Source organism: Eschscholzia californica, unplaced genomic scaffold, assembly GCF_041429995.1.
Source record: "Eschscholzia californica isolate CP2 unplaced genomic scaffold, dmEscCali1.0.p SCAF_2, whole genome shotgun sequence".
Taxonomy (NCBI): domain Eukaryota; kingdom Viridiplantae; phylum Streptophyta; class Magnoliopsida; order Ranunculales; family Papaveraceae; genus Eschscholzia; species Eschscholzia californica.
The window spans coordinates 41,596,455-41,668,068 of NW_028238309.1; the positions used below are offsets into that span (position 1 = coordinate 41,596,455).

General features: G+C 36.8%; 5 protein-coding genes across 14 annotated transcripts; 4 read left to right on the top strand and 1 right to left on the bottom strand.

The window, feature by feature from the left end:
- The first annotated feature begins 4,877 nt into the window (after positions 1–4,877).
- On the top strand, positions 4,878–12,679 carry LOC147558001 (uncharacterized). 2 transcript variants are annotated; one of them, XR_015234237.1, is made up of 4 exons: positions 4,878–5,489; positions 5,577–5,978; positions 7,112–7,844; positions 12,622–12,679. XR_015234237.1 is itself a non-coding variant. In XM_086659573.1 (3 exons), the coding sequence occupies exons 1-3, from the start codon at positions 5,178–5,180 to the stop codon at positions 7,766–7,768; spliced, it is 1,371 nt and encodes a 456-aa protein (XP_086515699.1). In that variant the 5' UTR covers positions 4,878–5,177; the 3' UTR covers positions 7,769–7,973. The 2 variants fall into 2 exon arrangements, 1 of the variants encoding a protein (XP_086515699.1); XM_086659573.1 differs by lacking the exon at positions 12,622–12,679 and having other exon boundaries at positions 7,112–7,973.
- Positions 12,680–20,542: 7,863 nt separating this feature from the next.
- PAS1 (FKBP-type peptidyl-prolyl cis-trans isomerase family protein) lies at positions 20,543–29,156 on the top strand. Of its 2 annotated transcripts, none has more exons than XM_086659562.1 (20): positions 20,543–20,929; positions 21,001–21,085; positions 21,494–21,563; positions 22,314–22,411; positions 22,610–22,732; positions 22,915–22,947; positions 23,584–23,642; positions 24,538–24,622; positions 24,784–24,942; positions 25,335–25,392; positions 26,041–26,189; positions 26,415–26,512; positions 26,667–26,736; positions 26,964–27,023; positions 27,299–27,355; positions 27,716–27,784; positions 27,961–28,038; positions 28,238–28,339; positions 28,464–28,535; positions 28,626–29,156. In XM_086659562.1, exons 1-20 carry the CDS (start codon positions 20,853–20,855, stop codon positions 28,878–28,880), a joined length of 1,857 nt encoding a protein of 618 aa, XP_086515688.1. In that variant the 5' UTR covers positions 20,543–20,852; the 3' UTR covers positions 28,881–29,156. The 2 variants fall into 2 exon arrangements, with proteins under 2 accessions (XP_086515688.1, XP_086515689.1); XM_086659563.1 differs by having other exon boundaries at positions 20,650–20,929; positions 22,314–22,527.
- Positions 29,157–30,704: 1,548 nt separating this feature from the next.
- Positions 30,705–37,255, top strand: LOC147558003 (subtilisin-like protease SBT4.3). 8 transcript variants are annotated; one of them, XM_086659566.1, is made up of 11 exons: positions 30,705–31,146; positions 32,420–32,560; positions 33,853–33,947; positions 34,038–34,129; positions 34,603–34,849; positions 34,940–35,459; positions 35,564–35,658; positions 35,743–36,006; positions 36,090–36,204; positions 36,304–36,517; positions 36,602–37,255. In XM_086659566.1, exons 2-11 carry the CDS (start codon positions 32,471–32,473, stop codon positions 37,153–37,155), a joined length of 2,286 nt encoding a protein of 761 aa, XP_086515692.1. In that variant the 5' UTR covers positions 30,705–31,146; positions 32,420–32,470; the 3' UTR covers positions 37,156–37,255. The 8 variants fall into 8 exon arrangements, with proteins under 8 accessions (XP_086515692.1, XP_086515690.1, XP_086515694.1 ...); XM_086659564.1 differs by having other exon boundaries at positions 30,771–31,133; XM_086659565.1 differs by having other exon boundaries at positions 30,875–31,707; positions 31,968–32,560.
- Positions 37,256–59,723: 22,468 nt separating this feature from the next.
- On the top strand, positions 59,724–61,378 carry LOC147558004 (uncharacterized). The gene is made up of 2 exons (XM_086658979.1): positions 59,724–59,734; positions 60,892–61,378. Exons 1-2 carry the CDS (start codon positions 59,724–59,726, stop codon positions 61,376–61,378), a joined length of 498 nt encoding a protein of 165 aa, XP_086515105.1.
- Positions 60,972–63,253, bottom strand: LOC147558005 (7-deoxyloganetic acid glucosyl transferase-like). Its single transcript, XM_086659572.1, has 2 exons — positions 62,503–63,253; positions 60,972–62,412 (listed from the first exon to the last, which is right to left on the bottom strand). Exons 1-2 carry the CDS (start codon positions 63,035–63,037, stop codon positions 61,472–61,474), a joined length of 1,476 nt encoding a protein of 491 aa, XP_086515698.1. The 5' UTR covers positions 63,038–63,253; the 3' UTR covers positions 60,972–61,471.
- Between the last annotated feature and the right edge of the window lie 8,361 nt (positions 63,254–71,614).

Below are 71,614 nucleotides of genomic sequence, written 5' to 3' on the forward strand. Positions count from 1 at the left end.
ATTCATGAAATTTTTTGGTAATATAGAGAACAACATCAATAAAGTCACAAAAAGAATTTAGACTAGCAAAACAAGGGAAGAATATAATAGGCTTAACTCAGAACTGGAAGAACTCTACCTCCAACAAGAAAGTATTTGGAAGGAAAAACCGCGAAACAATTTCATCACTCTAGGAGATAAAAATACTAAATATTTTCACTCACAGGCCATTCAACGGAACAGGACTAACAGAATCAGTGCCATCAGGGATTGTCATGGAGATTGGAAAGAGGATATTCATGAGATTCAAGACATATTCACATCCCATCTCCTGAACATCAGCACAACTATTCACCCCAAAGAGGACCCTACTTCTAACAGGTTGTTCAATCCTATCATCACACCTAACCAGAATATTAGTCTGGTTGCTATTCCTTCAAGAGAAGAGATAGACTGGGCCATTAACAGTCTTAAGAAAGAAGCGGCTCCGGGTCCGGATGGCTACCCACCTTTCTTCTATCAATCGAATTGGGAGACTATCAATGAGGACATCTACGATTTTGGTAAGGAATTTTTTCTCCTCTGCTTGTGTCCCTCCTGAGATAAACCACACACATATTTGCCTTATCCCCAAAACAACTACCCCCAAACCCCAACAGACTTCCGTCCCATTAGCCTGTTAAATACCACATACAAAATCATCACGAAAGTATTGGCTGAGAGATTTAAGACTGTTGGGTTTTATACCCTTCTACTAGTGTTTATAGCGGAATTAAGACATCTAATGTCTACACTAGTATTCCCAGGATCACATGCATAAACCTATGATAATCATTAATTAAAACTAGAAAGATAAATACCTTATTCGCTAGTTTTCCCTCGAACCTTTCCAATTGCTTATGAGAAGACCAAGAGCTTCAAGTGTAGCTCCTCTACTTGGGACACGAGCAAACAATTTGATCTCCCACCTTGTTGTATAGCTAGCACACCAATGGTGGTTGGAAAAGAAGAACTCCTTTCTTCTTGACTAGATAGATAGTTAATGGGAATTAGCTCACTTTCTCCTCTCTACTTGATGTGGTAGAGTAAGAAAGCTTAGAGAGAAATTCCACACCTTATTCTCTGCCCTAAGAGTGTTTATATAGAACCCTAATGAGAATCCACCTCCTTTTAGGTTTCCTAAAACACCCTTTAGAATAAGATTTAGGGAAATAGTCGAAAATAGCAACTATTGGTATTTTCTCAATTCCCTAAGGAGGAGGTGCCAAAACACCACGAAAATTGGCAGATATAATGTTTATTATATCATCAACTAACCCTCCAAAATTCAGCCCAATCCGAGTCCTAGAAGTACCCGAACCGGTCTAGGCCAAAAAACCCTGTTTTTGGCCTTTTTGTACTATCTTTGCCTAATTCCTTTTTAGGCCTATGAGATATGTTTATGGGACACTCCCATGATTATATCTCACTCCCACTAGTCATATCCTAGATCAATTTGTCACTCTTATGTGTAACCCGTTGTAGGATCCGATCGAAGTTAGCCGCGAATTACTTCGTAATTCGACGATCGTAGTTGGTCTCTAGCTACAACTCTACGATCCCTAAATCAATCGGACTTGATGATCTTCCACATCAATTGTCCTATCCGACAAATTGTTCGCATTGTCACCTTGGTCGAAGGACATCTCCTTCAACTCCTTCAAAGACTACATTAAATCTTATCATCTCCCCGTTCCAAACCGCTTATGTCCCCGGCAGACAGATCACCGACAACATTATCATGGGACAGGAACTCATTCACTCGTACAAGAAGATGACAGGTGCAACGGGTTTTGGCCTTAAGCTAGACATGTCTAAAGCATTCGATTGGATCGAATGAAAGTATCTTTTTGATATCATGAGAAAGCTAGGTTATGCGGAGCACTGGATTAATATGATTCATACTTGTACTGCTACCTCCTCAATGGCAGTTCTTATTAATGGTCGTCCAGGTAAATCTTTCTTCCCTACTAGAGGCATTAGGCAAGGTGATCCCCTTTCGCCGTTCCTCTTCACACTAGCCATGGAAGGCCTCAGCCGTAAATTAATGGATACCCAGGTTTTTGGGCTTCCCCACTAATCATGTTGATATGGAAATTCACCTTCTCTTTGCAGATGATTGTATTATTTTTGGCAGAAATACGTTAGACAATGTTCATAATCTGAAAAATATTCTGCAGGAATTCAGTGAATCTTCAGGGCAAATGATTAACTATACCAAATCCAATATCTTTTACTCGAAGAATTCACACCCTAAGTTCAAACGCATTATTATGCGAACCCTGAAAGTGAAATATGCGTCAACCTCGGAGAAATATCTGGGTTCTCAGCTCTTCATAGGAGCACAGAAGACTAAGGTTTTCAAAGACATACTAGATCAGATACAAAACAAGCTCAATAAATGGAATCATTGTTATCTTTCTCAAGCTGGTCGCACTGTGGTCATATCGGCCATAGCTGCAGCCGTACCCCGATATCAGATGCAGTGCTTTGCAATTCCCAAAGGAATTAGTAAAAGTATCAAGTCCGCTCAACGGAACTTCTGGTGGGGTAAGTCTAGAGGTTTGTGCCTCAAAGCCTGGTCACATATTTGTTTACCGAAGGACATGGGGGGTCTAGGTATCCATCTTCCAGAACTCGATAACAAGGCGCTGCTATCTAAGTTGGCCTGGAGGCTCAAGACTAACCCCGATGGTTTATGGGCCAAACTCCTCAAAGATAAGTATTTTCCTCACTCTAAAACCCCGGGACCAGCGAAACCACATCATTCGTGGATCTGGAAAAATATCAGGAAACACTATACATATATCGAAGAGCTCTCACAATGGGAGGTACAGTCAGGTAATGACATTAACATATGGGAAGATAATTGGATTCCTGATTTGGATAGAACGGTGAGGAATATCTATAACTCTAATCTTACCAAAGTTGCGCAGCTGATTACGAATAACAAATGGGATGGCGTCATCCTGAATGAAAATTTCGATACTGCCAGTCAAAACCTCATCAAAGCAACCCCGGTGAATACCGAAGGCAAAGATCACCTTAAATGGAAACTGTCAAAATCAGGCAAATTTACGGTATCCTCGTTATACAAGCACTTAAACACTACTATCATTAACCAAAACATTAACTCTCGAAACTGGAAGTTCATATGGTCAATCCCGGCTATCCCTCGGATTAAATTATTTATCTGGAAGATTTGTAACAAAGCTCTTCCAGTAAAAGAAAGAATAGGCAAGTATATAAACAACAACACTAGTTGCCCTAATTGCAATTTCACTGAATCTATTGAGCATGCTCTTTTACATTGTGCCATAGCGAAAAACATTTGGTTCCACTATAACATTATCTCTGAGAACATTAATTCCATTACGGATTGGATTTTCTCTTGGAAAGCTCACCCTGACGAGTGTCAAACAGCGGAGAATATACACTTTACAACCATAATTTGGATTATATGGAAAATAAGGTGCGATCACTGCTTTCAGCATGAGTTCAATGAACTCCCGAAAATAATTAAAATGATAGAAAACTTTCCGAAAACGAATAAAAAACCGGCAAAACACAAGCAAACTCCAATAGATAAATGAATCCTCCATCTAATGGCTTTATCAAGATAAATGTTGATGCTTCATTCACTAACATCTCATCCAATGTGGGCATTAGTATGATTTCTCACGATGGTAATGCAAAATTTATCCATGCTCAAGCTAAAACTTCTAGAGGAAGAAACAGTGAAGAATGCGAAGCCTTGGCTATCCTTTTAGGTATGGAAGGGGCCAAATCTCAGAATCATAAATCTATAATCATAGAAAGTGATAATTTCAATCTCATCAAACATCTTGGCAACAATCGTCACACCATTCACTGGCAATCTCTGATTCACGTCAGGAAGATCCGGGAAAGCAAATTAGAATTTGAGGAGGTTCAGTTCCACTACACCAAAAGAGCATCAAACTAAAATGCAGACAAGTTAGCTAAGTGGGTAAGGAAACGCAATAGAAGCAAAGCTTGGAACAATATTCCTTGTATTTTAATTGATAATTACTGTAATAACGTTTTGATTCATTAATATATTATGAGTTCAACAAAAAAAAACTTGTGTTAGTGTAAATGCCTTTATATATTTTCTGAGTTACATCATGTCTAACTAATTGATTTGTTTTGTCTTTCTAGGCCAAGATTTTTTGGTCATTTCTCAACCAAGGCACACCTAACGTTGAACCAGAGAATGTGAAAGAAGTCCGATCTATCCCAAGATTGACGCAATATGTTATTAGATCTGGTATGAATTTTAACAATCAGTTCAAAAGACGAGTAATCGAACTCTTACCTTTCATTGCTTGTATTCTTCATTACAAAATTGATAGTTAATAAGTTGAAATCTTGTTACCAAAGTTGAAGCCTTTGAAATCAATGGAGTTTAATCCAAGAAAATGTGAGGAAATCAATCAAGCCAACAAGAAGTATGAATCTCTTCTTTCGTTAATGAATATATTATGTTAATCAATTTGAGTTAGGTTTCCATCTCTTTTCCATTGAGTACGCCTTTAGGGGAGTGACGACATTTTTAACCCAATAAATTTTGAAATACTTTGGAAAAACAAGACGTATCTATCCTTATACTAAAAACACTGCTCTTCTTTTCTAATGCACTGCCTCTATTAAGTAATGATCTTCCTATAACAAAAACTAGAAATAACTAAGGGAAGAAAAAATAATATGGTTTGAGAAAGTTTATAGGGCTAGCTGGAAGCTTAGTTTGTACCTAATATTACAACTTAGTTTCTTTTGGAATCACAACAATTTTTGGTGAATGTTTGGTATAAACCGAATTTACGGTTCAATTTTCACTTGAATAATAAGGTAAACGAAGAGAGTGAGAGAAAGAGTAGGCGTGCAGACACGATGTCGAGAGAAACAGGCGGAGCACGTTACAATAGGGGGCAAGGGTCGGTCGGTAAAGTGCACTATAGAAGGTGGACCCATTCTTGAAAGAGAAAGAACGACTGACTCATAAAATTCCCTCCCCTCTTTATAGAAGAAAACAAGACTCATTTCTAGCTAACTTTTACTCACTTATGTTTAGTAGTGACAAGAGAAATTAAGGGTTTCCAAACTTTTCTCTCTCTCTCTCATCAAAACCCAACAAAAAAATGAGGAAGCTATGTCCTAACTATGATCGTGAAGATGGACTTGAAACTGTTCTTGAAGTTCCAATTCCAGAAGAAATGTTCACTACCTCAACAACAAAACCCAATGGTTCAAAATCATGGAAATCATGGATGAAAAATCAATTACTACTTGATAAATCATCAACTCAATCAATGACATCTCTTTTTGGTGGTAGAAATTCTGAACTTCAAATCTTACTTGGTGTTGTTGGTGCTCCATTAATTCCTCTTCCAATTATTTCTTCAAATCATTCTTCCATTAATCCAAATATCAAAGATTCCACCATGCCCATTGTGAGTAAACAAACCCATTTTTTCTTTCTCTAAATAGATTTCCCCCCTTCCTTTCTCTCTCTAAACAAACCCATTTTTTTTTTGCAGGAAAATTCAATGGCTAAGTACATAGTCCAACAGTATATAGCTGCAACAGGAGGAGAAAGTGCTTTAAATTCAATAGATAGTATGTATGCAATGGGGAAAGTGAAGATGATGGCTTCAGAATTTAGTTCAGGTGATAATGGTGGAAGAAATCAAATTCTTCATCATAAAAAGGGTGAGAAAGTGAAGAACCACCGCCACCACCACCACCACCAAGGGGACGGAGGAGAAGTGGGTGGTTTTGTTTTATGGCAAAAACGGCCGGATTTATGGAGTTTAGAATTGGTTTTATCTGGTTGTAAAATTAGTGCTGGTAGTGATGGTAAAGTTGCTTGGAGACAAACTCCTTGGCATCAATCTCATGCTTCTCGTGGTCCTCCTCGTCCTCTTCGTCGCTCCTTACAGGTTTTTACTTTCTCTCTCTAACTCTCAACACTTTCTCTCTCTAACTCTCAACACTTTCTCTCTCTAACTCTCAACACTCAGTCTCTGGTGTGTTTGTTTGCTTCCATGGGGATCTAAACAAAAACAAACATTTTGAACTTGAATCAATCCAGACATCCAAACAGAGTTCAAATCTAAATCTAAACGTTTTTGTAGCTGGATTTCAGTTTTCTTTCTTTTTCTTTTGGGAAAGTAAAGATTTAAAGAATCTAATTAATCTTTAAATCTGAACCGTTTTATTTTATGAGGTCATGGTTAATCTTAATATCTGACGGTTAGGTGGCTAAGCTTTTGGTTTTAGTCATTAAGAGAAGGTAATTAATTTAAGCTAATTAAAGTGTTTATGAATAAAAAGGAAAAGAAGGTAAAGGTATTGGGTAAATGATGAGATGATGGGCTTTAGTTGGTCCATCTAACTGGTCCCACTAATAATTAATGGGCTAAGATTGATTTGGTGAAAGATCCATCAAAATCGTCGTAAACAATACGTCTTCTTAAAAAAAAAATCTTAGGAATCTCTTTTTGAAACATAATCATTTCAAATTATGTTATCACTGTTTGTTTAGTTAGTCCCCAATCCTTTATAATTATGAGGTTTTGAGTTCAGATACCATTAATGGTTGTTTCTTCTTGTTTAGTATAGACGATTAGACGCCCCTCGTTTTTACTCACGGGCCTCTCTCACTCTTAGAGGCCCTACATATTGGGGCAGTCCGAGACACTCAAACTGGGTTTAATCCGTGCTGAGCTTGAACTACAGACTCAGGCCAGTTTGAGTGTCCTCTAACTCCCCCAATCCGTGGGTCTCGGACTGCTCAGTCCAAGAGTTCCAAGAGAAAGGTGGGTAAGAGGAAAAGGACGGGGCGCTTTTATAGGCACCCCTGTCATTTATCAGGAGTCAGTGGCTGGATCTGTAATTTGTTACTTGAAAAAAAAAGTTTGATATAATTTTGATGTTTTTTCTTTTACTTGGTTTATCTCTGAATAAGTTTGAATTCTTCGATGTATAGATACTTGTTGAATAACTTTTCTCTGTCCAAAAAGATTGGTTTCCGAGGATTATTTGTTAACTTGGGGTTAAAATATTGAAACAGGGTCTTGATCCCAAGCTGACAGCAAATCTATTTTCAAGTTCGATTTGTATTGGGGAAAAAACGATAAACGACGAAGACTGTTTTGTACTAAAGCTTGAAGCGAAACAAACAACGTTAACGGCTAGAAGCAGCAATAATGTAGAGATAATACGCCATACTGTTTGGGGATATTTCAGCCAAAAAACTGGTCTCATTGTTCAATTAGAAGACTCTCATCTCCTCAGAATCAAAAGTTCAGGTACTGATAAAAGTGTATATTGGGAAACCACCATGGAATCATTAATCCACGATTATCGTCATATTGATGGAATTAACATAGCTCATGGTGGTCGGACTAATGTATCGTTGTTCAGATTTGGGGAGAATTCAGAAAGTCATTCCAGAACAAGAATGGAAGAAGTTTGGACAATTGAAGAAGTTGATTTTAATATTAAAGGATTGTCCATGGATTGTTTTTTGCCTCCTGCTGACTTGAGAAAAGAACTTGAAGATGGTTTTGAAGTCGATTCTTCGAGAAATGTACGTGTAACGTTTAAAGATCGAACTGTTCCTGTTAGAAATGGTTTGTCGAAGATAGTAATGGATGATTCAGATTCGACAAACTCATCTAGTAATTCGACAATCGATGAAGAAGATGATGCAGAAGAATTTATGTAAAAACTATTAAGCTAATTTTGATATTTTGTATATATATCTGTTATTTCTTGGTAGAAATTAGATGCATGTAATTAGAGTATTATGATAAGTTACCCCAATGTCAAGTGGTTGGAGGCCATGGCTTCTTTTTTTAGGGGTCATTTTGTTCTATTTCCTTCACTTGTAATTGTCAGATAAATGTTCAGGGGAAATTTTTGCAGACTCAGAATTCTTGCTAAAGGTGTATTCAAGACTGGTGTTTTTTATTACTTCAAACCCATTCTTCTGAACCAAATAGACAAAAAAAATGAGATCGGCGGGACCTCAATGAAGAGGTTTCTTTCCGTGGATGACGCAGAGAAACAATGTCATGTCTAGTAGAGAACGTATGTAAACCCACAATTCTGCAATGAACGTAGGTAAACTCAGAGACAATGTCTTTGGGAAGTTTTCTTCTTTCTCTGTTTGTCGCAAATAACCTGAACATATTGACTTGTGTTTGACAAGTTCGTCGTTTACTATCACTTTCCTTCAAGGGATTAGCGTTGGAGTCCCCCGTACTGAGAATTGCAGTGGAAACAAGGGCCTTAATTTTGCCCATATTATGCTTTACTTCATGATGCATAGAACCTTGCAGATGACCAGGCTTATTAAGTTTAAGCTTGTCCCCTGGCCTGAAACTTTCGCCTGCTAGGGGCAATCTTGCTTCTCTTGGGAGGCAATTCCTCTTTATGTTTCTGTAATCTGTGGTTACCTGAAAACCTGTCAGGTTCCATCACTCTGCATTGCCTGTATCTACGTTAATGTTAAGTTAAACATAGGACATACATCTCAATAGTCCAACTTCATAACTAAGAGCAACTCCAATGGGAGTCGGCTGAGGCCAAAAATTAGCCGACGACTCCCAAAATTCGAATTTTGGGCCTCAGCCCGCTGCTCCAGTGGAGGTGAACTCTTGGGGTTGAGCTGAGGGTCAGCCCCAAGAGCTGCCTTCAGTCGACCCAAAGCTTTAAGTCGACTGAAGGCACTTACATGACCGTCGGAGACTCCGCAGTGCCGCAGTGGTCATGTTTGAGACCAAATCAAATCAAATCAAACTGCCAGAACTTTTTTTCTTTTTCATTTTAAAATGTTAATAGTTTTTTTTTTGTTTTTTCAAAAATCCAAAAGTTTTTGTTTTTTGAATCTAATAAGTTTTTTTATTTGAAAATCTAATTAGTTTATTTCAAATCTAATTAGTTTTTGTTTAAAAAAACTTATTTCAGAAATAGTTTACACACGCGTTTCGCTTAAAATTTTGAGTTGAAAATGTGTATTTTTTTAAGCCTAAGTCAGGCTCACATTGGAGTTTGTCTAACGACTCTCTATGAATTTCAATTTAAGGTCTATGCTTGATAGAGAAGGGGATTACATGCTTGTTGCAGGCATAATAATTCATTTCTTTATACAGAATGCAAATAAATGTCTGTTAGAAGAAATAAATGAATTTATGACTAAACTAATGAAAGAGAAACGGGCAAAAGCTAACAAGGTTTTATAATTTCGATGTGTTTATGTAATGCACCTATCAAATTTGTGGATGTATTTAGCAGCATCAATTAAAAACCCTATCTAAAACCCTATGCCCCCACTTCCTAATTGTTGGTTTCTGTGTACCGATTCAACGAGTTGACTCAACGAGTCTCTAACCGGATCACTGGTGAAACTGGTTACTACTTTGATTTTATTTGTAAATTAATCAAAAACACTTTCTTTCCAAATTAATGGAGAAAAACTAAGGAATAAAACAACTCAATATCTTTCGTATTTCTAACCGATAATGTCTGTTATCCAGAACAGATGATTCGTAGTCGAATCTCACTATCGATTTAAGATCGGAAAGAGGAATTGTATCCTTCTGTGTTTACTGATTAATTACTTTAAAAAATCAACACACTTCTGATTTGGAAAATCAGAATGTCTTTGATTAAGAAATCATATAGACTAAAAAGAAAAAGAAAAATCGGAAGATAAGAAGAAGAATAATTTTTTAATCGAGGCGAGGTATTCCTCTTTCCTTAAGACAATTGACGCCCTGTATAGTACCAAACAGTTACCGGCGTTTGTCTCCCAAGATACAACGTTTACCTTTCGATTCAATGGTACTTCGAATAAAAAAACAGTCGAACTTGAAAGTATACTAACCTTTGACTTATGCAAATGGACCAAACTTCTTGCTTATGAAACTCCTTGAAAATTCTGCTAAATATTTATCTTGACTCTCTAATATGATCTTCTAACAATGCTTGATGCTCTTGAAAAAACGGATTGAAATTTGGAGTTGATTTGGGTCCTATAAATAGGTTTCGAATAGATGCATTCATAAGGGACACTTCTGTTGGGTTTTAGGGACACATCTGTTGGAAGAAAGAGGTGACGCATCACTTAGTTCCAACAGTTATTATCGGTTGAGATTAGTGCCGTCAGATCGCGCTCAAAATCTCGAGAGGAACGCCCTCCGTTAGATCTAGGGACTTATATCGAAACTAGCCCACAATCTAAAGGAGATGAGCCGTTGGATTGAGGTTCGGGAGATGTCCCACTCCGTACCCGACAAGGGTTTAACCAGATCCGTTGGATCTTGCGCATCTGCGCGGAGAGAACGCCAACCGTCAGATCTGGACGTGTTCCCTTTGCGAGAATGGCCCCCAGACAAACTTTTCCGTATTGCCTTTTGGTCCCTAACTTAACCATTTTCCGTCCAAACTTCAGACTTGAATATCTCATTCATCCGGAATCGGATTTGACTGATTCTTGAGTCTAAACTTAAGAGCTCGACGAGACGAACGTAATGGCGTGCTTCGTTTCGGAGTTTGACGACTTTAACCGATCCAAAATCGGCTCCGATTCCAACACTAATTCATTTTCTTTCGCTCTCTCTCCTTGGGCTGCGGGAGTGAGTCATCAAAGGAGGGAAATTGTGAGAGTTCTAGAGAGAGAAAGCTAGGGCAAAGAGAAGAAGAAGGAGGGATAAAAACTTGACGATTTTCTTCGTTGTTCTTCTCGTGAGATTCGATTTGCTTTGGATTTGAGGTACGTTTCTACTTCTTCATGGCTTTAATAGCCATTTTCATAGAAAAATCAAGGGATTAGATAGTATGAACCCAAAATCCACATAATTTAAACTAGGATTAGGGTTTATAACATAGATACCCGATAGGTCACATTCGACTAAATACTTTATAAAATCAGCAAGTATATCGCTTTGGATCATAATTAGAGGTTTATTTATGGTAGAAAATTATGTTTAATATATGAAACTACCCAAACTTTGATAAAATATATGTTATATACTATACTCATACTGATTCATATTTACATGGTATTTAGAGAATTCAACAACTATATACATTGGTAAATCACTATATAACATGCTTAATGTGTATGACTTTCACAACTAGACCCCTCTTGCTAGTTAACATGACTTAGGGTATAAATATACGCATTTTGATGTTTAAAATTCAACAAAGACATGAAGATTATTCAGTGATATTTTGGTTACACTATGCATGATTTATTTGACGATTCCTGTTAAACGATTGATTTGATTATATGTTATTGTAGAGCATGAAAATTATGCGGTATGATATGATTTGTATGTGTGACGTGGTGAGTTGGTGGAAAGTTGATGAGTTTGGTGGTTGGTTCGACCCTCTCTACGGAGTGCTAGTTTTCATGGAGACCGACGTGGAAATCTGGACTTGTCACTACAAAAAGGAAGCCTTTTTATGACGGCCCAAAACCGTCGAAAATAGAGGAAAATTCTTCAGAAAATGATTTTTATGACAAGAAGAGGTTGTCGTAAAGTGGTCGTAAAAAGGGCGAAGCAAATACCTTTTCCGACGACTGGGTTCGTCGGAAACAATACAGTTTCAACTGCCCACCTTGAACAGGCCGTCGCAAAAATCCTATTCAAAATAACCAAAATCTACTACTTCCAACGGCTTCTTCCGTCGGAAAAAATTTATGATTGAAGAAAAAAATGTTTTTCCCTGTTTTCCGGTGCTACTGCAGCAGCATCATTATCAGTTACACAATTGACATTATAGACCTGCTGACAATATAAAAATCAAACATTCTAACCAGACATTCACAAGAATAACAAATTGAATATTTCATTAACAAAGTCATATACATGCAAACTAACGAAGTCAAAAGCCAATAATGCAAACAATACTTTTAGTACCACATGTGGCGTTACAAAGTGGTATCAGAGCTTTAGGTTCATAAATCTCAGGGTTGTGTTTGGGGTATATATAGTTAGAAGTAGTAGTGGCACTTTAGTCCTTTGGGGTTTTGTGTGATGGTTGATTTAGTTTTCCTTTCCTGTTCTTTTCTTCGTTAGATTCGGGGACGGAGGAGGAGCTATTGGTAGGGGACACCATAGTGCACGCATCCGAGGTCGAATGCAAACAGTGGGGGGTTGGTTGAGGAGTCTCCGTTGAGGAAAGAGGATCAATATGAACTATGGCTGCAACAACGCAAACTGAGAATAATACGACTCCAATTCAAAATGTGAATGGAAGGGCGACGATGACCATTGACGCAGCTGCATTGCAAGATTTAGTTAACATTGCAACAGAGGCTAGAATGAGGGAACAACTGAAATGCAGAATCTATCATGAGAAATGGGAGGTCATGTGGTGAATTAAAGACCACCGATTGAAATGACTTGGGTGCAGTACTATCACCATTTCAAAAAGATGGAGCTACGTGTAATTGATGGAGCCGCAGGACTATAGGGGCACGTGGATGGTGCCAGAAGATGTATAAGATTTTAGAAAATCTCGGATGCTCAGAGCTTTATAAGCAGATAATTAGATGCATGTAATTAGAGTATTATGATAAGTTACCCAAATGTCAAGTGGTTGAAGGCTAAGGCTTCTTTTTTTAGGGGTCATTCTATTCAATTTCCTTCCCTTGTAATTGTTTGGTAAATTAAATGTTCAAGGAGAATATTTGCAGACTCGGAATTCTTGCTAAAGGTGTATTGAACACTCAAGTGGTGTTTTTTTATTCATTGTTCGAACCCACCCTTTTGAACCAAGTAAACAGAAAAAAAAGATCATGTGGGATCTCAATGAAGAACTTCTTTCCTTTGATCAGGCAGAGAAACAATGTCATGTCCAGTAGAGAACGTAGGTAAACCCACAATTCTGCAATAAACTTTTTTTCATTGTACTTCCATTTATCTACGGGATGTCGTTCAAAGACTCCTAAATTCAAGCACTTCTTTTGGAAGTTTTCTTCTTTCTTTATTTGTCGCAAATAACCTGGAAATATAGACATGCGCTTGACAAGTTCTTCGTTTATATCTACGTTTTCATGGATCAAGAGCCTTAACATTTATTTGATAGCCCACGATAGTAGCTTGCCTGATGGGCCTAAAAGGTACACCTAAAAGGTCTCCACCCGCAAGTATACGGGCATCAAGTAATAAAATCCGGTAAGACCGGGATCGATCCTCAGAGACTAAGTCAAACCTATTCTAAAACTTAGAACTAACACGTTTTCTTTGAAAATTGGTTTTTGGTGATAAAATACTAAAATAACGAAAACAAATAGTAACGGTAAACGGATCAATGGGGGAGAGGACCTAGGGTTTCGAATCCGCCTAATCATGGTAAAATAAAATCTTAATCATCAATGGCACTACAAATTAGATTTCTCGAATGATGATAAGTGAACTAATGACATACAACTAATAAGCATCGACCATAAAAGAATCTAATCTAATGATGGTGGATCAAATCGGATGCACAACCATGAAAACTATATCATAATAAGATCGACTACATATATCACATCAAAAATTTCTAACTATTGCCTATCAACTTTATATAGTATCAATCATAAAAGAACCTAATCTAATAATGATGGATCAAGTTAGAAGCATAAACAATGAAAGATAGATCAATACGATTATGATAGAAGCACATTAAGATCGTCAAGATGAAAAAGTTTTATACTAAACATAAAGGTTTCATCTAACCCTAGATTAGAGACGGTTAGCTATCCATGAAAACGAGATTAAAATTAGTAGTATGAATGATAAGAGAGAAAGTTCGAAGAAGGACTAAAATTTTCTCACTGATTTTTCTATGGCAGCCAAACACTCCCCTAGAGAAAATAATTTTCCAACAACAGAGGAAAATTATTTTCCAACAATGTTGGAAAGCCAAACCGGGTCTTCTTCTTCAATAGCAGAATCCCTCTCTACTGTTTTGTTCTTCTAATTCTATTTTTTTAATTCAGAAGATCAACCACCAAATAAATCGAAGATAAATGTTATATAAGATTAAAAATTGAAGAAAAACAATTCTCTCTCTGTTTACAAATCACTCTTTGAATCTCTAATAAAATCTCTCTCTCTTTTCTGTTCTATTCTTACTTTCTCTCACAAAAATAATAACAAAGAAAAGAAAGATAAGAAGATGATGATGCTCTGGTTTTTCTTTCGTTCTCCCTCTATTTAGTGTACTCTGTTCTTCTTCCTCTCTCTAGATTTCTTCTTGAAGCTCAGAGAAGATGAAGAAGAACGGAGCTTTTCAGGTACTGTTTTAGCTTAAGGGAAGATGTTTTTCCACCTATGTTTCTCCCCTGTTTTATAGAGTGAAGAAGAAACCGAACCAGTCCCTCTCTCTCTCTCTCTCTCTCTCTCTCTCTCATAAACGTTGTTGTTATATCCCAAATCTTTCTCCCATTCTCTGAAATGTTAATCTATTTTATGCTCTATTGACACCTTCTGTGATCAGTCCATAAAACTTTCCATCTCTCAGTAAATCCCCTCTCTAAATCAATCCAAATCACAACTCTTCTTCCATTTCTATTCTAGCCGAGATAAAGAGAATATCCGCCCTCTCTCTCAATATCTCATTCTAAAACTTTCTGTCAATGCTACTTGATAGAGAAGGGAACAAAAAAAGCTTCACTCACTTAAAATGTCATATAAGAGTTTCTATCAATCAAATCAGAGATAATCTCTGTCCTTCTCGGTTTCAATCTTGTTCCCTGTTAAAACCTCAATCTTCCTCTACTATAAAAATCTCATTTCCAATATATCATAAGATCAGAAGATCTCTCCTTCCTTCTTCAGCTCACGAATCTATTATCTTCACCAAAAAGAAAAGTCACGACCAATCTCTTTCCATCTCTGGTTTATTCTATCTCCAGCAAAATAAACTCTCAATCGAATCAATCTCTCTCCCTTTCTTTCCTTTTCTAAAACAGAGCCCGGTCTCTTTCTCTCTCCATGTTCTCTGTACCAATTTCAAAAATTCAAAAGAAACTTTTCGAGTTACTTTAGGATAAAAGGGAAAGAGCGAAATCAGCATGGGTTGTTTGTCGAATGATAGCATGCTTCGCGGGGCACCGTAGGAGTTGCACCGACCCTCTAGAATGCGCTACACGTAGGCTTCACTTTTGTTGTCGGTCAGATCTTGTTGTACTACGGTGCTGTCCAGCCTTGCGTTACACATAATCATTACTTGGAGAGTATTGCGTGCCCACCAGTCTACCGAAAACTTCAAGTAACCGTCAGATTGCATGCCACGTGTCAGCTAATTGATTTGGTCAACAATCTTTAAATCCAATATTTGACTTAGCGTAACTTTCCCATTTGGACTCCGATTTGACTTCTATTTTCGTCGTCGAGTTCATCTAGGGCTCTACTTCTCATCCAAATATAGATCATGGACAAATCACCAGACTCAAATAAATGACCAAAATGGCCCTCGTGTGTCTTTATCCCATTTTTATCTGTTTTTCGCGCTCAATTTCGTAAAAGACATCTGGACAAGAGAAACAAGTAATTTATCAGAGTAACTGCTCGAAATGGACTAACTAACCCAAGTTAAAAGAATCAGATGGGACATTTTCATGTCTCATCACTGCCAAAATCTTGTCACTTAATCGTTGGTGTTAAGTTACTCATAGGACAAACATCTTAATAGTCCAACTTCAGAACTAATGACTTTAGTCTAACTTCAGAACTAATGGCTTTCCATGAATTCCAATTTAAGGTCTATGCTTGATAGAGATGGGGACCTCATGCTTGTTGAGGCCTAACACTTTATTCCTTAGTACAAAATGCAAACAAATGACTGTCAGAAGAAATAGATGAATTTATGACTTATCTAATGAAAGATAGACGGGCAACAACTAACAAGGTTTTCTAATTTCAATGTGTTTATGACTTATGTTTGGGGAGAAATATATCAATTCAGAACAAATGAGTTCAAAATCAATTAGAAGCATTAACACTTTAACAGACTTCATTATTATTTTTGTAAAATCTCTTAACAGGGAAGAGAAGGTGAATATCATATGGAATAAAAAACATGAATTCAGGTATTGTTGTTCAATTATTGATTATTTCCATGTTAATTGGATTAGGTCAAAACAAGGTTTATGATGAAGACAAATTCAGAATCAAATGCCATAAAATAAACCAGAAATCTCACAGATCGTAGAAAATTATCAGAACGACTAGTTAATTAACAATTGTAATTAGAAGAATTAAAACGAATTCGTTCAAAGATACTTAACAAACTAAACTAAGTAGTAGGAGATGACTTCTATTAACTAAACCTCGTCGATCTAAAAGAAGACCCATTCTCCACTCCATTAATGTAATAAAAATCCCACACGATCCATCTCTCGGATTAAGAGAAAACTCCCAACGCTATAGACTGGTTGGTTGCATTGATCAAATGGGATTTCAGTAAGTTAACAGAGTAAGAGAATGGTTTAAGAAACCCTCAATGGAGGCTAGGGTTTCATATGGATCAAATGAGATTTCAGTAGGTTATTAAAGGAGTAAGGGAAGGGTTGAAGAAACCTTCAATGGGACCTCAGTGTACATAAGTATAACTTTAAAGCTAAAGAGAATGGTTGAAAAAAAACGAAAATGACACCCCAAAGTGACACACCGCCACAACCTCTGCAATCCATCTGCTAACCCTGTCAATGCGCACAAATGATTCTAACCAAACTAATAAAGAAGTACCTGCAAACTAAGATTTGATAGGGGGTCAGTAACTCACCGACACGAGTTAAACTGGTAGAGAAATCCTAAACTAAAAGTACGATAAAAACCTTTTCGCAAGTAAAACATGTACACAGTTAAATATATATATATATATATATATATATATATATATATATATATATATATATATATATTAGATATTACTCCTAATACTAGCATATGATAGCAGACTTAACTGCTCACCCATGGTATGCTCTTAATTAACAGAGAGTTGCGCATAGAACTCTATAGTACTTTGACTAGTATTGTCTCATACCAACACTAACCAAGGTACTAGCATTCTCTCGAGAAAGTGTTGAAGAGGAAGATGAAGAAAAGTAACTGTTCATTTCATTGCAACCCATATTCCATGGCATTAAAACGCCCATTAATTTTTGCATGAAGTGTGGAGTGGATACAATCATAATCTGTGATGAAACCAGAAGAGATAGTAGTAACACTCATGAAACAAATCTAACGGTGCAGATGATGAAGCATGTGAACGTTTTCCTTCTCGGGCAACCCGGATTTGACGCGTTCTTTTCTTTCTTGCACGAATTTTAATTTTTTAGGTAGGTTATAGATATGAAGGTCAATATTAAAGAAAAACTAAACGAACGACTGAATTTGTCCTAGTCGGCACTCAAAATTAAATATCCAATGGAAAATATTTGATTTGTAACGAAAACTCTTTATCTCTACATCAAATTTCTTACTCAAATCTTTTGCTTTGGATTGATTCAATGCCTCAGATTGGTCAATGTATTTGATTAACGACTTAGATTAGCCAATAGAATAGTTATAACCAATTAAACATCCAATGTCATTAGCAATAAATTAGAGTTACGTAAGGAAGACCATGATTTATCATGGTACAAACGAATGGCCAAGATTTATCATGGGTTTGTCCCTTTCAACACTCTTCAACCCGTTTTATTATATAGATCTTATTATTTGTAGGTTGGTACAAAACCATCAGAAAATATTTCATTGTCTTCTTCAATTAACAAATGTGATACTCTGTTATAACTTATAAATGTTATTTTAACCATTTATAGTCAGATTTTACTCGTGAATTCGTTTTGGACTATTTTAGTGCCATCAATTCCGTCCCGGGAAGGGTTAAAACCGCCCTATAGTGTTGTTACCGGCGCTTTATTTCTACATGTTTAGTAATTTTACTATGTGCTGACCGTCAATAACAATAATAAACTGCGCCTTTAGCATTACCCTTCCGTCCGATCTGATATACCTGGATCTTCTTTTGATGTGGTCATTGACAAGGTCAATTTTCCTCAACGACGGAGCTGAAATAGGAAAAACTTTTTTTATACAACACCTTGCTTGAACCTGTCAGAATTGTGGTCATATAGTTATCACTGTTCCATCATTTCGTATTTCTTAATTATTGTTATCCGACGGGAAAACCGGTCATTCCACCTTTCGTATTCCTGTTAATGTGTACGAGGACTCTTTTTGCAATATAAAAAGCAATCACCACTTGTAGAACTATTTCGAGCTTCAAAGTTGATTATATGGGATGAGGTACCAATGTGACACCGATATTGTGTCGAAGTTGTGGATCGTACACTTCAAGACATCCCCGTGATAACACAAAACCTTTTGGTGGGTTATCAGTGATTATAGGTGGTAATTTTCGGCAGATACTACCCTTTATAGTTTTATACCTAAGGGGGTACAAGAACAAATTATTGGAGCATCATTGAGGTGATCATATCTATGGCCGCAAATTAACGTCCTAGCTCTTTCGGAAAACATGCGACTGCAGTCAGATACCTCTTATACTCTTTAATTTCGTATTCTTCAAAATGAGGTAAGCATTTTTCTCAATATTGTTTATCTTTTGCAATTGATAATAAATTGACAACTTTAACTACACATCAATCTTAGTTTCTAATAAATATATTATATCTTATTCTTTGTAGGTTGGTACAAAACCATCAGAAAATATTCATTGTCGTCTTCAATTAATAGATGTGATACTCTGTTACAACTTATAAATGTTATTTTAACCATTCGTAGCCAGGTTTTACTCGTGATTTCATTTTAGACTCTATTTTAGTGCCAACACTTCCGTCTGGGGAAGGGTTAAAACCGCCCTATAGTGCGCCTTTAGCACTAGCCTTCTGCTTGATCTGATATCTCGGATCTTCACTATATGTGGTCATTGACAAAATCAATTTTTAGCCGCTGAAATCTTTGCCTAAAGAGGGGATTGAATCACTTTCTGAGATGACGACGATTTATTAATTAAGTAGAACAAAGGGGATTTCTTTTAATCTTTTGTAGAACGAGGGTGTAACCTGTGCTCGGAGGATACAAAGAGTTCTACAATCTCAACTGTTGGAGATAAGTTCCGGAGGTGTACTCTTAGCTATTAAATATAAGTTTGGGAGATGTAAGCTCAACCTTGGAGATGAAGGCATCTTCATCCCTTATTATACAGATATGGGTTGCTTTCAATTTGGCCCCCCAATTTTTGACCTATTGGAAAATTTAGCATTCATGTTTGTCTAACATTTGGATTTTGCTCTCAAGACTATGAATTTGTTAGTCAAAATATAGTCAATAACTTATTTTTTACCCTTTATTTCAAAAGTAACTCATCTCTCTATTTTCTCTTTCCATTGACTTGAAACCAGTCGTCAGCGATGACTTACTAGCTGATGGGCGAAGATTAGTTTGGCAAAAAAAAAGTTTATTCCTCTTCTTCTTCCCCCTTGTTCCTCTTCCACCACAACCAGACCACCACCACCACGATCAACTTCTATCTTTTATCCAAAATAATGATGCCAATTGTAATAATAGATTTAGAGAAACACGACACAACAAGAACAAGACAAAGATAGACTAACAAAGCAGAGAAGAAAAATAATGAAAAAACACAAAAGATAACGAATTACTGTAGGGTTATTCAAGATGATAGGGTCATGGTGGTTCCGACCATTCACCAACAAAATTGACAACCAGAAAAAACAGACTGATCAAAACGAAAGAGAAGTAACACGACACGACATCTCGAAGAATGGAAACTACATAATCAGATAAAGAGAGAGTCAGTTAAGGACTCAGGGTTGGGATAGGGCAACTTACATTCAAAGAGAACCGAAATCGGAAAACTTTTGTATCGATTCAAAATGAATCGAAACAAGAGTGAAAATAACATAGGGGCCTTGAAAAAGCAAGAGATGAAGCGAAGCCTCAAGCCCTCGAATACGCAACATGCAATGAGATAATCATCGATGGTTGTAGAAAGCTTCAAGCAAGGCAAGGGCCAGGGACTGTTGGGTTTCAAGCACGGAGGTGAGATCAGAAAGAGACAAAGAGAAGATAGTCAGTTGGCAGTAAAGGGTGAACTGAGATCGGTGAAGTGAGATCACAGAGAGGCGAAAGAAAGAGGAAGAAAAAAGGAAGAGAGTGGCCGGTCATTAGAATTTCGAGGATTATATATGATAACCTCGAATTCTAACCACTATCATTGACCCTAATGATCCAAAGGCTTACAATGATTCGAACTAGTGGGTGGGTTTGTTTGGGCAAGTTAACTGACGGGCCTTAAACACTAAACAAACGGATACAGTCTGTCGGGCAACCTAAACGGATGGGCTCGGGCGGAATGCCAGGTAGGCAATATGCTCATGTCCGTCCGCTTAGGATTTATCGGGCTGGCTAGTTTTACCGGCTCGTTCACTGCGCGCCTGCGGAGTATTGTGGGCATGGGCGCGCCCCGGGCTGCCGCGCCAAAATCCCACCCCTACACATGATACAGGGTGGGGCAGCCCTCTCCTAATTACCACCAACACCCACTTTTCCAGTTGGCTTTAGGTGACCTAACTCTCTCTCTTTACAATTGCATTTTTTACTAGCAGATACTTCATCGTTCTTAGTAACTTGAACTCGATCAGAAACACTTATTATTAGGGTTTCTGATCTTTGGTCCCCGAAAGTTATCTTCAACCAAACTAAGCTAATTCAACTTCAATTTTGTGTTGTTAATTTCATTATCTGAAGAGAAAAATGGCAAGTGAAGATCAGAATCAAGAATTTGTAGGAAAAAAGAAGAAATCACCTATCGATGAAGAGAAAGAGAAGAGGTATTTTCATCTATTATACTTCAGATAAGAATTACTTAGCTTGAATTTCACCATTTCTTTCCGATTACTAGGAGAAAGAAAGTTGTGCCGGGAAGTTTGATGAAAGCTGAGATAAGACCAGGCGGTGGCACTGCAAAACCCGAAGATGGTAATCAGGTATTGTCATTTAATTCTCCTCCAGCAACTCAAATTCTTCTAAATTGGATCAACGGTTGCATAAATTACATGATATTTGCACATTTAGGTCGAACGCCGTAGTCGTAGAAACTTATTCAGGATAGCAATAGTTGTGCTAGAAATTAGAAGAAGGCTTTGTTTTTCAGATGAAACATGAATTGTATAAGTAGCTATGGTGCCTTTGCTTTTGTGGAACTATGAAGGGTGAGGGAAGGAAGCCTAGGGGGATCAGCTTATATGGGGACTTTGAAAATGACATGTATTTGCATATTAGAATTTAGTTCCTTGGAATTGGAATTTTTACTCTAATTCATTTAGTATCTTAGTTCATTAGAGGACGAAAAGGAATAGTTGAATAATAATTTGATGGTGAATATTTGTTTGCAGGTTATTTATCATTCCACAATCAGAACATTAGAAGGTGTCGTTGTTCAGTCAACACGATCAGAACATGGGGGTAAAGTCATTAATTCTGTTTTCAAATTTCTGAAGAGAAATATTAGACCATGATCTTGTAAAGATGTGATGTTTTTTCAATTGAATCGCTGGTAAGGTATTTGAATGTAAACAAGGAGAAATTATTACTATATCACCTGATTGATCTCTTCATTGTTCAAGAATTTTGTCTTCCTGGTTTGGCATACTAGCCAGTAGTAGCCAGGCCTCTATGTGATAATGTAACTTGACCAAGGCACAATCATATGCTAGGCATCAAATCTACTACTGGTCATTGAAGGATAATGATCAAAATGGAACTCAATTGGCTACTACATTTCTAAACGATTAGGTACCGGAACAGGGTTATTATATTTAATGTTTAAAGAATGTGTTAGTCTCAAAGTGATCTTTCTTTCAAGTTACATTTCTCAGCTTAGAAGTTACAATTACGTCTTCCATTTTCCTCAAAGCCCCTTGAAGTTTGCTTTTCGAGCTGTGTTTAGATATGATTAGGACAAATTCTTGAGGTGTATTCTTGGCATTATCTTTTATTTCTGTTGTTTGTAGGTTTACTATATTGGTACAAATCACAAAATAAAATTTAAGCTATTTCTTATTTGCCAACTAAACCAAAAGGATATGCCCACGTTATGTGGATTGAGGGTGACCAGTTTGTTTCAGACGATGTGGGAAATGATTGTAACAATTGTATTTTCCGTGTTCTTTTAGAAACTAATACGGTAATTGGACGTGTTACTCCTTGTAACAGGCAAAGGTAATCCAGTAAGACAAGTCCTGGGAAAAAGCAAGATTATTCTGGGGTTGTTAGAAGGAATTCCTACCATGTTGAAGGGTGAAGTAGCAATGGTATTTGTTGCGTTACAAGTTTATACATTATACTGACAATTCTGTTCTCATAAGGTCAATACATGAAAAGGTCTGCCGAAACAGCATCAGTATGAGAAAAAAGATTTCTTGACAATGTTTGTTACCGTTGGACTCTCAGTTGCACTCTTTAGATCTTTTTCAACTATTCCTTTTCACATACTTTTTTAATTCTTGCAGTTCAAGATGAAACCTGAACTGCACTATGGAGAGGTTGATTGCCCAGTTGCTATTTCAGATAGCTTTCCCAAACACGATGAGCTTCATTTTGAGGTTGAGCTAATAGATTTCTTTAAAGTCAAGGTAAATACTATTATTTTCTGCCATACATACCATATTTCCGAGTAATTGGTGATATACAATCTATCATTTGATTGCATGCTTGGGCGTCCAGCCTCTTTTTCTACTTCTAAACTTGGTAGCTATGCAAGATAATAAAACATTCTCTTTTCAGATCTGAATGTGTTTATATGTTGTTTTTTCAGGTTGTAACTGAGGATTTAGGAGTTGTGAAGAAGGTATTGAAACTAAAAAGATTAAATAATGAATTACTTTTAATAAAATCACCAGATAAGTTGATTACCCAGATGTTTGTTTCGGACAATAAGATATCTTGTATTCTTGTTTTTGGACAGTAATAGTAGGCCAGGCTAAATAATTGCAGTTAAAATATCATCCCAATTGTGCATGATTTACAAGAATTGCAGATTATATCATTTTGGCCACCAATTTTGTTTCTACTTACGCCAGTGTGCACGACCAATTCATGAATGTTTGCTAGGTGAAAATATCACCACCAACTTCATTTTAAATTCCCTTATGTATGAATTTATGTGTTTATTTCATGGCCTCTTGATAGCCAAAATCGAAGACTTGATTCCTATTCCTAGTTTGGTTACAATAAGACTAGTTTCTTCTTTGGATTTAATTAAATTAGCAAAATTCTTTTTTCATGTTAGAATTAGCAAAATACTTTTCTTCATTGAGAATCGGAAGAAAATGGAATTTACAAGATTCAAATGCTGCATGAAAGCCATATGATTAAAGGAACCAAATCCAAAGGTTAAAACAATAAGGAGCAAGTAGAAATATAAGAGACATGTTTTTTTTTTGTGTGTGGATGCATTTATATGATGATTCCTCTATCTGGGCAGGTAATAAATGAAGGGGAGGGATGGGAAACCCCAAGGGAGCCATATGAGATAAAAGCTTGGTAGATCTTTGATCTCTTAGTATTTATAGAATAAGCTCTTTCAGTTCAGCTGCACACATAATTATTCTAAATTTTGGATCAATTCTTTATTTTGGGGCATAATGAACATGCTTTCTCTGAACTATAAGTTTATGCTCTGATATTTGCATTGTTGGAAGTTCAGATACATGTATAAATTAGAGATTATGAAATATTGTATCTACAAAGAAAGGCAGTACCTTCCTAGTTTATCATCCTATGTACACCAATTCATAAGTGCAAACCCATTCATATCTCCTAATCTCCAAGTTCATAAGTGCAAACCAATTCATATTTCAGAAAAAAAGAAGTGGAAACCAATTCATAATGTCTAATAACTAGTTTGTATGTGAAACAGTAAAATAATGAAAACATATAAGAAGCGGAAAAAAGATAAGAAGAAGAAAAAACAGTGAGGTGTTGGCTGTTTGAGAGTGAAACACTTGATTGTTGTTCGACTAAACAGTGAGGTGCTCAATGTTTAGTCGAACATGACCCTAAAGAAGGAAGAAAGAAAAAAAAAAAGTGAAGAAGAAAAAGAAGAAAAAACAGGTATAGGCTGCTGAAACTGATTTAAGAAGAAGCAAAAAGATAGAGAATGGAAAACGGGAGTAAGAAAAGTGAAGAGAAATAGAACTCTAGAAGAAATCATGGAAGCAAGGGGAATTCACCTCTACAGGAGGCGACACCCTTAACAACCTGTCACTTTGAGCGCCTAGTCAACGCCTTCGACAACATAGGTCCCTGGTCATGTTAGTTGAGCAATCCCAATCTAACTTTGCAAGAGTTATATGTATGAGTTATGTGACTATTACTAGAACTATATTGTTTAAGACCAGTTTGAAAATTCTCCTTAAACATGTATTGTTGTTTTCAGGATTTCTGCGAAGACACTCAATGGAAAATTAATTATTTCACATACACAAGGGGAACCATTTTTCTTTACATTTGGAAAAGCTGAGGTTTGTAAAATGGATTCCAGAATTCTTTTTTTTGTTGCTTCTTCAAATGTGGAGTATGCAAATTGGTACACTAAAGGCTTTCTGTTTTCTTTGTTTATTGATTATACTCTAGCCCTTTTTTAAGTACGTTTTAAATGTTTTATTTCTTATCATTAGTTTAGGTACCAAAAGGTCTTGAGATGGGTATTGGAACAATGGCGCGAGGAGAGAAGGCTATAATATATGTTAGCAGTAAATACTTAACTCAATCTCCTTTAATGCCAGTTATAGAAGGTTATGAAGAAGTTCAGTTCGAAGTTGAGCTAGTTCACTTTATTCAGGTATTCTTTTGTTACTCACGCTAATTCATCTACTCTTGAGAATATTACTAGTAGCTACAATGTGTTTCTTCTTTTCACACTTTTTTTTCTCCTTTTTAAATGAATAAAATGCTCAACATTTTAAAGTTGAGTTATTGAAAAACCTCAGTCGGATGATTTTGCCTACATCAATGCAGAGAACTTCTGTTTGCGAGGTTATACTGTTATGTGACACTCATTATTTAGTATTCAATTCATCTGGTTTAATTAGTATTTTTCCAAGTTTTCTTCCCCATACAATGTAACTTTGTTTTTGACTATCAATCATTAGTATGTTATCCTCTACTCTCTTTTCAGGCAGATATATGTACTAGGAGTGAACTTATATTAGATCTCAATCTACATAATTACAGGTGAGGGACATGCTTGGTGATGGTCGTCTCATAAAACGTCGCATTCGTGATGGGAAAGGTATGAGTTCTAAGTCTCAAGTGTTAGAAAGTAGACTGAACTCGAAGAGAAGTATTATACTCTACCCAATTTTGTTTTCATATGAGATGCTTGTCTTTCTTACTTTCTTCCATCGATTCATTCCACATTTCTAAGTGCTAGTAGAATGGTAATATGGGGCATGTTGTTAGAAGTTTACAGTAATAGTTTCTTCTCGAGCCTAAGAGATGTAGTATATATTCTCAGCATGCCTACAATTCTGTAAGGTCAGATATAGGAAAACTTTTGCATGCAAAAGTGAGGGGAAAAGAAAAAAGAATTCTTAGAACGACCTGGTAACAGACTAGAACAGGTTGGCTATGTTGTGGATAACCTAGCTTGCTCGCTCAGCTACACCAGAGTTTTGTTGTGGATAACTTAGCTTGCTCGTTCGCTCGCTCAGCTGCATAGAAATTTTGTTAATTGTGCACTTAATTGATGTTCTTCTGAGTTCTGTCATTGCCTAACTTGATAAACATTTGTTGTAGAAGTAGCTTATTACCTTGGAATGCCCGATTCTTGCACTGCTTATACTGATATAGTTGTATATAAAGTTTCTACTTCCTTGTGTTCAGACATATTTCTAAAATTCATGACATTCACATTTTTGGTCTCATTTGGAGTTATTAGGTGAGTTTCCTATGGATTGTCCTCTTCATGACAGCCTCCTACGTATTCATTACAAGGGTATGCTTCTAAATGAAGACAAGACGGTGTTCTATGATACAAGGGTTGACAATGACGGTCAGCATCTAGAGTTCGGTTCGGGAGAAGGCCTTGTGAGTTTTTCAATCCATGTTCTCTTTTTCAAGTTGGTTACGTTCCCAAAATTTAGTCAAGTTGTGAAAGACAGACGTGGTAAATAAGAAAGTGAAATGATGAGTGTGGCCCATGTGATATTGATCCTGGTTGTAGATTGTGAACTTGTATATGGCACGCATCCATTGTTAATAGTTATGTTTTTCTGTAGAAACCTTACTATGAGATGTACTTTTGAATAATAGGTACCTGAAGGACTTGAAATGTCTGTTCGGCTAATGCTTCCTGGAGAGATAGCTCTTGTGACATGCCCTCCGGATTATGCATATGACAAGTTCTCAAGGTTTCTTCTTTTCCAACTCAGTTTCATCTACATATTGTAGGGCCAAGAATACAAACTGTTAATTGTATGAAATAAGGAATCATTCAGAAAACTTACAATATCATTCAGAAATCATTCAGAAGGTACTTTTTACAAATTTTCATTTGTGTGCCAGGCCTGCAACTGTCCCGGAAGGTGCGCATGTCCAATGGGAAATTGAGCTTCTTGGTTTTGAAATGCCTAAGGTACCATCTTGCTTTGGCTTCAGATTCTGTTTCCTCTTTTCCTTTTACATATTTACGATCTTCATTTAAGAGCACCTGCACTTAGGCCCATAATTCATTTACCTAATGTGAAAACTTACAATATCATGCATTGTTGCTTACCTATAAGATATCTGTGCAAACTTTAGGTGTTCCAAGCTGACAAACAATTACTCTTTCACTCTTTGTTTATTCTGATCAATTTACAGGATTGGACTGGTTTAAGCTTCGCAAGTATAATGGCAGAAGCCGATAAAATAAAAAGCACGGTATGAAGTTAGAATTCTTCATCTTCTTCATTTTTAGAGTATCTTTCGCTCGTCGTAGTAATGAAGCAAAATGCCCCTTCTTGCTGAGTGTTTCTTCTTTTTAGCATATATTCGTATTCAGTTGTTATCATATGTAATAATTTTGATGTAAATCTTGAATAGTTGCAGACTTGTATGTCATGTTTATGTGGTGGCCGTGGTGGGTTAATTGTTTTTTTTTTTATGGTGGAAACTTTTACCTACGTAGTGCATAATGTGCATTTTTCAATTTTCAGGGCAACCGACTTTTTAAAGAAGGAAAGTTTGAACTAGCCAAGACAAAATATGAGAAGGCATGTGATATTTTCTTCCTTTTGCTACTTATTTTCATCAGCATGAATATGGCGACGAGAAATTCAACCAATTTCTGTCAATGTTACAAATAAGATGCTTACCAGTTGTAAGTGACTCCATGGATGCAAAATTTCACCATGCTACAGAAGATTAAAATTGTGGCACAGGCCTAATTTTATTCTCATAGACAAGCTCCACGTAGATTTTGTTTGTAACGGCATATAGTGGTGACGGGTCCATCCATAACCTATTAACCTAGTATGCTAGTACTACAAGATTCATCTACATTCTACATAAATTTCGTAAATTAAATTTTAATTAAATTATGGATTGTGTCAATTCTGATTTTCACCCAACAGGTGCTTCGAGAATACAATCATGTCAATCCACAAGATGACGAGGAAGGCAAAATATTTTTGAACTCAAGGGTATGTTCATTTCTATAACTTCAATGAAAGGAACTTGCAGGTTATTGTGGCTTAGTCTTCTACTTTGTTAGTTTTTGGACTAGGAAGATATTGTTTACCTATTATCCTTCAGATAAACTGATCTCTGTTGTTACTGGAATTATATGTTATATGATTTTTCATATTGATGGTTGCAGAACTCTTTGCTTCTAAATGTGGCTGCCTGCTACCTAAAAATGGGCGAATGTAGAAAATCCATCGACACATGTAACAAGGTATGCAAGCAAACCACCAGAGTTGGATTTCTATAATTTCTGTCCACTTACCTTTCAATTTTGTTTATGAAATGAACCCTTATCTTTCCTGAAATTGAGAGGAATCCATTTTCAGATCACGATCCCACAATTTCAAACTTTAAGCAAATCGTCCATACCGTTTCTAACTTGTATATCTATTTCCATGAGAGCGATGCAGGTATTAGATGCAAATCCTGTACACGTTAAAGCTCTCTATCGTCGTGGTATGGCCTATATGTCAGCTGGAGATTTTGAGGAAGCAAGGACTGATTTTAACAAGGTAGGCGCTTTCCTGCTTCTCTTCCTTAACATTTTTGTTTGTACAAAAAGGAAGATATTTTTCCCATTCGTCATAGTGAAGAACCATTTGTAAGTAGAATCTGATCGTTTTATTTTCTGAATAGATGATAACCATCGATAAATCTTCAGAATCTGATGCAACAGCTGCACTTAAAAAGCTCAAACAAAAGGAACATGTGAGTGCTCCTTCACCCATTCTTAATTTATCACGAGCTTCAGACTGAAAGTTTTCCTATATATAAACAATGCGGTTAACGTGAAAATAGGAAGTTGAGGCGAGAACGAAGAAGCAATTTCAAGGACTTTTCGACAAGAAACCCGGGGAAATTGCAGATGTTGGAAACGATTTAAGCAAAGATGATATTGCAGAAAACAAGAGCGACGAAAATGGTGGCGATGCAGAGTCAGTCGATCGTGACGAAGTAGAGGAAGATAAAGACGAAGAAGCTCTACCACCTCCAAGGGGTTTAATAAGCCGGTTATTTTCGGCGTTTGGGTTACAAAGATGTTCAATATTATGAGAGCTTTATGTTATATACTATAGTGCATATAAATTATAACATTGTTTTCTGTCATTCCATCCACCCCGTGTATGTTCTCAACCGATTTACACATGTTAGAACAATATCAATTTATACTGTTCAACCAAGGATTAGATAGAATGAGTTTTCCTTTTTGGTGGGGAAACAATGTAAAAGTAAATCAGATTGATAGATGAACGGCCTGAAATAAATATTCAAGTTTCTAAACAGAATTGATCTGAAACTAAGACTAATTAGATTCAACTTTGATGCAAATCTACTCTTACAATTCGGATTAATAGTTTAAATTCAAATCTGAAACACTCCCACAAGAAATGTCATGACAGCATGCATAACCAAGGAGTCTCCATTAGTGAGACTTGGAGATAATGTTAGTTAGAAGTAGCTTTCTCTGGCATTCTTGATTTGTTTTCCTTCTAGTTTTTGTCAAACAAGAACCAAAGTGGGAGTCAATTAGTACTTAAACTAGGTCACAACATTGATGGGAACTTGAAAATTTCTTTGCAGTTTTTACTAAACAAGAGACAAAATCGCAATCAACTTTAAAACTAAAGTTGTTGGGAACGTGAAAGTTGTTTCCTTTCATTTTCGTGGACGATGTGTTTGTAACTAATACTAATATTCTTCGTTACTAAGTAATTTATTAAAACTCAGTTCAACAAAAAAAAAAGTAATTTATTCAACAACTATATAAAAGCCAATATATTGAACTATTCTCTTACCCTTCCTTCACTTTCCCATTCAAAAATCGTGAAACCCTTCCACTTCTTGATCCAGCTCTCCAAGAAGCAAAATGAACCCAATAACAATCAAGTTAAACAAAATGGCTCAGGGCCATTTAAACCTGTTATTGATGCTGTTAATAGTATATTGGAACAAAACACTCAATTTAGATCTGTCTTCTGTGCCGGTACTTATAAAGAGAAATAACAGTGAATAGAAAGAAACAGTTTGTAACGTTTTATGGATCCCCAGGTGCATTTCCAAAGTTGAGTTCGATGTTATTTTCTATCTACTGTTATTTTTTCTTTGTAAGTGCCAGCGTAGAAACGGCTAAGAGCGGGTCTGTTACCATAGACTTTGATCACTTCATGGCTACTTATATCATATTGAGGTAATTTTTCAAATTTTCTGATTTTGTGTTTATGGATAAAGCGTTTTAAGGGTAAAATGAATATGATATCGTTCTAAAATTAATAAAAAGATCGAATTGCTGCTTCCATATTGGCCTCCCTTGATTCTCAATCGTGTTTTGTCCCTAATCAGACCATGATTTTCAGGTAGGGAGGGCTAGTCTAAAATTTGTAGAAAAATAAACTTTAATTTACGACGTGTAGAATATCTGAAACCATGATATGTGGACAATTTGTATAAATAAAATGTATTCCGTGTCATCCTATATTTTATTTTTTTCACTCAGTCTCAAAATGGAAGAAGTCGGAGAAGCTATTGGGCTCACTAAAAATACAAAGGTGATGGATTGTGCAAAAACTAAGGCCAAAATATAGCTCTAATCTAATATGGACGGCTGGATTCTGCCCAATCAGCTCAGAAAATTATTGGGCAAATCCAACTACCCACGTCCAATGTCTAGTGGAATTTTGGGGTATCCTCAAAATTTTCTTGAAAAAAAATGTAAGACTACAATGAAGTTATTTTGAGTGAACGGGCTTGAGTTTGTTTTGGGTAAACAGACCACAAGTCAAAATTGTGGGAAATACGCTTTTTTAATGACGGAACATTGCTCAAAATGTCAAAAAATATAGTTCAAGATGCATTACCAACACTAGTATATTTTCTTAGTAACGGTTAACCTCATCACTTATTCCATTGCCACGTTAATTCTATTACGTACGATTTCCTACTGTCAGTAAAAATTTAATGTTCTATTTTGTTTATAAAATTTTAGTTGTGCATATAATACTACTACTTACTCCAAAATGCAAGAGATATATGACTTTTTTTTTATTGTCGGTTGTTTTCCTCTTGAATTATCCATGGAATTTGGAAGTATGCAAAAAAGGAGAACGTATGGTGGGGGGAAACTGTTTGGGGGGAGAAAATCACCCTGAAGTGGTCACTCAACAATAAATAACAAGAAGGGGCAATTCATTCAACTCATAGGTTATTGAAGTCCAAGAATCAATAGATTGGTTCCACTATTTCAATTTCAAACAAGAAGGGGTTTGTCTTACACTATTTCAATTTTGAAACAAGAAGGGATTTGTCTTAGTGGAGTCTGAAGGTATGGTTTGTGATGCAACTCTGTTTAGCTTTTCTATATTTTTTTTGATGGATCTTTATTTTCTTCTAGATTAGACTGTTTGGTGATAAAATATTCAACCTGTTGAAGTTAAATTTGTCTGAAATCGATTTAGAATATTTCAGAACTGGTTTTTGGAATTTTAGATTGGTGAGTTCTTGAATCTTTTACTTTTGAAAAACCCTATCTTGTAAGTTTAAAATTTGGAACTTGGCTTCTTGATTTTTTAAAGTTGAATGAATCCTTGTTCTTCACTATATCAATTTATTGATACTATTTCATCACATTGGAAGATGCCTAACATTGTCACCATTATTTGCCAAGATCATTTTTATAAAGGGACACCAAAATACCAAATGGTTTTTATTAACATGCATCCTTGCTGTAGTTGGAGTAAAAAAATTTCCTTCTTTACTTGTCAAATATTTTTTTTTTCCGACGAAAGGAGGCCTGGCCAATGCCTTGATTTATTAGCTACTAGCGCGAAAATTGTTATTGGCTAAATATGTCGCTAATTGACTTACAATAAAACTGGGAATACATGTAACTTTATTAAATAAAAAAAAGATTTTCTTGAAAGATTTTCTATTTAATATGGATTCTCCTAAATGTGATCTTCATATTGGCTAAATTGTCGTCGTCTGTAGACTAGCCTGAGCCATTGCCCAGGCTGGAATTTAGAACCTGAGCCATTGCCTGCCTGGAATTTAGAAATTTTTGTATGAAATCTCCTAAATGTGTCGCCAATTGACTTAAAAAAAAAGACTATTACTCCCTCCCTCCTATATGAAGATCACATTTAGGAGAATCCATATTAAATAAAAAATCTTTCGAAAAAAAATACACTTATATTAAATAAAAAATCATCAAATTTTCATAAACTCCTTTTTGACTGGTTAATACAAGAATCTTTATAAATGGTAAGAAAAATGATAGAGAATAAGAAAATCCAGACATACTCTAGACATACATCCAATGTCTTTCTTGTTCTCTATCATTTCTCAAAAGGAAAATCTCTAACATCTACATAACTTAGTCAAACATTGTCTTATAGGAAATAGATTTCCTACTAATAATTGCCAAACTTTTTTCCTTTTTACTTTGTGAGATATTGGAATAACTTTTGACCCATTAAAAATAGTCATTTTCATTAATACAAGAATCTTTATAAATGGAAAATGTTGAATAATTGTACCATTTATTTTTCTGTAAATTGATCATCACACTTTAAATCTTTGACTTGAATATTCTGAAGTTCAATATAAATACAAAGAGACCCATCATCTTTTTTGTACAACAATCAACAATGGAACTTAGTCGGCTACGCTCATCTTTTTTGTTGTTACTTGTTTCGATAACCATTGGTTCCGATGCTGTTGTTACTGATGAAAGAAAGGTGCTCTCTCTCTCTCTCTAAATCAGCAACTTTTAATATATATATATATATATATATATATATATATATATATATACAGGCGCAGACTCGTCTGTAGACTAGCCTGAGCCATTACCCAGGCTGGAATTTAGAACCTGAGCCATTGCTCGGCTGGAATTTAGAAATTTTTGTATGAAATCTGTAAGCTATGGCTTCCTTTCTCTCAGTGGTTGTGTTCCTTGTCTAACGCATTGAATGTCAGAGATTCGAACCTCTGTATTTTGACTAGCTTTTAAAATAGCCTCTTGTGTAACTTTTTGTTATATATATATACTAGGGTATAGCCCGTGCCCTATGGTCACGGAAATTTCTATATGCATGTTAGGTAGTTTTGGTTTTTTGTGGGTAGTTATAAAAAAATGGGAGAGAATTAAGGAACTTCTGTTTTAGTGGGTTTGAAATTCAATTTTGGTTGTGGAATGTCGTGGTTTTTTGTGGGTAGTTATCGAAAAGGTGGGAGAGAATTAAGGAATTTCTGTTTTAGTGGGTTTGAAATTCAATTTTAGTGGTCAGATTAGACAATTCTTGATCAATATCGGACGGACGTGAATATCCAAAACATAAATCTACGGTCCGCCTCAAAAAACACCATTGTGTTTTATATAATATATATAATATATATATATATACTAGGGTATATCGCATGCCCCAGGGCGCGGACAGTTGTATTAATCACATTTGACGAATTTTTAATCCGACTTTTCATGTTTATTATTACTATATTCTGGATACACTAATTTTTTGGTATTATTTTCTTTTATTTTCTTTTTCATAAATTAGTTATTATTTTACTGAGAGAGATTTTAATTTCTTTTTCAACCCTTGAAATATCTTTTGTTTCCTTTTTTTTTTCTTAAATTAGTTATTTTTTTTCTAAAGACACGGTTATTTTATTTATTTATTTAAATAGGTTATTTTATTTTTAAGAAGGACTATATTTCAAATTTTAAAAAGGGCTTCTAGACAATATCCTTTATTAAGAAAGGATGTCTGTCCCAGTCAGCGTTTTCCGTTCTGTTTTATTATATAGATTTTTTTTTTCTTTTGTTAGTGATTACATCTTATTTATACCAAATTTACCTTTTTTTTTATGTTCCTACTGCGAGGTCTCGCCCCTGTATGTATATATATATATATATATATATGTGTGTGTGTGTATATATGATGGTACTCTTTTTGTTCATTTTCTATGTTAATATTTTTTTTTTGTTGAGCTATTTTCTATATTAATTTGATTATTACTGTGTGTGAAGGTGCATATTGTGTACATGGGTGAACTTCCAACTCATAGTGAGTATTCTCCAACATCTCACCACAAAAATATTCTTGAAGAAATTCTAGAAGGAAGGTAGGTACACTTGAGACTAACAGTTGGAGTGTTTGCATAAAACACAACTATTTAGTGGATTTGATTGATTGTCATGTACTGATGATACAGCTTGGCGGAGGATGTTATAGTTCATAATTACAAAAGGAGTTTCAATGGATTTGCGGCGAAGCTCACAGAACAAGAGGTTCAAAAACTTTCGGGTAACTAGCTACTAATCTTATTATACATACAAGAAATGTAAATCATTATTTTTGACGCAGGTCACGCAGCGAAAAACTTGGTAAAGTTTTAAAATGTTGGTTAAAACTCGAAAAAACTGAAAACTTTCTAAGATAGAGAAGCTGCTGAATTTTATTGATTGAATTGAATGGATAAATCTTTTAGAGGAACCCCTCTATATAGTATTAAGATTTCCTAATCCTAACCAACTTCAAACTAAAAAGACATCCAAAAAACGAAGTTGTTCTTAGAAAAACTTGAGTGGAACGCCTTTTTACATCTACTATTCAAATTTCGCTTGATTCTGATATCAACAACTTCGTTTTGGCATTTTTTTACCCTTTTTTCCTTTATTTTTTGTTGCATCAATTTGTAATCCTTTTGTAATTTGAGTACTTTCTCAGAATTTGGTCAATATACAATCGCTTTCTCAAAAAAATGGTTGTGGTTATAGGCATGCAAGGAATCGTGTCTGTGTTTCCTAGCCAAAAGCTTCAACTTCATACAACAAGATCTTGGGATTTTATGGGATTTCCGGAGACTGTTAAACGAGTACCTACAGTTGAAAGTGATACCATCGTAGGTATACTTGATACTGGAATTTGGCCAGAGTTGGAGAGCTTTAGAGACGAAGGATTCGGTCCACCACCTAAGAAATGGAAAGGTGTTTGTCAAGGTGGTGAAAATTTCACCTGCAACAAGTAACTATGTTCACTCTACCTACGTTTTCTTTTCTTAGATACAATTTATGGTTATAAATATATACTGATTTTATTTCAATATACTTTCAGCAAGCTCATTGGTGCAAGGGGTTATCCAGAACTTGGCATCATCGATTTATATGCTAGAGATTTCACAGGACATGGTACTCATGCTGCCTCGATTGTGGCTGGTGGGGTAGTAAAGGATGCCAGCGTCTTTGGGTTGGCCAATGGAAACGCAAGGGGTGCAGTACCCTCAGCCAGAATTGCTGTTTACAAAGTCTGTTCAATAAGCCTCGGTTGTCAAGATGTTGATATTCTGAGAGGTTTTGATGATGCAATTGCCGACGGTGTTGACATAATTTCAATCTCAGCAGGTCCATTGCCATCGTCTCTTTCCATGCCAAGTGACTTCGACAAGGATCCAATTGCGATTGGTTCTTTCCATGCTATACAGAAAGGCATTCTCACCTCGCAATCAGCTGGTAATAATGGCCCCCAACGAGGAACCGTAAGCGGTAATGCACCTTGGGTGCTAACTGTAGCAGCAAGTAGTACAGATCGTCGGATCATTGACAAGGTTGTGCTAGGAAATGGTCATACACTTGAGGTAAACTGCAGTTTCTTATGTCTAACAATTAAATGTAAAGAACATAAAATGTATAGGTTAAATGTTGTAGAAATTGACGGGTCCATATCGTTTATGATTGTCAGGGTACAGGCATTAATTCCTTCAAGTTGAATGGAACAAAAATTCCACTTCTGTATGGGGCAAATGTTTCGAGTAAATGTAGCATTGAACAAGCTCGGTGAGTTATCGACTAAAGAATATTTTTCTTACCGTAAAATTTAATTTATTATTTATTTTATTTATGCTGCTCGGAAAATTTCAGGAGTTGTACAAAGGACTGTTTAGATAAAGACTTAGTGAAGGGGAAGATTGTTGTATGCGACGGGGAAAGCAAATGTGACCAATATCCGGGTGGTGGACTTCCACAAACTTCGGGTAATGGAGTTCAAGAAGCTTTCCATAGTGGAGCTTTAGGAACCATCATGGTTTCTGATGGACGTGACGGTTCCTTCATTTATCCACTACCTGGAACTCTTTTAAGCAACAAAAGTGGAGAAGAAGTCAAGTCTTACATTCGCTCCAACAGGTAATTCCATTTTAGACGTTTGTAAGAAAGTGAAGTTCGATTATTTCATCGAATTACCATCTTAATCTGTGTTCACCCAATAGCAAAAACGCTGTAGGAACCATCTTGAACAGTGAGTCTATACAAGATTCTAAAGCTCCGGTAGTTGCTTCTTTCTCTTCTCGTGGGCCGAATGTCATCTTACCTGACATTATCAAGGTTGGTATTCCTCTATTACCATGCATATTGTTATAGATATACTTATTTGACGGTGATTTAGTTTTATCACACTTAACCACCAAGTTTTTCTCATAACAGCCGGATATAACTGCCCCTGGGGTTGATATTTTGGCCGGATTCTCACCTGCGGCTGAAATGTCTTGTGTTAGAGATGAACAAAGATCGGTGAAGTATAATATACAGTCTGGGACGTCGATGTCATGCTCTCATGCGACTGGAGCAGCAGCTTACGTTAAAACATTTCATCCTGAGTGGTCTCCTTCTGCCATTAAATCTGCTCTTATGACCACTGGTATGTATATATTCATTTGAAAGTCGTAATCTTTTATGCTTAGACCAACTGAAATTCATGATACTTTCTATTGTTTCATTTCAGCTTTTGTGATGAATACTACTAAGAATCAAGAAGGTGAATTTGCTTATGGTTCTGGTCACATTGATCCTGTAAAGGCTGTCAACCCTGGTCTTGTTTATGAAACGCTTTTGGAGGACTATGTTAATATGCTATTCGATCTTGGTTATGACTCAACCAAAGTTAAGCTCATAACAAACAGTATATGCCCCAAGTGTACCGGTGCCAAAGGAACTTCACGAGATCTCAATTATCCATCGTTGGGTGCTCAAGTAGAAGAAAATGTGCCCATCAACATCAACTTTAAGAGGACAGTAACAAATGTTGGTTTAGCTAATTCAACATATAATGCGATGATCAAATATTCAGATGATAGAATTAAGGTGACAGTGAACCCCAATGTTCTGAAATTCAAGTCCTTGATGGAGAAGAAGTCTTTTACTGTGAGTGTTGTAGGAAAAGGATTGCGTGTAGGTGATATTTCTACTGCAGTGTTAGTATGGTCTGATGGAATTCACAGCGTAAGAAGTCCCATTGTCATACATTCCAAGATTGCTTCTTCCCCACCAATATATTAGTAAAGCAGATGATGATTAATTTGTTTTGAAATACTTTTTTTTTTTATGAGATTTGTGTTGAAATACTTGCTCTTCAACTAATGCATTTATCTTAGTAACATCGATATATGCCTTGTTTTCAAAATCTTTGATTGAGAACTAAAGAAATCAACCGACATATGATCGAGGTTAACTCACAGTTTACTTGACATCCATAATATGGCAAGTATGAGATACATCCATGATATATAAAGAAAACATACAATTTTTCCTGAAAGTTTTTCTTTATATATTTTTTTGAAAAGTGACTACGGCACAACGCAGTCATTACAGATGCATCGATACATCATCAAGATGTGATAAGCAGGATTGAACTCAAGCATTTGAAACTACCGGGCCTAAAGCCCATCTAAACTATCAGGCCTAAAGCCTATCTAAACTAGAGGCCTAAAGCCCATCAACTATTTTATTTTATACCTTTAATAACCCAAGTTCAATAAACTACAGATCATAGATTCCACTTTCAGTGCGAATCGAACCTGAGACTTTCAGTATTTGGAATACATATCTTACCAACTGAGCTATCAGTTGTTAAAGCCACCGGATTATTAATATGGCAATTTAAGCCAAAACAATGTAGTCTAATGGCAGTTTAAGCCAAAATGATGCTCATATTGGTTGGTCATGTGCACTTCGAGTCAAGATTACTGGTGAAAGGATTTTTTAGCATTTGTATGGTTTGGTTGACTTGGATTTCATTTCTATTAACTTTCGAAAATCTACCGAACAAACACTTTTAATCAATGTCATATTTAGATCCTTCTGGATTTTTGAGATTTGTGAATTTTGTGGGTATATTTACTGCAAACCCTCACGAGACAAAACTCGTCCTCTTGGGTAACCTAGAGGTTTAACGGCTTGTTGCACGTGCTAAGTGCATTCGTGATCTCCTCCGAAAATGGTGAAAGTGGTTTAGTTTTATTTTTCTGTTTTGCTCGAGAACTGGCAAAATCAAAGTTTGGGGATGTTTGATGAGACATGAAAATGTCCCATCTGAATCTCTTAACTCAGGTTAGTTAGTCTAGTTCGAGCAGTTACTCTCATCAATTGTGTGTTTCTCTTGTTCAGGTGGCTTCTACGGAATTGAGCTCGAAAAATAGATAAAAGAGGGGCATTTTGGTCATTTTGGTTTTCAGCGAGTTGTGATCGATTTTGAGTACTCAGATGAGAAGTGGAGTTCATGACGAGTCCGTGGCTGGTATGCGAAGCAGAGCTCCGAGGCAGAGCTGGACTCCGAGACAACGTTGGAATGCGGAGCAGAACTATGTCGGTTATTAGTGTTAGCGTATCCATGTGTAATTTGGATTTAGAAAGAGAGAGTCGGTGGGGTAGTGAGTCGGTGGGTGTTAGGGGTTTAGTGGCTATATAACCTAGAACCCTAGGAGATATCTATGTGGAATTCACACGAATCTCTTGTGTAACTGGTTTGCTTATCATAGTGGATATCATCGCGCCGTTGTCTTCGTGGAGTAGGTCTCACCAACCGAACCACTTAAATCTCTTGTGTTCTGTGTGAATGTTCTTTATTTCCTATTGTTTTTCTTGGATTACTCGATTTCGATCATATTAAACCCCAATTGTCATAACAATGAGGGGTTCATTTTAGAGTCACATTGTTATGAAATGGATATACTGGTTATCTTTTTTCCCTTTTTTATATCGGGTTCCTCGTCGATTGTTTTAGTGCTTGAATCTCTTATCTTGCATTCATTACTTTACTAGCCATTGACGATTTTCTTTTGTTTATGTTGTTGTAACCAAGGGAGAGCGACGACCACAACAACTTTGATTCTCATAATTGGTAAAGTTCAAAAACCTCAAAACTCTAAATGTCTTAGAAATTTTAGTACATTGTTTGCGTAGATGCCCTCTTAAAAAAGGCCTAGGTGTCCAGTTCTTAGAGTTATTAATATATCAAGATCCAAAATTGAGATATGATTGACGAACATGTTTGATTTCAGGGGTCCATCACCTTCAAAAAAATCGTATTATCTTCGTCATCGTACTAGGGTTAGACGTATTATCCTTGTCATCGTACCTAGTACCCTTTTGAGTTTGGGGTGGTGAAACCCCTTCCTCGTCGACGAATGACTGTGACTTAAACATTTTTACCTGTTGAGCCATGGACTCAATCTCCTGCTGCATTTGAGTCGGGAAAAAGGGTCGAGCAAGAATAAAGTGAGGGGGATACTTCGATCCACAAAATCGATAGTGACTAGTACTAATGATCTATAAGCATGAAAAGTTAGTTAACTTCACCCATTTACTTGGATTGGTCAACGAACTCTTGGTTTAACTCAGATTCCAGTCCATGAACGGTCTAAAAATCCAGAAGATTTTATCATTAAAAAAGCAATAAAACTCTTGTCACATCAAAACATGTATCACGAGTATCCGACTACAAAAGCTAGCTAGACATGGTGGAGCACATAATAAACGAGCAGAAAATAAAGAAAGACATGAGTTAAGGTGAAAATCTCCCTATTTCGATGAGGCGCGAGACTAAGATCGACGGGAAGTATATGTGTTTAAGTGCTGTCGATCTCCCTGTACAAGAATGCAGGAGTCTCCTTAACAGTGTACAATAGGTGTCCTCTCAGCAGAACTTGACCTCCCCTTAACAGAGTGTCATCTTCTTCCTCTCAAACCAAACCACCATGAAAGCTTGATCAAGCTTTCTCTCACTAGAAATTTGAACCCAAAACACAACCAAAGATCAAGAGCATCAAGGCAAAGAAGTTCCAAACGAAAACCCTATAGTTTCCGGCCAAAATAGTGGCCGGAATAAGGAAGAACAGTCCGGTCAAATAGATGGAAATTCTGGCCAGATCTACTTTCTCACAATCCCGTGCTGCTGCTACCTAGACCGATCTGTTCTTGCTGCCGATCTTGTTGTAAGCCCGACTCAAGCTGCTTTAATGGCAGCAAAACCCGAGTAGCCTTACTCCCGGTGACCCGAGCTGCTGTTCTAGTGAATCCGACCAACTGTTCCGTGCCTCCTTGGTTCCGAGTTGAACCCTTTTGCTGTTGTCCCCTTGCTACTCCAATGGAGAACCCGAGTTGATCAAAACCCTAGTTGCTGCTGCCTCTATCCTTCCCGAATTGCTATCCTGCCGGCCTAGACTTGGCCGGCCTTGAGTGTTGGCCGGCCAAGCTTTGGCCGGCAACCTCTATGCTTTTCTCTCTCTAACCCTTTGAACAAACCCTAGCTCTTCAAAACTCTCTTCTGCAAACCCTAGCCGATGGAGAAGATGATTTTCTCCAAAAACCCTAATACTCTAATGAAGAAGATGATCCCCCTTTTTCCAATCAGACTTGTTTTAATCCTCTTCAAATTAGGCCCACATAGGTGGTGCTTCTAAAATCTTTGATTCATAATAATCTTTATTTGAGGGGGCGCCCATAAAATTCCTCTGGTTGGTTTTCTCTTCTTTGAGTTGTTTCTTGAACTTGGGCTTTATGTAAAACTCAGGGGCCTTCATCATTAGTTTCCAAATAACTTCCTCGCCTTCTTTGTTTCACAACTTTTCCGTCCGAACTCCGATCGGACTTCCATCTTCGCCGTCGGACTCACCATTGACTCTACTTTCCATCTAACCTCTGATTTTCTCAAAATGACCAAAATACCCCTGGTGCTCTTTCCTTTCGGTCTCTTCCACATGAGATGAAAATGTGATGAATTGCTTCGTTTTGTTCCGAATGAAGCGTCAAACTCCAAATAAGGTACCTACCAAGAAAAACTTATAAATAAATAGAAATAAAACCTGAAAAGAACTAACTCATCGAAGTTAAGTGATCCAAATGTGGCATTTTAACGCCACACCAAACATCCCCAAACTTAGAATTTGCTAGTCCTCGAGGAAACAGACTTAAAGTAAAATCTTAACTCACTTTCGGAGGAATCCCGATTGCATTTAGCGTATGCAACAAGCCGTAAAACCCCTAAGTTTCCCCTAGTGGAAGAGTGTCGTCTCGTGAGGGTTTCCAGTGAATATACCCACAAAATTCAAGATTTCAAAGACATAAAAGAGTTCAACATCAATGTAAATAAGATAATGACAACAAATGACACACTCAAGCATGTTAAACAAGCGAATCAAAATCGATAAACGCATATAAATGCTAAAAGTCTCCTCACTAGTAGCCTCATCCTAATATGTAAGTGTCCAACCACAATGAGCATCATCTAAGTCCAAAGTTACAAAACCTCGATTCCTATCTTAGTACATTTAGCCTCGACTTTAGCCTCACGGTCATACACTCTCAAACATGAAATCACTCAAAAATAGATAATAATGGTTCACTCTAATGTGTGAGCATGCAATGAAGTGAAACTCAACACATACAAAATAAATGAGGATAACAAGTTTTAGAGCGAAATGATCTCTAAAGAATGGAAATAACCACTAAAATGGAATGGGGAAGTTCACTCACCCTTCTCACCCACTATACCCTCTAACAATGCTTCCTAAAGGTCAACGGATGCAAGTAATGAGATGGAAGTGATGAGATCCCGAGAATGTTGACATCCTCAATAAGACGAACGCTCAAACAACTTCTGAACTTAGCTTTCTGCTTTGAACACATTATTTCTGATAACACTCACACATAAAAGCACAAAATAACACATAAACTCATTTTTTTTCTTTTTTTTCACTTTTTTTTATTTATTTATTTATTTATTTTTAACAAAACAAATACCAACACTAGTATTCTCCACAAACAACTTTTTCTTTTTTTCTTCTTTCGCACTTTGCTTTCACATTCTTCTTTCTATAACTATCATGCCTTCATTCTCGGGAGTAAGATGATGAATAGGTGGTGGAGTATCCGTTTTCCTAAAGTTGACACTATTATCGGGTTTCATGGACTACAAGAGTAAGGTCGCTATCCTGATGTCACTCCTAGTGGCTAAGAAAGTTGAGCTCATGAGATCTTCTAAGCTCTTTTAAAAATTACGAGGTTAAGTATCTCTTCATTCTACTCGGAGTTAGCGCAGAAGAGTACACTCGAAAACAATATAAAGGCTCAGATATCTCATATGGGTTTAAGTCTCCACTAATGACTAGTATAGGTCCCTCAGAAATGTTTCTTCTTCCTTAGGATGCTACTCACATGATCAGACAACAAACGCTAAAGGACTCGACATTCATGAAAAAGACTAAGAACATGCTTAACATTCACCAAAACTGAAACACATGCATCAACATAGTTAAGCATACCACTAAAGTCATATCAAATCTACCAAAAAAAATTTCAAATTTGGTCGAATTTATCGAACCCTCTTGTCTTTCGAAACCCCATGGTCATGGCTAAAAGTCATACCCCATCCCCAAACTTAAAACTAACATTGTCCTCAATGTTTCAAGCATATACTCACCAAAAGATAAGAGACATATTAGTTTAAAGAGAAGAGTGAAAAGATATTACCATAGCCGGAGGAGATAAAAGATACTACTACCGAGACTCGGGTGTGAACAGGTTCCAAGTTGATGTCGAGCTTGTCGCCATCCCCAAACTTGGAACAAACTATGCCTCAGAAGCAAAACAAGTAAGAAATACTCCAATGATCAACAAGAAATATGAGAATGAAACACATAAGATCATGACCATAAAAATGACCATTAACGCGGGTAAACACGATTGCATTGAGCTATGCAATTAGCCGTTGATTCTCTTGCTTTAACAAGAGCACGAGTTCTGTCTCGTGGAGGGTTTCCAGAGATGATACCCACAAACATCAAGATCCATCTCAATCAGTCAAAGATCATACAATAAGAGACGGAAATTTTGGGGGTCAACCCAAAGAAAGCTATACGAAGGTGCTAATCGTCTCACAAAAAGATAAAGAATATGAAGTGCACATAAGACGATAAAAGAAAACAAGCCACGCCCAAACTTAGTGGGTGCACAATCCACTAAGTAGGCATAAATAGAAGGAACGACAACAAAGAAATCATCAAAAGGATCGACATACACGTGAAGGGTCAAAATATCAGTCGAAAGCAAAAAATCATCTGGAAGCTTAGTGGACAGAATATCCACTATGTCCATAGACGTCTTTGGAAAGACGTCTGAAATGTCCCAAAAGGGATCAACAACCGAGTTTGAGATCATGTGGAAAGTCGAACTAGACTCTAAGGGTAGGCAATAGGCTCAGGGACCAAGTCAAGGTCCATGGTTTCCTTAGGTAAATAGTCTGACAAACTATCCAACATGTCTCTAACTACTAAGTCATCAAGATCGTCAAAGGCATCTGGAACCTCGCAGTCAGTGATAATATCAGACCTTCCTAGAATTGCATCTAAGACTGACTCCTTACAAGTGTCAAAAATCGGATAGTTCATAATCGTGTCATCCTCAAACTTGCTCATAGAGCCATCATCCTGAACATCAAAGTCTGGTAGAGTCTTATCATAATGAGACGATAAGGATCGAGGTAAAGAGAATATAAGGTCATCAATTGATGAGTCATGAAGATGCCTCATTTGAATCTCTTAATTTGGGCTAGTTAGTCTATTTCGAGCAGTTACTCTCATGAATTACTTGTTTCTCTTTTCCAGGTATCTTTTACGGAGTTCGGTGCGAAAAATTGCTAAAATTAGGAGAAAGACACAAATGAGGGACATTTTGGTCATTTGTTGGTTATGCTAATCCTGGTCGACTTTAATACTCAGATGAAAGTAGAGTTCAAAACGGATCCAACGCCGAAAACGGAAGTCGAATCGGAGTCCGCACGAACAAAATATATCAGGTCAAAGTTTGGGTCATTTTGGGGCATTTACAGACACGTGGCAGATTCTAACGGTAACAGGGATAGTTTCGGTATTTCCTCGTGCTAAGCTGTACGGAATTTAGGACTACATCTAGGTGCAAATCAGGTGCATTGCATGCCAACACTTCAGTAGCCCTCACGCGAATCTGACTGAAATGGACGGACAAATACTTTCCCAGTACACATGGCAGCATCTTATTTCTGCAGCAACTTATTTCTGTCACCCGCGAGACATGTTATCGAACCCTATAATAGGCAGCAAAGCACCCACGTTTTGCTACCAAAATTGTTGGGACTTCTTCTCTCTCTTCCCATATTTAACGTGAACAGTAGACCAAGAAGGAAATTCGATTCTTGTTTCCTAACAGAGAAGAGCTGAGATAGAAGGAGATTTGAAGATCATATTTCATGAGCTGGAAATCATGAAAACAGAAAAAGAAAGAGATATTCTCTTCAACAAGAAAGGAAAGAGAGTGGAGAGTTATAGAAAGTTATTAAAACCGAGAGAGAAGTTGGGAACTCTCGGTTTTCTTATAAAGAGAAACAGAGACATTTTGAAAGGATATCTCGGCTTTGAACAAAAGGGGAGCTCGGGTTTTGGTATCTTCTCCCGACAGCTAGAGTAACAGAGAGAGATTAGTTTAGAGAGAGAAAAGAAGATCTCTCCACGGTTTAGAAGACAGGGATTCGGCCATTGAAAGAAGAGACCGAGAGCTAGAGAGAGAAAGTGAGAGTTTAAAGCTTTTCTTTTCTGTTCTTCTTCTTCTTTAATCCTTCTCTTTGTGAGAAAGAGGGGTTTATATTGAAAGAGTTAGAGAGAGAGAGAGCTGCTGATTTGTAGAGAGAGAGAAATTAAATTAATTTTATAACTCCATTAAAACACATATTTTCTTCTTCTTTCTTTACTGTTCCTGTTAGAGAGAGACAGAGAGAGTTATATTATTGTATTAGAGAGAGAAAGAGAAGGTTTAGAGTAAGAAAGAAGGAGAAAACAGTAGAGAGAGAGAAAAACCAGAGAAGGAAAATTATTTTCTCACCTGGAAATCGTTTCCGGGAAGATGAGAAAATAATTTTCCCTAAGGTTCTGTTTGGCTGCGCAGAAGAAAAAAAAGCGAAAAAAAAAGGTGTTTTCTTCTCCGAATCTTTTTCTTTCTTTAATGTTATTAATTTTTATCTCTCCCACCATGATTATGATCTCTTTAGTGATGAGTAGCTAATTTCTCTAATCTAGGGTTAGGATGAAGCCTTAATCTTGTATGATAGGATGACATTTTTCTCACGATAAATATATTCGATGTGATTTGATAGATAAATTTAATTTCTTTGCACTTATTTTATAGTATCTCCTTCATTATTTATGCTTACAATTTGATGTTACATGTTTAGACTTAGAGTCTTTAATGTATCATGCTTAGGGTTTGATATGTAATAGTTGGAGCATCTCTTGAATATTTGTCTTGAAATTAAGATATTAGATGTTTAGGTCGTTTTAAAAGATTATAATTTTCCGAGGTTTGGTACGAATGGTTGCCTTCCCTTGAGTTATAAGAAAAATATTTGATTGTGAAAAACTAGGTCATTTTACATACATGATAAGGTGGATTCTGAAACCCTAGGTTTCCTCCTCATAAGTTTCTCCATTAATTATATTTCCGTTGTTTTAATCAAGTTCGTTATTTTTATCGTCTCATCACAAAAATCAATTTCCAAAGTAAATCCAAATTAGTTATAGGAGTCAGAATAGATTGACTTAGTCTCTGAGGAACGAACCGGACTTACCGGAATTATCACTTGACGCCCGTGCACTTGCGGGTGGTGACCTATTTAGGAAACTTTCTAGGCCCATCATCAATCTGTTCAGATTCTTGGGTACTATCAGTAAATTCATCGACATTTAACTTAGTACTAGGGTTAGACGTATTATCCTCGTCATCGTACTTAGTACCCTTTTGAGTTTGGGGTGGTGAAACCCCTTCCTCGTCGACGAATGACTGTGACTTAAACATTTTTACCTGTTGAGCCATGGACTCAATCTCCTGCTGCATTTGAGTCGGGAAAAAGGGTCGAGCAAGAATAAAGTGAGGGGGATACTTCGATCCACAAAATCGATAGTGACTAGTACTAATGATCTATAAGCATGAAAAGTTAGTTAACTTCACCCATTTACTTGGATTGGTCAACGAACTCTTGGTTTAACTCAGATTCCAGTCCATGAACGGTCTAAAAATCCAGAAGATTTTATCATTAAAAGCAATAAAACTCTTGTCACATCAAAACATGTATCACGAGTATCCGACTACAAAAGCTAGCTAGACATGGTGGAGTACATAATAAACGAGAAGAAAATAAAGAAAGACATGAGTTAAGGTGAAAATCTCCCTATTTCGATGAGGCGCGAGACTAAGATCGACGGGAAGTATATGTGTTTAAGTGCTGTCGATCTCCCTGTACAAGAATGCAGGAGTCCTCTTAACAGTGTACAATAGGTGTCCTCTCAGCAGAACTTGACCTCCCCTTAACAGAGTGTCATCTTCTTCCTCTCAAACCAAACCACCATGAAAGCTTGATCAAGCTTTCTCTCACTAGAAATTTGAACCCAAAACACAACCAAAGATCAAGAGCATCAAGGCAAAGAAGTTCCAAACGAAAACCCTATAGTTTCCGGCCAAAATAGTGACCGGAATAAGGAAGAACAGTCCGGTCAAATAGATGGAAATTCCGGAGCTCACATGCTCCATGTGTATTGTCTCTTCTACCTTTTTGTTGAAATAATCTCTTCTACCTCAACTCTCTATTGTTTTTTTTGGCATACCCTCGCTTCTTGATATGTACTCCAACTTTTTGCAGGTTTTACCATTGCAATATTTGCTATTTCATCTTAATAAGTTGTTCAAATGAAGGGATCCCTTTTGGCAGATCTGAGTTGAAATTCCTAGTTAATGTCTTTTTAATCTGACGGAAAATTCTAACATTCACATAGTACTTAATATACTTGAATCATTATTATTAGCGTACCATAGGCACGGGCTATACCTAGTATGTATGTATGTATGTATATATATATATATATATATATATATATATATATATATATATATATCATCTCATTTTTCTGGTGACATCTTCTATCTGAAGATCTTGACTGGAATTATTTGTAGGAGACATTTCTTTGTTTTTTGTTTTGTTCAGTATCCATATGATAACTTGAACTGTTATAGTTTTACATTTTTTATTCACTCCCAAATTCATTTGTGCACATACGTGATTATTCTGAAATTGATTTTTATTCCTTTTCGTTAAGAAGGTTAACATTTTTACTAATAGTGGTAACGTAGGTCAGCTTATGTGCAATTCGAGTCCCAGCTAAGTATTATAGGGGTCCACCTAACAAACCAAAACTTGTTAAACTTGAACTATCCCATAGTTTTTTAATTGTTTCAAATACTAATAAAGTTTTAAGTGCAAGAAACTGAATATGAAAAAAAAACCTTATCATCTTTGGAACACAAAGATGAGATCGAGAATTTCTAGAGTTTCAACTAAAAAGTACTATGATTTGCTTTTCTACTCCAACTACAGAGAAAAACAATGCAAACACAATGATAATGTTGAAATGGAGGAAGTTAAAAGTAAAGAAAACCAGATTGAGAAAACCAAAAGAAATCCTAATATGAGACTTGTCAGACGAAAAGCAACCTAAAATCCACCAATATGACGTGGAGCTCCACCACAAATACTTGTCTATTTTGGGGATGTATCTAATCCCATAAAAAGGAGGAAAAGACGTATGGGTAAATCTAGAATTGATACGCCTATACTCATCCTCTTGATATTCCTTCACCAAAATACATTTGGCGTAACATGCTTGGTTATAATTTTGCAGTGTGAGGAAGACTGCATACCCATTTCTGGCTAGTAAGCATGATAAGTCGCGGCCGTTACACATGTTTCTCCCCCCACCCCCCATGCCACAGAGGATGCATATTCTTACAACTGTAAGAAAATGCTCGTCCTAAATCCTCCGACCCGGTTGCCATCCAGATCGACTCGTCACAATCCGGCGTCAACATCCTATACTTGAATTGTATAATTAACAATGATCAAATTAATTAGTATTCTTTTAAGCATCTCACTTACCGTGGATGCGACAAATAAACGTGTGTGATTATCCTATATAGACGAGGATATACCTACAAATATTCAATTGTAGGATAAAAATTTATGTAGCGATCAATTAAATCTATAAATAAGACTTCTATTTGACATTTTAACTATATTAAAGAAATAACAAAAAGTGCAAGTGATGAGGACATCTTCAAGGGTCTCACTTAATGATTGGATTAGGAAGTCACTTTGAAGTGATTCCTTAACTTTCGTGTGAAGCCACTTGGAGTTATTCCAAAAACTGGTTCTTGGTATGAAAATATCTTTTTTGAAACTTTGAATAAACTTTATTCAATAAAAAAAATTACAATGAAGCGTTAGCGGGCTAAACTCATAACATTTCACGATATCCAAACATCCCAATATATGTACAAAGTCGTGGTAGGATAACCTTATATACTGTTGTAGTCTTAGTATTTGTTAAAGTTAAGAAAAATCTTTTTGAAATTAAGATACATCTTTATTGAAATTAACATAAATCTGTATTAAGTTTAAGATTAATTTTTAATATAATTAAGATAAATCTTTATTCGATAAAGTTTAATTAAGATTAAGATAAATCTTTATTAAGATAACGATAAAACTTAATTTTTTTTAACTTTAATAAATATTTCAAAAAAGATTCTTTCTTAACTTTAATAATTATTTATTTTCTGTTAGGAAAACTATCTGACAATTGTTCTTCTTTATAAAAATTGTAAGAAAGTACAATTTCATTAGGGAGTTCTGAGTTGAGTGATGGTACTTTTTAATGTTGAAATAGTTATTGCATCGTTAGTGATGGTACTTTTGAAAAAATACTTATATATTCACCCTTACTATCTCTAGCAAAACATCAACTTGTTCGTTTTTTAATGTAGGAATTATTTGACCTGGCCGAAAGGGAGAATCAAGAAACTGATACCAACCGTGAGCATCGTTACTTACAATCAGCGTAGTCGTCAACCTGATTTTAAAAAATTACATTAATTAACTTGAATTGTATAACTAACAATAATCAAATTAATTAATAATTCTTTTAATCATCTCACTTACCGTGGATGCGACAAATAAATGCGTGTGATTATCCCTATATAGACGAGGATATACCTACAAATATTGAATTGTAGTATAAAATTTTATGTAGCAACCGATTAAATCTATACATAAGACTTTTGTATGATATTTTAACTATATTAAAGAAATAACAAAAAAGTGCAAGTGGTGAGGACATCTTCAAGGCTCTCACTTGATGATTGGATTAGGAAGTCACTTTGGAGTGATTCCTTAACTTTTGTGTGAAGCCACTTGGAATGATTTCAAAAATCGGTTCTTGATATGAACCCATCTTTCTTAAAACTTTAAATAAATTTTATTCATTAAAAACGAATTACAATGAAGCCTTAGGGGCCTAAACTCATTAAGTTTCACGATATCCAAACATCCCAATATATGTACAAAGACGTGGTACGATAACCTTATACACTGTTGTAGGTTCTTAGTTTTGTTAAAGTTAGGAAAGATCTTTTTGAAATTAAGATAAATCTTTATAGAAATCTTTATTAAGTTTAAGATAAATTTTTTGTCTAATTAAGATAAATATTTATTCGATAAAGTTTTATTAACAGTAAGATAAACTTTTATTAAGATAACGATAAAACTTTATTTTTCTTAACTTTCATAAATATTTTTCTTAAATTTAATAATTATTTCAACTAAGATTTTTTCTTAACTTTAATAACTATTTTTCTTAACTTTAATAAATATTTATTTTCTGTGAGGAAAACTATCTGACAATTGTTCTTCATTGTGAAAATGGTAAGAATGCACATTTTCATTAGGGAATTCCGAGCTGAGTGATGGTACTTTTTAATGTTGAAACGGTTTATTGCATCTTTAGTAATGATACTTACAAAAAAATACTTATATTTGTTTACTCACCCTTAATACCTCTAGCAAAACTTCAACTTGTTCAATTTTTAATGTAGGTATTCTTTGACCTGACCGAAAAAGAGAATCAAGAAATTGATACCAACTATGAGCATCATTATTATACATAAGACTTTTATATGATATTTTAACTATATTAAAGAAATAACAAAAAGTGCAAGTTATGAGGACATCTTCAAGGTCTCACTTAATGATTGGATTAGGAACTCACTTTGGAGTGATTCCTTAACTTTTGTATGAAGCCACTTGAAGTGATTTCAAAAACTGGTTCTTGGTATAAAACTGTCTTTTTTGAAACTTTGAATAAATTTTATTCAATAAAAACAAATTACAATGAAGCCTTAGGGGCCTAAACTCATGACGTTTCACGATATCTAAACATCCCAATATACGTATAAAGTCGTGGTACGATAACCTTATATACTGTTGTAGGTTCTTAGTATTTGTTAAAGTTAAGAAAAATCTTTTTGAAATTAAGATAAATCTTCATAGAAATCTTTATTAAGTTTAAGATAAAAAAAAATTTAGTCTAATTAAGATAAATCTTTATTCATAACTTTCTTCTCTTCAGCTCACTAACAGATAACCTAGAGAAATTACAAAGAAAATCCATCCACGCTTTTTAGTCTTCACCTGGAGAAAACCTAGAAGAACATCATGTTCAATGGATTAAATTTCTTCTTTTACCATATTCTCAATTTTTTTTCAACGATAAATTATTGCACCGTGCATGGTTTTGTTGCTCTTATTCTTAAAGCTAGGATATCAATCTTTTTCTTAAAAAAAATGTTTCGCATCTTGTCCCACTGCTATACTCCCTAATATCTTGTTTTCTCCAGAAAATTTGCATGAAAGGTAATTATATATTCTGCAAACATTTTATATATTCCCGTAGCATTTTCTTGATTCTAACAGCATATATAAGTTTTATAATTATCTGACTAACCTAGAAAATCACACAATTTCTAATTTTGAATGAGCAAGTTTGTTTTGTAGTCGGCAACAGTACTTCTTTGATTTTGCATAAATTGTGAAATTTTACCAACATAACAATGTTACTCTCAAAATAACTTTATTGGCAGTAGAACTGGACAGATTTTTCGTAAAATTTTATATTTGATTCTTTTACGTTTTTTATTTTATCATTCTATGATTACAAGCACTTGTTTGAACACTAATATAGTTTAAAAATTTACAAATGAGATTGTGGGTGGATGAACTTGTGGTTGAATCTACCTATAAGCATTTTTCACACGGGATGTTAGCCAAAGATTTAACAATACTAGAGCAAAGAAAGACGGTTGAACTTGGTTGTTATTGGATGAATTGAAGGATAAATGAAAAAAATTCTTAAAGTTTATTAGTTCTTATAATGGATTATGTTGTAATGAGTTTTCCCTTAATTTTAATTACTCTATATTTTAGTATAAATATCGTGAAATACACTAAAAATATTGAGAGTTAATGAAAAATGTTAGAAGATATCACAGAAATGTTACAAGATATCACGGAAATCTTAGAAATACCGCAACGACGTCGAAAATATTTTTGATTATCTTTGAGTACACTCATGTAATATTTGGTCTACATGAGTGAAGATAGGTGATGTGACACTAAAATGTCACATTTGGAGAGCCTAATTTAGACTAATTATTCCTTTTCGAGTGTTATCAATAATATTTTATGTGTTTTTCATGTTAGGTACCTATTTTGGAGTTAGACATAAAAATCAGAATAACGGGAACGAATTGTCACTATCATTTCATGTGCCGAAAAAGAGAGAAAATGACTTCAAGCAAATCAAATTACAAGTGGAGGCAATGACGAGTCCGACGGTGAAAACGAAAATCAATACCGAGTTCGGACGGAAAAGATATGAAAGAAAGAAGCCAAGGTCTTTATTTGAAGGCACTCTCCTTTGTTTCTAATTTGAAGTCAAGTCAAGCCCAAAGACAAGCCAAAAGCCCACAAAGAAAAAGAAGAAGAAAGAAAGATGTAGAGATTTTATGGGCACACTTCTTTATGGTCCAAGTCAAAATAGCCTTATGGGTTTGACTACGTCAAGGGACCCTAGGGTTTGAGTAGAAAACACAAGTTGGGAGTTTGTTTTGTTCTTTGAGTTAGAGAGCCTAAAGGGTTGAGAGCTAGAAAGAGAGAAGGAAGAAGGAGGAGGGCCGGCCAAGCATAGGTCGGCCAGCACACTAGGCCGGGCTAGCTTTGGCCGGCTGAGCAGCAGCTCGGGCTGCTGCTCGAGCAGCTACCGGAGCACGGGATGTGCAGCACGGACCAGACCGCACGGAACAGCAGCAACCCAGCACGCACAGGAGCAACAGCTACTGGTTCTTCAACTTGCACAGCAGCTTCCACGGGAAGATCTGCTCGGGAAAGCACGCTCCAAATCCGGGACGCATCTGCAGCCCGGGCCAGCAACTCCGGGACTCGGCTGCCACACGGGAGCAAGCTCGGGACGCGGCTGCAGCACCCTTTGGCCCGGATCTAAGTTGGTTTTGCCGGATTCCATGTTTTGGCCGGATTTCATCAATCTTTGGCCGGAATTTTCATGGTGTTCCGGCCACTTCCTTGGCCGGAAACCTTAGGGCTTTTATTCCCCATGTTGTTGGCTAGCTACCCATGTGGTTTGATTTGATTTTGGGTTAGAAATTTCTAGAGAGAGAAAGCTAGGGTTAGCTTTAATGGAGGTTGTGTTCTAAATGGAGAAGATGATGGTGGTCGCTATGGGGAACCCAGAAAATTGCTAAGGGGAGATCGGCTGCAACTAAAAACTCATATTTTCCGACGATCTTAGCCTCGAACCACATCGAAAAAAGGGGATTCTCTCATCATTTTCTTTCCATTTCTTATTCAATCACCATGTTTAGCTAACTTTAGTGTATCGATTATATGAGATGAAATGTGATGAATTCGTGATTATGTTTAATATGATTTGATGTTTTGATTATGAATTGATGTTCATTTAATTCGATTATCGTTTTGATCGTATTTTCATGTGTCTTGTCAAGCACTTCGCATAGTTAATAGACGAAACGAAGTATTCGATATCAATCGTAGTCTAAGTCATATTTTCATGTGTCTTGTCATGCACTTCACATAGTTAGGCGACTAGACAACACTTTCGTTGACTCGAGATTAACTGATTATGATGTTTGTTTGACTAAGTATGATCTCCGGATATACGTAGTGCTTATAGACATCACCTTAGGAGTCGAACATCGATTATACTTTGAAACATTAGATCGGACTACACATAGTCGTAGATTTATCATTATGGATTCCCGGACTTCGACACCTCTCTCGCTTATTTGTTGCCCGAATCGAGTCTTACCGTCTCCCGACTCTTGTTCCTCCGACATTTCTCTCGAACCTCTCTCGCCTATTTACATTAGATTATCTAGTCTTTACTTGTTTTCTTCTCTTCTTCCTCATTCATCATATCAAAACCCCCATTTGTCTTTGTTCCTTTTCCTTTTAGTCTAAGATAGTGAGTGACTCGTAGACCGTGGGCTAGACTCTCCCGATACCCGGACTACCAACCTATCCTTGGATCGATCCCGGCTTTGCCGGATTACTACTTGATACCTCCGCTTGGGTGTGCAACCTTTTCGGGTGCATCAATAGGGCCACATGGCTTTTTCTTAATTATTCCCTATTTTATACAAGAGACAGTAGATTTTGTTGCTAAGATCTATTTCATGTCCAGTAACATGTGCATTTACATAATAAATAAACATTGAATGATACGAAAACATCAATGGAAAAGAATAAAAATGTAAAACTTTGCGGAAAATATATATACTTCTATTGTAGTTAAATCCAACTTATATATGTTTGTAAGAATATATATGATTGATTTTTCAGATTTCAGAAGATGTTGGTAGAGTTTCCAAAATTTATGCAAAACTCAAAAAAATGCTACAACAAAATTATGCAAAAATTTTAACAACGCATATTATGATGTTTTTTTTTTTTGAGAATTCGACTACGGTCTATGTTAGTCGTTACAAGGCATTGATGCATCATAGAGATGTAATGAGCACGATAACCGCCTAATTTAAGTTGGGAATGAAAGAGGCATAAAGCCCGACAACGAAGAGGCCTAAAGCCCGACAAATTATTACATTATTGATAGCCTAAATTACTTAGGATAAATCTTGATGGCAACTGCTTCCACCGAGACTCGATCTCACGACCTCATGGTCTTAAGAGGGGTGTCCAACCGTTACACCGAAGGGTGGTGGACCGCATATTATGATGTTACAATTAATAAAATGTTGCAAAATATTGAAAATGTCAGTAAAATATATATCACTTTACATGCATATTTTAAATGAAAACAAGATTGAATATTTTATTATAAGATATATTTGTGTTGTCAAAATCAGTAAAATGCTTGGAATTTTTTTGAAAATTTTATTAATCTAAACTAAGTAACCCATAGAACATGTTATACCTAAGTATGTTGTTGGAATCAATAAAATGATAGATAAATAATCAAATTTTTGTTCACATGTTCTAACAAGTAATGAGACATGTTATATATAATTATGTTGTTAAAATCAATAAAATGGTAGAAAAATATTGGAAATTATTTCAATCTAATGTAAGCAACTCTAAAAATATGTTATATAGAAGTATGTTGTTGAAATCAATTATACGCTTGTAGATAAATAACCAAACTTTTGTTCACCTACTCTAACTAAGTCATAACACGTGTAACACATATAATGCTAATATAATCAATAAAATGCTATAAAATATTGAAATGTCAGTAGAACACATCTCAGTTTACAAATATATTTTTAATGAAAGAAGATTATAGTGATTGAAAATTCAACTCTTTTTTACCAAACAAATGAGAAAACGTGTTACATTTAAATCTGTTGTTAGAATTGAAAAAAGTGTTATAAGAAAATTACATATGTTATCAACATATATATAATTTGGAGATAAAATAGGTTGTAGAGAGATAGGAAATGCTAGGAACATATGTTATCAACGTAATTTTTAATGTAATAGAACAGTCGTTAAATGGCTTGAGGTTTGCTTGCCGAAGGAAGAAGGTGGATTGGGATTGCGCGATATTGAAACAATGAATCAGGCGATGAATCTCCGACATGTTTGGGATATCATCATTGAGAAGAATACTCTTTGGGTTCGTTGGGTGAAGAAATATTTGATCAGGAGAAAAAACTTCTGGACTATGGAGATTCCAACTCGTTGTTTGTGGTGTTGGAGACGTATTTTGGGCAACAGAGGTTTGGCCGAAGAGTTAGTCCAATACTTTATTCATGATGGACGTAATACCTACTTCTGGAGAGATATTTGGCACCCATTAAGGTCGTTGGCCGAGTATTTCAAAACGAATCAAGGATTTGCTTCCCAACTAAGAGAAGATGCCCGAGTGTCCGATTTTTTTATTAATGGCAGTTGGATAGTTCCTGACCGAGTCAGTCGTGCTTTCCATGAGGTGTTTATTGAACTGTTTAATATAGACATGGGGGTTTAGAGCATGACCAGGTAGTATGGAAGGTTATATCTGAAAGAGATGTCCTTCGACCAAGGATGCAATGCGAGCAATTTGTCGGATAGGACAATTGACGAAGAAGATCATCAAACGCAGATGATTTAGGGATCGTAGTATTTAGCTAGAAACCAACTGCGATCGTCGAATCACGAAGTGATTCGCGGCTAACTTCGTCCGGATCCTACAATGGGTTACACAAAGAGTGTCAACTTGATTGGAAGATATGACTAGAGGGATGAGACATATATACATGGGAGATACCCATAAGATATGTCCAAAGGCCTAAAAGAAGTTTAGGCAAAGATAGTACAACATACCAGAATGAAGGGATTTTGGGCCCAAGAGAGGAGCCGGCCATGCTTGACCGGTTGCCCTTGAGGGGGCAGTCAGATCTGCCCAAGAAGGGCTTGCATGAGGCGGCCAAACTAAGGGAACTAGAAAGTAAAAAACTGCTTTTTATTTTCAAGGGTTTCCTTAATCTTATTCAAAAGAGCTTTTATGGAAACTTGGTTAGGGTTTATTGATGCACCCGAAAAGGTTGCAAACCCAAGCGGAGGTATCAAGTAGTAACCGGTAAAACCGGAGTCGATCCAAGGATAGGAAGGTAGTTTGGATGTTGAATGGTCTTATCCCCCGGTCTAGATATCAAATGCTAATTTAGACTAAAAAGGAAGGGAAACAAAGATAAATGGGAGATTTTGATTGAAAGAGTAACAAAAAGAATAAAGCAAGCAAGTAAACTAAACTAAACAATAAAAGTAAACGGGTGAGAGAGATTCGAGAGAAGATTCGGAGGAACAAGAGTCGAGACGCGTAAGAGTCGATTCGGAAAAAGTTGATTGAGATGGATACTTCAATCCACAAGATCGAAAGTGACAAACTACGTATCTATTCGCATGAAAAGTTAGTTAACTTCACCCACATTGACAATCATAAGAATAATGTGTCCAACTTAGCATAATCGATCAAACGTCATTAAGCATCGACTATCAAACTTAACAGTACACGATATCTAATGAATTGACAATGAACAAGTATGACACTAATAAGCATAATACGTCAAACTAAGTATAATCAATCAAAGGTTAGTAAGCATCGATTATCAAACTAAGTACGCATTATCAAAACCATAGTTTAGATAGTTTAGATAGATAGTTAGTTATGTCTAAAAGTGCTTTGGGCATGTAAATTTGATAATTTTGAATGTGATTTAAAGATTATTCAAGTTGATTTTCAAAATTGATCATTGAAAAGGTTTCAAAACGTCAACTTTTATCTATTTTAGTTTTGATTAAGAGTTTTTTTTCAATGTTTTAAAAGTTTTGAAAAACAAATTTGGTTTTTTAGAAAGAGTTCTAAAGAGGAGGAATAGCAACTTAGGGTTGCAAAAGAAAAAAAAATTTAGAAGTTAGAAGCTTTGCCAGGTTAGGATGCGGCTGAAAGCTTCCTGACCGGTCTCGGAAGCGTCTCAGTCTGGGAGACCGAGAGCTCCGAAAAGCTTCCAACAGCTTCTGGACGCGTCCATGGAGCCCGAGTAGGTCTCGGTCTTAGAGACCGAGAAAAGATTTCGGACTCTACCAGACATGACCAAACGCGTCTGGGAAGCTCTAGAACGTCTTATGTCTTATTTTTGTGTACATAAGGTATTGATTGCAGAAAGACAATATCAAAAGATGATGAGGATATACGTGTAGTTGATAGCGGAACTACTAACTTTATCTTTCAAAACAATAAATATTTTGAGACCTTGAGGTTATACAAGGCTAATGCGATAACAATCGCTGGTTCATCTAGTCTCATTAAGGGCTCTGGTAGAGCTACTACAATATTACCGCATGATACAAAAATAACCATAGATGACGCATTATTTTCAACCAAGTCTTTTAAAAATTTATTAAGCTTTAAAGACATTCGTCAAAATGGTTACCACATTGAGACTAGAGATGAAAATAATGAAGAATATTTATATATTACTTCAAATACTTCTAGCGAAAAGCATGATTTAGAGAGACTGTCTACTCTTTCTTCTGGATTGTATCTTGTAAGGATAAAACCGATTGAATCATATATTGTCGTAAACCAGAAGCTTTACGACCCTAGTGTGGTGACACTTTGGCATGATCGTTTGGGACATTCTGTATTTACCATGATGAGTTGAATAATCTAAAATTCTCAAAGACATCCATTATAGAACCAGAAATTTTTGATAAGTAAGGATTTTACTTGTAAATCCTGCTCTCTGGGTAAATTGATTGTAAAACCATCTTTTACAAAAGTTTATATAGAATCTCCTAAATTTTTGGAGAGGATTCAAGGAAATATTTGTGGTCCTATTCACCCATCATGTGGACCATTTAGATATTTTATGGTATTAATTGATGCATCTACCAAATGGTCTCATGTTAATCTTTTATCTACTCGTAATAATGCATTTGCACAGTTACTAGCTTAAATTATTAGACTACGTGCTCATTGTCCAGATTTTCCTATAAAAAAAAATATGTCTTGATGGAGCAGGTGGATTTACATCAAAGGCTTTTGATGCTTATTGTCAGACAGTTGGTATTGATGTTGAACATCATGTAACATATGTTCATTCCTAGAATGGTCAGGCAAAATTCATAAACATCTACAAATAAATGCGAGACCAATGTTGATGAAAACTAAGTTGTCTGTTTCTGCATGGGGATCTGCAATATTACATGCTGCAGCTTTGATCCGACTTCAAACCAGGGCTAATGGTTATTCGTCGTTACAACATGTTTTGGGCCATCAACCAGATATTACACATTTACGTGTGTTTTGGTTGTGCGGTGCATATCCCTATTCCACCTCTCAAACGTACTAAATTTGGACGTCAGCGGCGCCTGAGAATATATGTTGGTTTTGATTCACCATCTATTATGTGTGTTTTGGCAGGTGATACTTTTACTGCACGGTTTGCGGATTGCCATTTTAATGAGACAGTTTTCCCACCATTAGGGGGAGAAAATCCGTCTACATCAGATTGCAAACAAAATGATTTGTGTTGGCATACACAAAGTTTGTTTCATCTAGATCCTTGCACTAGTCAGTCAGAACTAGATGTACAAAGGATAATACATTTGCAAGGCATTGCAAATAAACTACCAGATGCATTTAATGATACAACAAGGGTAACCGAATCATATATACCTGTTGCTAATGCTCGTGCACGAATTAATATTCCTGAAAGATCGGGAGAACTTGCTATAGCAAACGAGTCGTCTAAGGCATGTAAGAAACGTGCCCGACCAATTGGTTCTAAAGATATTATCCCTAGAAAGAGGAAAAACCAATCACAAAATAATAGTTCTCTAGAAGAGACTATTATTGATACACCCACACTTTCTGAACAAATACCCCTTCAAGAGGGTGGAACTCTTGATGAGGCAGAAATACCTAACAATTAGGAAATCTCTATAAATTATAAATGTTCCAAAGAAGTGTTGGAACGAAATGAAACAGTTGTCGATGAGGTATTCTCTTTTACGGTGGAAACCTCAATTCTAAAAGAGAATGATGATCATGAACCACGCACTATTGAGAAATGTCGACAAAGATCTGATTGGTTGAAATGGAAAGACGCAATTCAGTCAGAACTAGATTCACTCAATAAGCATAGTGTTTTTAGAATAGTGGTCCTTATGCCTAAGGATGTAAATCCAGTTGGGTTGAAATGGATTTTTGTGAGAAAATGCAATGAAAATAACGAAACTGTTCGATACAAAGCACGACTTGTGGCACAAGGTATTCTACAAAAACCTGGGATAGATTATGAGGAAACATGCTCTCCTGTTATAGATGCCATTACATTTAGATATTTAATCAGTCGGACAGATCAAGAAGAATTCGATATGAATCTAGTAGATGTCATTACTGCGTATCTAAATGCCAATCTAGATACTGATATTCTTCGATAGGAGTAAAACATATTCTTCGACATCTTCGCAGAACTACTAACATGGGGTTATTTTATTCGAAAAATTCATCCAATGGTTCACATGTAATAGGGTACACCGATGTAGGATATCTCTCTGACCTACATAAAGGAGTTTCACAAACATGTTATGCTTTTACTAGTGGCAGTACAGCTTAATCATGGCGATCAAGTAAGCAAAGTATGTCTGCTACATCTTCTAACCACTCAGAGATTATAGCTCTTCATGAAGTTACCAGAGAATGTGTATGGCTCAGGTCTATTTTCAGCCATATTAGAATTTCATGTGAACTTCCTAAAATTACAAAGTCACCTACCATTATTTATGAAGACAATGCGGCTTGCATTGCCCAAATCAAAGAAGGATATGTTAAAGGTGACAGAACGAAACACATTTCGCCAAAGTTGTTTTTCTCGCACCATCTACATAAAAATGGTGAAATTGATATTCAGAAGATACAATCATGTGAGAATTATGCTGACTTGTTTACGAAGTTATCTGCCTAGTACAACGTTCAGAAAACTAGTAGAAGGTATCGGAATGCGAAGCTTGAATAATCAAATGATGTAAAACTACACCAGTCCACGGTAAGATATTCATCAAGGGGAGAATATTATCGTCTGAAGATTTATAAATCACTAGTACTGGATATCTACTCTTTGTACTCTTTTTCCTTTGTCCAGTTTTTTGTCCCAAGGGGGTTTTCTGGCAAGGTTTTAACGAGGCAGCATTTGGCGTATCCAGCGCTACTCAAGATATCTATTGTTCAAATTTTGTCCCGTAGATAAAGATGACACGACAATATGGTCTTTGACCAAATCAGGTAAATTCTCCATAAAGTCGAGGTATAACTACTTAAGAAATAGTAACAATCAACCTCAGCAGGAAACAATAGACTGGTTCTTTATTTGGAATATAAACACGATTCCGCGCATCAAACTATTCCTCTGGAAATGCTGCACTAATAGCTTACCTGTTAGAAGGAAAATAGGTAAATTCATTGGTAATATTTATAACTGTATTAATTGCAATGAGGAGGAATCTTTAGACCATGTGATGTTGCACTATGACTATGCAAAGGCCATTTGGTTTCACTTCCATATTCGGTCGGATACTTTATATTCTGTTGCTCAGTGGGTTCAACAATGGAAACGATTAGATGAGGAGCAAACGAGCCTATATGCTAAAATTATGTGGTTTATTTGGAAAGCTAGATGCGAAAATTGCTTCCAAACCATTAAGTAAACCCCGGTTCAGATCATTGAAAGGATTAAACATTCTTCTACCTCACCAATAAATATAGAATCTTTACTAACCAATAAGTGCAGGAAACAACCAAAGCAACACCAATGGAGACCTCCATCGACACCATTTCTCAAGATAAACATAGATGCATCTTTCGGGAAACTCAAGGAACCAGCAGGAATAGATTGTATTATACATGATGAGCATGCTAACTTTGTTATAGCAGCAGCAAATACAGTTCGCGGACAAAACGCAGAGGAATGTGAGAGTCTAGCCTTACACTTCAGCATAACATGGGCAATACAACTTCAAATCAAATTCATCCATATCGAAAGTGATAACCTAAATATTGTAAACTTTGCAAACAACCAGAGTGATGGACTGATGTGGCAATCGAAAAGGATCATATCATCGACAATGGAGCTCCGTAAACACTTCACCGAAATGATCTTCACTTACACTCCCAGAGAATGCAATGTAAAAGCTGACAAGCTGGCAAAATGGGGTAGAATCAATCGGCAAAGGAAGATTTGGAATGCAGCGCCATCTTTTCTGACGAATGTAGCGTAATTAGTTAGGTTTTTTTTTTTTTTTTTTCCTGTTTTTGCTTTATTTCTCATCAAAAAAAAACCTAGCCTAGCAAAGACAACAAGAAGAAAAGGTTCAGTTGACTATTCTAGTCTTGTTAATGAAGTCCACCAATGCTTCAAAGTTACAAAAAGAGGATCCACCATCACTAATACTCTTCTTTGCTTTCTTAGAAATCTCAGCCGTTGATTTCATCAAATCTACCCTTTCACCATCCATTATTTCCCTAATCAACTTCTCCACGGTCGATCTATCGCACGTGTCTTTCATATCCACCCCAATCTTCCACACTTCACTCACGTACCTACTATTTATCTGCTGATCTGCGAAATGGGGCCACCCAATCATTGGTACTCCCGCTACCATACTCTCTAATGTTGAATTCCACCCACTGTGAGTCAAAAAACAACCTATTGCCTGGTGTACCAACACTTCCTCTTGTGGAGCCCAGCCCACAATATAACCCCTTTCCCTAGTACCGGTTACCAGTTCCACCGGTAACTCACTCTCTTCCACCACCGCTCCCGACACCTCGATTAGTGAGTCCGGTCGTCTGACCCACAAAAATCTCTTCCCGCTATTTACGAGACCATACCAGAACTCCAACCACTGACCTCGACTCACCGTCGTCAGGCTACCAAAACTAACATATACAACCGATTTAGCCGGTTGCAAGTCAAGCCACGATATACAACTTCTGTCTTCTTCCCATAAACCGTTTGAAGGAATCGTCATTGAAGAATCGGTTCGTCGTGATTGGAGTAGAGCATGAAGCGGTCCAATAGTGTAAAGATTCGGCCAGTGAGTTCGAAGGTGAGTCAGGATCGGTGATTCAAGATCTTCGAAGGTATTCAGTATATGAGCAGTTGCTCTAGTCGAATTGAAAGTTTCTGATTTAACGAATTCTAGAATCGGATCAGTGATTTCTTTTGTTCTACAAAAACTCGGTAGATCTCTACATCGAAGAAAGGTTTCCATTTCTGGTACACTTCCGATTCGCCGATCCATATTATCATCTGTATGTAAGTAACCCAGAGAACGATTCAAGACCTAGTATCAAATAAAAGAACTAATTGGAAACAAAAAAAATTAGACCTAATTGTTACCTGAGAAAGGTAAATCTCTGTTCTCGATGAGTTTGGGTAAGCAGAAATAAACCCAAATACAGCAAGCACTAACAGTACGAAAACAAATAGATGGAATCCCTAATTCTTCAGCAATATCAATAGTAAAACCCAAAACCCCATCTGCAATTATACAACTAACATCACCCCTGATATCAGATTTCAGTTTACCGGAGAAGAGTAGATCTCTCAGAGCAGGTTCAACTACGGTTTTAAGGGGATCAATCATTTCAGTAAGAGAAAGGAAACCAACAGTGCGAGTTGAATCTTGGGGAAGACCATCAGGGATAGTTTCGAATTGAAATCCAGGGAAACGATTGAATCGGGATTGAACATCAGTGAAACTGAGAAGACGAGAATGGTTGTAATGGGTGTTGATAAAAGTGACATGGATTTCAGATAGAGAGAGAAGCTCTGCTAATTTGAGCATGGAGTTTATGTGTCCCTGTGCCGGGTATGGGAAGATCAATACGTGTGGGGGTTTCCTAGTCGTTGATTGGTTTCTCTTTTGCTCCATTAATTTGCTTCTCTAGTGCTGTTTATGGTGAAATTCCGGTGCCGGCAAGAAAATAAGGTGGTAGTGTACTAGTGTTTATGTAATAAAAGATTCAAGCAGAAGTGGCGCCATGCTTATAGATAGAAGGCTAAAAACCACGTGACATATAACTTCACCTACTGTTCAATAAAATACTCAAAAACAATCGGTACTTCACAGCAAAATGAAAGGTACTGCATAGGGTTCTAGATGGTTGAAGCTCACAATTTATACGAATTTGATTACGAACGAGATCAAGGGTGGTGTTCACCCAATAATCGGGCGGTTCTTCTTCTCTACCTTGGAGATTACAAACGGAGATCGATATTCTGCGTGGCAAAATACGGGAGAGAAAGGTGTCCCTATCTCAACGTTTCGAGAGATTCCAATAAAACCCCTCATAACTTGGCCTTTGGGGCTTTGGTCTCTTCGAGTTAACAAGTGTACTTTTTACGTTGTTGTTGTTCTCATTTTGGTTCTTATGACATCATTATGTAACGGATATTAGAGTTTGGATTTATGGAATCACTTATTATGAAAATGGTATTTTATTTCTTGAAGAAGAGCAACTGTAGCTAACATATTGAGAGACAAAATGGTTATATAAGATACATTTAAAGGGACCATAACCAATTATAAGTTTTATATACACAAAAAAGTTGTAAGGGGTACAAATATGCTATATCTATTATATTAAAACAGATCAGTCGATTATCTAGGGGATAAGTCTGGCCGTCCATTTTATTTTGGAGATTTAGTTGGGAACACATCCGACGGATAATATAAAAAAAAGGTATCTATGTAAATCAGTCAAAATTGGTTAGAATAACTACCCACATATTTCTCTCCCTATTTTTTTCTCGATTACATCTTAGAAACTACCAACTTTATAGTAGAAAATCGTGGGAGAGATCTAAAATAACTAGGACGGAGAGGAAACCTAGTTTTAATTAATTTGTTAAATTATTTTTCAAGATAAATCTCTCCTCTTTGCGGCTCTTCATTAAACTCTAAATTTATTTATTATTCTTCTTATGTTGTTGCTAAGTCTTCAGAGAGAAAGTATGAGAAGATAATTGTTGAAGATAGGAAACTCGAGCAAATATAAGGTGCATATGGTTGAAGAACCTTCTCAAAGAGAGATAATTTTTTATTCAAATCTAAAACTTCAATATGTTGAATTTTCTCTTCATTAACATACTTGAAATTTTGTTGAATAAATCTAAACATATTGGATTGTGGGAAAAGACTTGAGTTCGGTTTGTAAGGTTATGGAACCCTATAGATCAAGCAACTTGTTGTTCCTAACGAGCATGAAACATCGCTCTGCTCCTATTTTGTGGCAATCAAACAAAATTTTGGCCGGATTTCGCGAAAACTTTATTTTAACTTGCAAAGACAAAGTTGCTACGGGATTGGGAAGTTTGATCTTCCCTCATTCACCTTTAAGGGCTTGCAAAATCAAATAATTGAAGAGTTGGAGAGGTTAAAACTTAGATTGTCTTCCATTATATGTTTGAGATTGATTTTAATATTGTGAGATATGGAGGTAACGGAATCGATAGTTTACTTGTAAGGGTTATTTGTCTGTACCTCCTCATCACTAATTGACAATTAAGTTTACCTCCCTCAAGAATTGGTAATTGAGCTTACCTCCTTAGATTTTTTATTTTTGACACAAACACAAAGGTCGTGTTCGGTGTGCGTAAAGAAATGTGACTATAAAAAGAATTGCATGTAGATGGTCAGACGAAGTGTGGTGCTTATATTCAAAGGTTAAGCACTTTTTCCTACATGGCATTTTTTAGAACATGAGGTCCAACAGTGCCAAAACGGACAATATCACTAGCAGTTCAGAAGGCTGGTCTATATCATCCCATAACATGTCAATATAGGATTTTATATTTCCATATGACCACCTAAAATAATTGAAAACTTACTAATATATGATTTAGACGATTTTGAATTCGTCTATGTTTTTATAAAAAAAAAAGTCAAGGGCTTTTACAATTTCTCCGTTGAAAATTCATTTTTTTTTTATATAGATTGGGGGCTGAATCCTTTATATGGTCCTGTTTCTCTGAGAGCTAAGAATATTTTGGATATTAATGACTCTGATAAGGAGTTCTGTGCAGTGAAGGCGTGGGTTGTCGAGTTTGGTTTATGAATCTGGATAAACCTCTTTAGATATTGATCTCGGATGAAGCTGATCTCGAATGAAGTTGAGAGAGAGAGGTGAATTTGGTGTGATAAAGATGGAGGTGATCAAGTACAAAGAAGAAGATGGTTACAGTTAACAGTTATTCCCTTTGTATTGATAATAATTGAAGTATACACAAGTAGTTTATATAGGGATACAATGAATATAGGCTTTCCTAATCTAGAGATATTGTTTGCATCAATAAGATAACAACATAGAAGTTTCCATTATGTACACAAATCAGCCCACTCGGTTTGGCCGAGTGGATTCGGGGCGGTATCCCCTAATACTCCCCCTCAAGTTGGAGCAGTAATCGAAGTAATGCCTAAGTTGCCAATAATATTCTTGAAGGAATCAGCTCCTAAAGGTTTGGTGAAGATGTTGGCAAGCTGATTGTCGGAAGACGTAAAGCGTGTGGCAATGACATTATCTTTGATCTTCTGACGAACGATGTGGCAGTCTATTTCAATGTGTTTGGTGCGTTCATGGAAGACCGGATTGTCGGCGATGTGAAGAGCTGCCCGGTTGTCACAGTAAACTGTCATCGGACTAGAATGATCGATACCAAAATCGAGTAAGAGATATTTGAGCCATTGAAGCTCACAAGTGAGAACAACGAGAGCGCGATATTCTACTTCGACAAATGATTTGGCAATTGTGTGTTGTTTCTTGGATTTCCATGATAATGGACTAGAACCGAGCATAGTAAAATAGCCGCTAGTAGAACGACGAGTAGATGGGCATCCAACCCAGTCCTAGTCACAATAACCTGTGATGTGAAAAGAGCTGTCAGCGGAAAGAAAAATTCTGTTGTTAAGGGAACCTTTGAGATAACGAACCACACGATGAGAAGCATCTAAGTGGATTTGACTAGGAGTCTGCATGAATTGACTAAGTTATTGACTGCATAGGTGATATCAGGACGTGTAATAGTGAGATAGATTAGTCGACCGATCAATCGACGGTAGACGGAAGGATCTTTCAAAGGAACTCCATCAGTGAGACTAAGTCGTAATTTCTGTTCCATAGGAAAGTCTGAAGAACGAGATGCAGTAAGGCCAGAATCTTGGATAATGTCAAGGGCATGTTTACGTTGACCAAAAAATATGCCTTTGGAAGATCTTGAAACCTCGATACCGAGGAAATATTGTAAGCGTCCCAAATCTTTGAGGGAGAAAGTACGGTCAAGGAAAGCCTTGAGTTGAGAAATTGCAACATTGTTGTTAAATGTGATGATAATGTCGTCGACGTATACGAGAACAAATATCTGAGTGGAAGTCAAAGAATACAGAAAATAGAAAATCACTTTTGGATTGAGAGAATCCTTTAGCTCAGAGGACTGAAGAAAATTTGGAGAACCACTGTCGGGATGCCTGTTTAAGGCCATAAAGTGATTTTTGTAGACGGCAGACTTTGGACTCTCCCTTAGTGGAGAATCCGTGAGGAAGTTTCATATAGACTTCTTCATTCAAATCACCTTGAAGGAAGGCGTTATTGACATCAAGTTGGCAGAGTGACCAACCTTTGATGGCCGCGATTGAGAGAAAAACTCGAACAGTTGCTAGCTTAGCTACCGGAGCAAATGTATCAGTATAGTCTAAGCCTTCAACTTGAGTATAGCCTTTGGCGACAAGGCGGGCTTTGAAGCGCTCGATAGATCCATCGGACTTGAATTTTACTTTATAAACCCATTTGCATCCAATTGGGTGTTTTCCCGGGGGAATTAGAACGATGGACCATGTATTGTTAGCTTCAAAAGCCGAGATTTCTTTGGACATGGCTTCCCGCCAATGAGGAGATTTCATGGCTTGGGTGAAGGAAGTGGGTTCAACCATGGAGATGACCGAAAAGAGAAATATTTGATGAGATGTGGAGAATGAATTGATCGAAAAATAATTCTCGATTGGATATTTGATGTTGATTGAGGGAGCAGAACAAACGAAGTCCTTTAAGTGACTTGACGGACGACGTTGATGGGTAGGTCGTTCGGCGATGACGGGAGACGGTTCGGTGACCGTTAGAGGCTCTTCCGGTGTAACCGAAGAGGTTTCGGTTTGAGCGGAGGGAGATGAACCGGTTGGAGCTGTAGGCACCTCCGTGGAGTCCAACGAAGAAGGTGATGTAGTCACCTCTATCGGTTGGCTGTTTGCCCGAGTGGAATCGTCAATTGGCGGTGGATCCATGGATGGTGGCGTCGGGAACGAGAAGGAACCGTCGTCCGGAATGGAGATGAAGTGACGAAGAGAATCAGACGACGGGGAGAGAGAAGCAATCGGCCGAGCCATCGGAAGTCAAGATTCATGAAAAACGACATCGCGGGATGTGTAAATCCGGCGAGAATGGAGATCACAAACACGGTAACTCTTTTGACCATTGGGGTAACCAAGAAAAATCTCGGCGGGGGCACGAGGATCCATTTTTGTCCTGACTAACTGAATACGGGCATAGCAAAGACACCCAAATACTCGTAGGTGTGAAAGATCGGGCGGAGAGTCCATTAAGACCTCATGTGGAGATAGTCCACAAAGGATCGGAGTAGGCAATATATTGATTAGATAAACTGCAGTTAAGACACACTCCCCCCAGAAAGAGAGAGGAAGATGAGCTTGTAATCGGATGGAACGGACCACTTCAAGAATGTGGCGATGTTTTCTTTCCACCACCCCATTTTGTTAAGGTGTGTGTGTACAACTGCGTTGGTGAATAACTCCTTTATCAAGGAACCAGAGTTGTAGAGAATGATTCATGAATTCAGTACCGTTATCTGAACGAAATACTTTGATTTTAGTATTAAATTTAGTGGAGACGTAAGTAAAGAAATTAGTGATTATTTTGAATGTGTCTGATTTTGAACATATAAGGAATATCCAAGTACAATGAGAGAAATCGTCTACAAGGGTTAAAAAATAACGACATCCGGTAGTTGAGGGGACCGGAAAAGGGCCCCAAACATCGACATGAATTAAATCAAAAGAGTGAGCGGAAGTAGAAATATGAGATGGAAACGGTAAACGGGTTTGCTTAGAACAAGGACAAACATCGCACGGTACTTTATTATTAATTGAAATAGAGTTCATACATGGAATTCTAGAAATAAAATATTGAAGACGAGATGAAGATGGGTGGCCAAGACGCCAATGCCATAAATTAGACGAAACATTACTAGGACTATTATCTAAACAAGTAATTGAAAAAACTGGACGCTCCGTGCGAAGGAAATAGAGATCATCGTGAAGACTACCATGCCCAATCGTCTTTCTCGTTATTTTGTCCTGAAAGACACATAAGTCGAAGTCAAATAAGACGGCACATCGTAGAGATTTAGATAGTTGAGATACTGAGATTAAATTGACTTGAAAAGATGGAATATGTATCACATCTTGTAAATAGAAATCATTGGAGATGTTATGGCAATCGGGGTTAATGTGAACAATACGAGTAATCAAAGACAAGCAATAGGAATAGTAAAGAACAATCAAGAACAAAACATAGAGATTTACGTGGTTCGGTTGGTGAGACCTACTCCACGACGACAACAACACGATGATTTACACTATGATAAGCAAACAAGTTTACACAAGAGATTCGTGAGATTGTGCTACTGATATCTCCTTAGGGTTTAGTTTATATATCCACTAAACCCTAATCACCGCCTCACCGACTCTCTACAACCGACTCTCTCTACAACCGACATTATATACGGATAACACTAATCACCGACATAAGCCTAGCTTCCGCATCCCAGCTTGTCTCGGAGTCCAGCTCTGCCTCACGAACCTGCTTCGCATACCAACTCGGTCTCAATAACCATTGCCTTGTAAGCGGGTTAGCGGGTCGTAAACCGGGTTCGATACCAATCCATATTCGAGTCACTTCTAATAATTCTCCACCTTGACTTGAATATGCTCCTCTTGACTTAGATCTGCCACCATCATAGCTCAGCACCTCTGAGCCTTCGTTGCTCCTGTCCTGGTAGGCTAACATCTAAAAATCCCAATCAAGTCTAAGCAATGCTTAAAATTGAAAGTTGTAACTGCCTTGGTCAGCATGTCCGCTGGGTTCTCTGCCGTAGAAACCTTCTTCATCGTGATCTTCCCTTGTTCAATCACATCCTTGATAAAGTGACACCTGACGTCAATGTGTTTAGTTCTCTCGTGATACATTTGATTTTTGGTCAAATGAATAGCACTCTGGTTGTCGCAGTAGACCTCTGTCGCCTCCTGCTTCAGGCCCAAATCCCGAACTAAACCACTCAGCCATATTGCCTCATTCACCGCCTCGGTTGCTGCCATGTACTCTGCCTCCGTTGTAGACAGCGCTACCACCGACTGCAGCACTGCTCTCCAACTAATGGCACTCCCGCAGAGTGTGAACGTATAGCCCGTCAGCGACCTCTTACTGTCAAGATCCCCCGAAAAATCCGAATCTACAAATCCAACTACCGAATCAAAAGTGTCAGCTTCTGTCGTAAACCAAACCAAGCTCCGCAGTTCTTCCCATATACCGTAGTATCCATTTCACAGCCTGCCAACGACCTCTCCCAGGTCTGCCCATGTATCTGCTTTCTACACTAACAGCATGTGAAATATCAGGCCTTGTGCACACCATAGCATACATAATGCTACCTACTGCATTTGCATAAGGCACCCGAGACATGTACCCCGTCTCGTCATCAGTTGTTGGTGACAGTTCCCCCGAAAGCTTGAAGTTTGCTGCCAATGGAGTACTGACAGGTTTTGCCTCAGTCATACCAAAATGTTCCAACACCTTCTCGATGTACGTTTTCTGAGACAAGAACAGTTTCCCAACAGATCTGTCTCTCCGTATCTCCATACCCAATATCTTCCTTAAGGCACCCAAGTCTTTTATCTCAAACTCACGCTTTAACTGATCCTTTAACATGTGGATTTCCGGCATATCCTTGCAAGCTATCAACATGTCATCCACATACAAGAGTAGATACACATAAGAACCATCTGATAGTTTCCTGTGGTACTGATGAGTCATGAAGATGCCTCATTTGAATCTCTTAATTTAGGCTAATTAGTCTATTTCGAGCAGTTACTCTCATGAATTACTTGTTTCTCTTTTCCAGGTGTCTTTTACGGAGTTCAGTGTGAAAAACAGATAAAAACGGAAGAAAAACACGCCTAGGGGTATTTTGGTAATTTGGAGATTATTGTAATCTGGTGATTAGGCCAATTTTTGATGCTCGGATGAAAGTAGAGTCCAAGACGAGTCCAACGGCGAAAACGGGAGTCAAATCGGAGTCCGGATGGGTGAATTATAACAGGTCAAGGTCCGAGTCCAACACTGTTGACTAGTGGGATAAGCTCGGGAACTGTTCTGGCCAGCGGGATTATGTTTATGATGTGGCACAAAATCAAGGCGTTGATCATCCGAGATCCGTGTACCGGTTCTGTAGCGAAATGGATCTTATCCTAATACTTCAATGCAGCCGAAGCAGGATAAAAACTGTACTCCCACTCCCCGACATGCGTCCAGATCTCGTGGCTAATAAATCAGACGGCTGCTGAAGCTCTTCACAGGTGTAGACCAATCTGAAGCGCGTCGCAGCATTTTAACGTACTCCAAGATGCACCATAGCGGTCAGGTAAGGGCCATTAACTGCATTGACTGGCGCCCAGATTTGAAAATAGGATATTTCCTATTCTCTCTCCCTCTTGTCTTTTTCTTTAAGAATTTCTTTCTTTAAAAGAAAACAGAGGAAGAGAGAAAGATTTACTACAAAGATGGAAAGAGAACGTGAGATATTCAGGAAGAGATATGGAATGAATTGGTTGATTAAGAGATTTTCGAAATCAGATGAAGATGAAGAATTCGATTCTTTCCATTATTTTTTTAAAACTCCATATCTCTCTCTTGAAAAGAAAACCAGTAGAGAGAGAAACAGTTTAAATGCAAAAGGAAAGAGAGATTAGCTGGAGATTATGTCTTTAAAACCGAATTGTGAAGAGAGAGAAAGTGATCAAGGAAGGAAAGATTTGAAATTCAGATTGAGCCAGATTTCTCTCTTATCCTCCATTATCCAACGTTAGAGAGAGGGAGTCTATTTTGAGAGAAAGAAAGCTCTCGGTCTATGATAGCAGGACAGGGAGAGAGGTGGATATTTTTGGAAGATTTGATAGAGAAGGAAAGAAGATTGAAGATAATAGATATTTTTGGAGAGAAGGGGTCGACTGGTTTTGGTTATTATAAAAACAGAGAAAGAACAAAGTGAAAGATATCTCGGTTTGGGGGTCAAGAACATCACCATCTCTAAGCTCAACCTATAGAGAAAATCAGAGAGAGAGAGAGAGAGAAACACCATTATCATCCACTTCTTTTCTTCTTCTTGT

Excerpts from the sequence above, each read along its gene's own strand:
- LOC147558001 (XM_086659573.1), top strand. The coding sequence starts at position 5,178 with ATGAGGAAGCTATGTCCTAACTATGATCGTGAAGATGGACTTGAAACT. Across the intron at positions 5,490-5,576 it reads AAGATTCCACCATGCCCATT|GAAAATTCAATGGCTAAGTA; the intron begins GTGAGTAAACAA and ends TTTTTTTTGCAG. Across the intron at positions 5,979-7,111 it reads CTCTTCGTCGCTCCTTACAG|GGTCTTGATCCCAAGCTGAC; the intron begins GTTTTTACTTTC and ends ATATTGAAACAG.
- LOC147558005 (XM_086659572.1), bottom strand. The coding sequence starts at position 63,037 with ATGGAGCAAAAGAGAAACCAATCAACGACTAGGAAACCCCCACACGTA. Across the intron at positions 62,413-62,502 it reads CAGAGATTTACCTTTCTCAG|ATGATAATATGGATCGGCGA; the intron begins GTAACAATTAGG and ends ACTTACATACAG.
- PAS1 (XM_086659562.1), top strand. The coding sequence starts at position 20,853 with ATGGCAAGTGAAGATCAGAATCAAGAATTTGTAGGAAAAAAGAAGAAA. Across the intron at positions 24,943-25,334 it reads AGCTAGTTCACTTTATTCAG|GTGAGGGACATGCTTGGTGA; the intron begins GTATTCTTTTGT and ends ACATAATTACAG. Across the intron at positions 26,190-26,414 it reads TCGGTTCGGGAGAAGGCCTT|GTACCTGAAGGACTTGAAAT; the intron begins GTGAGTTTTTCA and ends TTTGAATAATAG.
- LOC147558003 (XM_086659566.1), top strand. The coding sequence starts at position 32,471 with ATGGAACTTAGTCGGCTACGCTCATCTTTTTTGTTGTTACTTGTTTCG. Across the intron at positions 36,007-36,089 it reads TCTTACATTCGCTCCAACAG|CAAAAACGCTGTAGGAACCA; the intron begins GTAATTCCATTT and ends TTCACCCAATAG. Across the intron at positions 36,518-36,601 it reads ATCTGCTCTTATGACCACTG|CTTTTGTGATGAATACTACT; the intron begins GTATGTATATAT and ends GTTTCATTTCAG.